Source organism: Nuphar pumila, chromosome 3 (genome assembly GCF_984573655.1).
Source record: "Nuphar pumila chromosome 3, dmNupPumi1.hap1.1, whole genome shotgun sequence".
Classification (NCBI taxonomy): Eukaryota; Viridiplantae; Streptophyta; class Magnoliopsida; order Nymphaeales; family Nymphaeaceae; genus Nuphar; species Nuphar pumila.
Window position 1 is genome coordinate 10,639,633 of NC_143251.1, and position 72,089 is coordinate 10,711,721.

A 72,089-nucleotide genomic window follows, 5' to 3' on the forward strand; every position below is an offset into this window, starting at 1 on the left:
CCTAGATACCGGTCCAAATTAGATGATATTTAACTTGTTAAAAAACTAAGATCTAGCCCTACAAGTTTACTGGTTATCATTTTGTGTGATTCGGTTCGATTAAGCCACTAAAGTCCCTGGTAAATTTCTTGCTGACTGCATCAAGCCTTTTTACTGGTGGAAAGTTCAAGTTCGTGAGTTTTTTTTTTAGAATCCCTTTGGTGAAAATCGACCTTGTGAGTTGAAGTAAATGTTCTTGGATCTCAAAGTGATTATTCAAGCTGTTGTTCGTGAGTCATCATTCTGGTGTCGGCTGCTTCCCAATGACATCCATTGTCATCTTCATTCGGATATCATATTCTTTGGTTCACTTGTCTTTCATTTTTGTTATTTTTATCATATGTGATTTGTTCTTCTCATTTCGCATTGCTTGTGAGCTGTAGTGAATTATTTGTTGAATGTTTGAAATATTTATGTTATTAAGTGATTATACTGTTTACAAAATATCCAGTTCTATTCATTATTTCATAATTCGGTTTCCTATCGAAAGCCAATTTTTTGAATTCCTGAGTTGTTTAGAATGACTCCAAAGAAATAATCATATCGGTGTTGATACTGATCATTTTCTAGCATTCTTTAGCTTCCCAAAAAGCTAAGACGATTATCTACAACTTTGTAGTTGAAGCCATTTCGTGAATCATCTGTTTGAGTCCCTGAAAAGTGTTGTTAAAGTGTCGGACTAATGGGATTTCACTATCACTTGTTTATTTTAGAACGCTCCTAGTGGTGTTTGGTATTTTTCAATTATCTGGAGATTCTCTGCATGAAAATTTATTTTGTTTGATTTTGTGGAAAGCTAGAACCTAGATCTAAAATTTTCATATTTTAAGTTTGAATTGAATCTTTGTTTAAGTACCTTAAAAATATCAATCTTTGCTACTATCAAATAGTGGAAAATTTAGTTCTTTTATCAATAACTCGCACCATTTCCAGAATTCAAAAATTTGTAGCAACTCATAGAAAACTCAAAAAAATTCAAATCTTAGTTTGTTGAAAAGGTCTAAATCTGACCTTTGATTTCTCAGTTGAAAGTTCTCACAAACTTCACTGTTTGCAGGGTCGAAAACTCCATCAAACAGACTGTCTGCAGAATCTAAAAGTTTGTCAAAGCCTTGTTCGTCAGTCTCTGATTTGAGCCCTTAGAATGGACACCGGTGATCTAAATTCAGTGATTTTGGATTTGTTGGAAATATATGTGAGTCACACACAACTTTTATTTGGATTGCATCTGTCGAAGCAGAGTGTTCGAGTTTCAAAATTTTATTTTTTTGAGTCCTGTTCGGACTCATTATTGAATAAACTTTCGCACGTGTCAAGATCCGATTGGATCTTGGATCGTGGATCAATACGTACTGAGTCCACATCATGATATTACATTAGTGAGACTCTTTATTTATAAAGTATGGAGCCTCTAGTCTTTTATTAAAAAAAAGAGTTTCAATTAATGACAACTTTCAACTGTACTTTCTTAATTGACAAGGTCATCTATCCTTAGATAATATTTTTAATTAAAATATAACCCTAAAAGTTTTGGAGATTTTAGAAATATAAAAAATAAAGTTAAATAAACACAATAATTATAAACATATTGTTACGAAACGTCCCAAATCTGCCTCAGCTAGAACCTGCCCCAGCTTGGAATTGTATGTGTTTTTATCATTTTGCCCTCTTATAAATATATAAATAGATGTACTCTGCTTAGTTTATTTTAATAAAGTTTATTCAGAGATTCCTTTAAGCTTCATTCTTGGTTATTGTTCTTGTTCTTGTTCTTTTTCTTGTTCTTGTTCTTGTTCTCTGAAGGAACATATTTCTCTCTCACCTCTTTTCTATGCCTATTATCAACTTAAAGAGAATATCTTTTCTCCCTCTCTTATCGTCGACTCCCATCCACCTCACGCTTTCGTGTGTAGCCAAATAGGAGAGACAACTCTCTCTCTTTCCCCAATGTTGCATGCTCATCTCTTTTCTTTACCTATTTATATTTAAGATGGTTCATCTTGTTGCATTCTCGAGGCCCTTTTATAGAATTTGTTCTTTTTTAGGGATAGGTTCTAACACATATTTCAAAAAACATGATTTACAAAAAAAAAATATTTAGCAAATCACAAACTCCATATAATATATGCATATTTACTAATATACTAACTGAGATCTCATTGAAAGATAAATTAGAGGTCTGACCTTAATATAATGTGTTTATGATATTTACTATTACAAGTATTAGAAAAACTTTGTTCATTCAGTCATAGATATAAGGTACCAATATAGGACACTCTGATTATCTAAAACCAAAGTTTGTGGAGTCAATCCTATTTTGAAAGAGACTAGGAAGTGTGGTTATCAACCATTGTCTTTCAATAAGGCTACATGCCCATCCATATATCAAATTGCTTAACTGGCAAACAAATAATGTTAGGTCTACTGTGAGTATATTCATCACATGCTCCACGGTCTTTGCTAGATCATTGAGTGATTTCTCTATATAGGCATCGTGAGTAGGTCTATCTCTTGGAAGTTTGCATATTCAAGAGCTTTTACTATAAAAATAAAATAAAATACACTGAATCACGCCTAACTCACTCAGGCTTATACCTCTAATATGATTTATGATATGTTAGAAGCAGTATATCCAAAGTTATGAGGTTGAAGGATTTATTTCCTATATAAATTGACACAACTTATATTAGTTTCCAAATGAGCTTGTTCTGCAACAAAAAAAACAGGTGAAACTAAGATAAGATCTTGCATAACTGGTGAAACTAAGATAAGATCCAATAGCAAAATATTTCGTGAGCATAATCAAGGCTATATTTGATTATTCAGGTTACCCAAGGCAATATAAAATATTCAACGATAACCACAAATATCATTGATATTATATATAAAAAAAATAAGATATTTCAAAGTACCACTTGTTTTAAAAATATCATGTTTTCATTGCATATTAAAGTATAAAAAAAACTTTTTCTGCAAATTGTTTCATATTGCTCAAAGCAACTACAAGATACTGCCTCCAAACTTTTACCATCAAATCGCGGTGATGCTTGAATCCACTACTACAAGTCTGCACCCACTTGTACGAAGCCAAGTTGCTCCGAGTCCACTTGTATGGGGATGTCCTGATGTCCTGATTAGGAGTGCAAACAGGTTGGATCCAAGCTGGATCTTACTAGATTTGAATCTGAATTTGAAATGTAAACAATAGATCTGGATTTAGATCTAAATCCAGATCTAACAAAAATGAGAAAAAACAAAATATTCAGATGTAAAAAGTGCAATGGGGTTGAATTTTCCTTCAGATCAATTTTAGTTTCGATTTAGAATACTTATTGGAATTATTTGAATGGGAAAGCAATCTGATTGAACACATCCGAATTCGCTCTGAATACACATTCATATTTTACTTAATAGATCTATATTCAAAAATAATATGTCGAACTTAAACCAAATATTTGACCATATCCGATCCATTTGCAACCCTGGTCCTGACCCCAACCTTTGTCCAAGGCGTCATGATAGTAGAAAGGATGGTGGTGGGGGTGTGAGATCATGTCTGCTTGCGAGTTGTCAATAATTGTGCACTTTTGCAGGGCTCACGAGAGGCGCGCTGTGCATGAGTCAAAATTTCTGCACTTTTTTCTTTTGACCTTTTCCTTCTTCTGCAGATGCCTACAGACCCTGCCGTGCTCGCTCGCTCGCTCGCTCACTCTCTCTCCAACCACTTTCATAGGGTCCAATTTTCACCGAGTGAAAATCCACACCTACTTAAGGGTCATTTGCGTGTTACGGAAAATCAGGGTTTTTCGCGGAAACGCATCGACGGGCGTGCATTTTCGCAGAGCTCACAATGCCAAAACAAACATGGCATTGTGGAAACGCCTCAACGGGTGTACCATTTTACATGCTGAACCCCTTTTTCGGGGAAAACGGTTCTCATGGGAAAAGGTCCGATTCAGTTTTCGTGACAGAGGAATCCAGGAAAGAGGTGCTGCGGCACCCTATTGCTTGACAAACAAAGGCCCCCTTAAGGTAACAGACAAAAGTAGGATCAACTCTTGAAAATTACCACCTTTACACACCAAAGTTTTATGTTCACAAAATTATCTGAACTTAACTGCATTTCATGAGGGTGACTCACAGCATCCATGTATTACTGAAATAACTTGAGTGCATGACCTACAGTCCAAGCCTAGCCTAAGTGTACACGTCCCAGTCAAAGCCAACAACTAGTCAACGGTCTAAATTCAGTGTAAAACGTCAATGTACAAAGGGATAAAACCATGGTAATTTCTGATTAATCACAAGCCCCAAAGAAGCACTACCCCTCCAAAAAAAACACCGGAAAGTGGGATGACCACATTCTTTCCGGCAAGATTTCCAGCAGATGACAATGTACAAAAAAACAAAATCAGCTCAATAAAATAAAATAAAAGAACACCTTATTCTTTCCCTATACTTGGTTCATTATTTATGTTATTAAACAGGAAAAAAAATCATAATAATACACAATGCTACCTAATACCGAGAATCCGTACAACAAACCGCTAGCGGTATCATTGCCGTCGTCAACCCTTCCACGCGTACACCACTAACGAGAACCCCGTGGCGTTCGGGTCGGACTCCTGATTGGCCCAATCCAAAACCGAAGAGCTGCAGCCCGAGGAGGAAGAGGAAGAGTAGGAAGAGAAGGAAGCGGTCTTCAGGAGGCTCTTCTCGGGTTCCTTCAGCCCGAACCCGCTCGGCCACGGCACGGTGGCCAACCCGCTCTCCGATACGGACGACGTACCGGTTCTCTCCGCCTGGAACATGAACACGGCGTGCCCCAAACCCGGGTTGAACAGCCAATTGTGTACGTCCCAGTAGACCTGAACCGGGACGCCATCGACAACGAACCGGTCGTTCCCCCTGAACTTCCACTCGAGGTTGCCGACCCTCAGAACCGGTTTCTGATCGACCCGGAAGGACAATCCCGGTTCGTTTGCCTCGCACTCGATGGTGATGTCGTGGGGCTCGCCGCCGTCGAACCGGGCCTTGGCCGCGTAGAGCCGCTTGCCGAAGACGTGCTCGCGGCGAGAGACGAGGACGGGCTCTGCCGAAGGCGCGTGGGCGTGGGTCTTGGCGTAGGCCTCGTGGTGCATGTCGCCGACGAGGAGGGCCATGGTCTTCCGATCCGAGACGAGGCAGAGGTAGAACCCTCGATCCGGTTCGGGTCCCGAAGAGAAGCGGGCCTTGGAGAGGTCCCAGAAGACCCGGGTCTTCCTCCCGCTGAGGTAGAATTTCTTGGAACCCTTCTTCTTCCAGAAGAGCCAGGGATTCATCTGGACTCGATGCGACAGCGACGCCGTCTCCTCCTCCTCGTCGTCGTCGTTGCCGTTGATGTTAGGATGGACGGTGAAGCTGAGAGATCGGCCGCCCATGAGGGTGCGGCACCAGGTGACCGTGACGCATCCCAGCTCGGTCTGGTAGAGGCAGGTGGTCAGATTCTGAACCATCTTCTTCTTCCTCCTCCTCCTCCTTCTTTGAGCGATCAGAACTCAGATGGAGGTCTGAATATGCATCTCGCTGGCTTCTTCTTCATCTCGAAAACCCGGGGAAAAATAAAATTCCAGACGGAGCCTGTTTGGCGATGGTGGTTGCTGGGGTTTCTCTATTCCTCGAGATCCGAATGGACGCAGAGGTGATGATGATGGAAGAAGAAGACGATGGTGGTGATGATGCTGGCGCGGAATCGATGGTGGTGATGATGATCTCTCTCTCGCTCTAGATTTAGTGTAACGTGGGGAGGGAGGGGTGAGCGGTTAAAACGAGGGTAGGGTGGGGGCGCGCTTTGTCTTTGATTGACGGAAATTTCTTGGGGGGTTTCTCTGACTCTGACTTGACGACACTGACCATGCTCCATCTTGACTAGCTTCGTTCTAGAGAGAAAAAATCCTTTTTGCCCTTATTTTTTTGTAGACAACAACGTACATGTATTCTCGACTAATAGAAATATGTGGATCACAAGTCCGACCAAACCCGACCCATTGGCACCCGTTGGACAGGTATGGTAGGACTAGGATTAGGGGTACCAAACCCTATAAGATCTGGTATGGTGATAAATAATAAGACCCGAAGGTCCGTTTAAAACATGAACTCAGATATAATTTGTGCAATGTTATACCGGACCTGAACCCAACCTGAGTTCCAATTAAGACCTGTAATTTTTCAATGTAAAAATGACAAAAAATATGGTTTTACCAGTATGGTTCCGGTTTCATTCATGTAATTCTTATCGAGTTCAGGTATGGTTTTTCTTATAGTGGATTCAATTTGATTCGGGTCAGAACCAGATACCATATCTGAAAATCGGGTTCAAGTCTGGTACCACCTCGGTTCGAACCAAACCCGACCGGTTGACACCCCCTTTAACTAGGATCCCACTAATGTCAAAAGAAATCCGTAGGGACCTCAAATTAGGGGTATTTTGGTAGTTTTGTAAAGCTGGATGTGTCGTGGCAACTTCGTAATTTTCGATTGAAACGGCTGGCGGTGCAAAGAAGGGGTCCGTATTTGACGGGACTCGCGGTCAAAAGCGGCTCCGGTGAACGCGTAGGTGGGTTCGTGGCTGGACACCATCCCTAAGGAAAATGAGCCGAAGGGCACGTGGGCCTCACTTTCTGGTTTGACTCGACTTGGCTTGGCTTGGCCTGCCCCGTACACAGGGTGTAAATGAATCGAATTTTATCTGATATCTGACCCAATTCGAATTCTGTTTACTTGAATTCGGTAAGCTAAAAATATGGCTTTGATTTTTTACAATCCAATCCAATCCAATCCAACAAATGTCTGATTTTATTTTATTTTGAAAAGCAAGCTGAGGTTAGGCAGACCCCTAACAGATATCTATTAAGCCCCATGTGGCATAGATTCGAACCTGGGCCTTCAGCTTGGTACACGACCCGGCTTACCACATGGGATACCACCTCGGTGACAAATACTTAAATACAATCTGTTGAGCTTTTCACCATCTGAATCCAAACAATTGACATCGGATGGAAGTGGACTTTGGACCTAATGACCCATGATGGGTTACGGACCTCTCCCTCTCTGCACCCATTGTGAAGCCACAATATCCAGGTCTATTACCTCTTTCTGGTGTTGGGGACATGATCGGCGTCGAGATGGGTTGCGTATGGGCGACGTCCATGGGCGACTCCAGTGGTCTGGACTCAAAAACGGTTTTCTGGGCATCGGGCCGGCTTGAGATAGTTTCGGACCTGGTGCTTGAATTGGGTATACAAGGCAAAACTGTAGCATCTATGTCACAAAAACATGCCATTTTGGTGGTGTATCTCTCCTGGCACGAGTCGGGCATGCTCTAACACACCGGCACGACCCGGGCTCATATGAATATCATTTCAAAAACTATTATACTTTAATAATTTAGAATTTTAACTGGTATTTTAATAAAAATATATTTCTATATATTAATATATCAAAAAAGTAGTTTTATTGATTAACAAAACTAAATATGTATCATCATACCTTATTTTTCTAAAATTTTCAAACTCCAATATGGTACTAGTGTTACAACTCAGGTTGTGGCCATATCTTTGTAACACAGGATAGTTTTTTTTTCCAATTTATAACCCAAAGAAACCGCACCCGGCACCAAGACATAGGATAGGAGTAGGGATGGCAGTGGGGCGGGGCGGGGCGGGGGACAAGGTTTCCACCCCCGCCCCGCCTCAAAATTTTATCCTCCACCCCCGCCCCGCCTCCGCGGCGGGGATGGATTTTATCCTCCACCCCCGCCTCCATCCCCGTTTCATACCCTTCATCCCCGGTCCAAACGGGGATGAGGCGGGGCGGGGCGGGGATATTGCGGGGAAAAGTGGTCCGGGCGGGGATTAGGCGGGGATGGGGCGGGGCAGGGAAAAGTGCACGTCCACCCCCGCCCCGCCTCCGCGGCGGGGATGGATTTTATCCTCCACCCCCGCCTCCATCCCCGTTTCATACCCTTCATCCCCGGTCCAAACGGGGCGAGGCGGGGCGGGGCCCCGCTTTCCCCCGGTCCACTGCCATCCCTAGATAGGAGTTAGGACTTACATTTGAAGAAAAACATGTTTATTGCAGCTGGATGGTTAGGTCACATTATCATAATAACCAAGGGGTCGCAAGTTCGCATTCCACAAGGATATTCCCTAGCATTTCTGCAAAAATAAACTCTTTTTATGATTTATTTGAAATACAATATTTTTTGAAAAATTGTAGGAAAATATTGGTTATACTAAACCACCTATTTTCCCTTTCTTTCTTTCTTTTATAAAATCCCTACATGTATAATTGAACTACATGGTTTATTTAGTAAAACATCTCTTAAACTAAGAGTGAGCTCAAGGTCGAAGCTAGGTGTAATCACCAGTTGCAGCGGTCGAGAAATCGAGAAATATTATCGAAGCTACTGCTATTAGAGAAGAATTGGCCGATTCGGATTTGCGAATTATTATAGATCGTTTATTGGTGGAATGGAAGGAATTGGGAGAAGAAGGATCAACCGGGAATGATTGGGAAGATAGAAAAATTGGAAGGAAAAAAACTTTTTTTTGGTTAAACGCATGGAATTGACTAAGCATTTTCTTCTAACAAATGTAGAACCAGAATGAATGGTTCTGTGCCTATTACCAGTTCTTCCTCCCGAATTGAGGCCAATCATTCAGATTAATAGGCCACCAATGAGTTAAGATATTAATGAACTTTAAGGATTTTATCAAATGGAGGCCAGACAATGTACGGCCGATGATTGGCTGAAAAGGGGAGGGTTTCCTTGGATTATTAAAAAAAAAGATTAATTACTTAACGGTAGAAGATGCATTAGAATTCATAATCGAGAAACATAATGTTTTTTTATGTCGGAAAATCTCCAGCCAAAGTGCTATGCCAACGAAGGATCCTTGCTAAAGACGTCCTTGTGGTCAAGTTGGTCACCTATGACATTTTACCAGAGAGTTTGGTACAGTCGAGTGTATGTCACAAAGATATAGTGCGATTCAATGCACGAATTCAGAAATTCTTTTGGATGACGGGACACGGGGAGACAGATTTATTGTTAGTTTTTAATCAATAAAAAATACTTTTGATATTTTAATATATAAAAATATAGTTTTATTGAAATTTTAGTACAATTATTAAAATAATATCAGGACGTGTTTGCATTCATATTATAGCGTGTCCGGTTGTGTCGTTAGGGACGCGGCCAAAATGGCATGAGCCTCATGCCCATACAGAAAAGAAAACAGTAAAGAAGATTATTAGCAAGTGAAATCTTACTTTTACCAAGAGCTCTGCTTGTGTGGCAGGAGCAGTTAGTGTAAATCAGACGTTGCAAGTTCAAATCCCTATGGTATAATTGTATAGCTGCTAGGTGTCTGCCTAACCTAGCTTTCTGTCAAAAAAGAAAAAGTAACTTTTTTTTTTTTTTTTGGGGGGGGGGGGGGGGGGGGATAACCTCTAATTTTTTGTTTTTTGGGGGGGATAACCTCTATGACATTCCAACCAAGACTCCTTAATTATGATATTGCAACCTAACCAACTAGCTATTTCACTTGACCCCTAAGTAAAGTCTAATTTACTGCTGCATTTTAATTTAAATAGATCAAGTCATATTACATTGGTTTAACATGGTTTATTATCACCCATCACATCTAGCAATTCGGATGTGAAGAACCGTTCCCGTAACAATAGTCATTTTCATGCAATTTGGATTGTTCATTTTTTTCTTTTTTTTGAAATATATATTTAAATTGTCGAATCAAAATTTAAATAACCATGTAATTAGATAATAGTACTACAAATTAGTCATTATCATTATTATATACATTACACTACCATAAAAGAAAAGAAAAACCCCTGGATGATGGCCGCATATTAGCACAACTCTATTTCACTCATCCCCTATGTCATCCCTATCGTCATACGCCCGGATCAATCTCATTGATGCAAATTGTTTTGATCAGGTTTTGAATTCATAGATGTGACTTACATGGTCCATTTAGTGCAACCTCTAAGCGGTTACCTTGCTAATGATTTTGATACAAAAGTTGTTATCTATGTTAAAATGCAATAGCACAATTCCTCACAAAGATTAAGAAAAAATACTTCCACAATCCTGCTCAAATCTATTCTATTGATTTAAAATGTTTGTTTTTAATTTGATACATAAGCCCCAAGGGGGGTTGGCATAGTGGGGTGGGGGCCTTGACTGCTAGATGGACAATCAAGGTTTGATTCTCATGGGCATCGCCCCTCCGCACAAGCCAACGCATAGCATAGGCCCTGGGGGCAGGAGTCCTATCCTCGAAGTTTTACGTTGTTGACACGACGACCGTAGGTATGGCAGGCTGAGCCAGCGCGACCAGGTCTTTGTGCCTGGTGCGGTTTGTTCGGGTTATAAATTCAAATAAAAAAGTTGATACATAATGATTAGTAGCGTTTGAGCCACATTTGGAACAGTTAAAGAATGACATAGGTTAGCTTTGTGAGAAGGATGGGAACAGCTAGAGAAGAATGGGTTTAAGATATATTTCACAGGAGAAGAACCAGGAACTCCGTTAGCCAACAGAATTATTATCTTGTTTTCTTGAAGAACTTGTCAACAAATGTCAATGACTTTTTTTCTTTGTTTTGGTCCATAGACTGCTTATCAAAACTATTTGTTTGTTACAAGAAGCAGAGAGATGACACGATCTGATTATTATCTAATATCCCTTTCAGGCAAACTTCTTCAGACTCCCCTACATAAAGTTTGATAAATTATACTAGTTCAATTACCAAACTCAGGGGTAACTAGAATATAAACCAGAAAAATATGTAAACTGGTATGCAATGAGATTTTCATATTTTTTTTTCTAAAATTTTACTGTACAGATGTGATTTAGATGCTTAGTTTTATAGAAACAGAATCTTAGATGATCCGATTACGATGTATAAGAAATATCTTTTAAGGCTTGAAAATCAACAGCTCAGAATTTTTGTAAATATTCAAGGATACAAAATTACATTTTTTGATCCTATTACGATGATCTAATATTCGATTCCAAGCAAATGAATTACGCTGAATGCATCTTTAGGATTAGATTTGCAAAAGAAACCTATAAAAATTTTGGTTGATACTAGTTTACATATTTTGCTGGATTAGATATTCTAGTTTCCCCTACACTCAGTGAAGAAAAAGAAAAGAATACCCAGTCGTATATTGTAGGTTCAAACCTAGTGGTATGTTGAATAATACCTAACCCCAACTTGCCTTTAAAAAAAAAAGAAAGAAAAGAAAAGAAAATTTGTCATTCAAGCACTCAACAGCACAGCTTTCCTGAGAACTTCATCAATAGTAGAAGCTCTTTCATGTAACCGCCTATCAACAATTGGCCTTTAAGAATTCCTCATAAGCTACAACAGGATACATTTATCAATTCACGAAGTCCACAAACCCATTGATGATCCATACCAACAAAATAGGGGTTCACATGAGCAAGGTTCGAGTTGAGCTTTGGCTCGACTTGTTTTTGAATGCTCAGACTCAACTCAGACTTGTTTTTTGAATGCTTAGACTTGGCTCCAACCCAGGCCAGCCATTTTCTGGTCGGTGGCTGGCCGAAAAAATGGCCGGCCAGCCATTCCCTTTTTTTCATATTTAGTGGCTGGCCGGCCATTTTTCGGCACTTAAATTCTAAATGGATAATAAAATATTGAGTTAACCATTGCCAAGCAGTACATAACCATGTTAACTCAAAGGATGGGGTAGGAGACAATTATTGATTGTTAATTTTCTAATTGCTGGCCAATTCTATAATGTGTTAATTATCATTTAACATCATATAACATAACCCTTTAAAAACAGACTGCCTTAATTTTCCTATGTCTGAAGCCTCACTAGGGCATTGTGTTAAACAAGTACAATGCATATCACTCTGTTTGGAATCTAGGAACTGGGATTGTAGTAAATGCATTTTGCAAAAAGTGTCAAACAGACTGGTAGATGGGATGGGAGTTGATGCATTCGGGATGGGAAGTGGCATTGTATTTACACTAAAGCATGGAATTGACAGCTACCACCTCTAAGAAGTGGTAGCCGCCACTTCCTATCCTAACTACTAGTTTCCAAACAGGGCCTTACTATATTTGCCAACCAAATCAGTTGAGATTAATTTCAAAAGTTTATTTGAGCATTACATCTAGCATTACCTGTGTGGGTTTTTTATGTTAGTGAGTTTGTGCATTTCTAACATGTTTCTTTTTTTTTTATATGTAACAAGGACAAAGCATTGTTATGGTGGGCCGAGAGGTCCACATTGATCATGAGTTTATGCTGGTGTACACAGTGCAAAACTCTTTGAGTGCTCTACGTCCGGTCACCAAAAATAGTTCATCATTATCTTCGACCTTTTTTTACATTTTTACTCGAAGAAACCACTCCAAGCACAGAGACATAGCCGCACTGGCTCAGCCAACGTGAAACTCAGAGGTCTTACCCCTCGACCCCAGGGAGTCACCAAGCTTCAGCTTACGCAAGGGGGTGACACCCATGAAATGTGAACCTAAACTGCTCGTCAAACAGTCTCGGCCCCATCCCACTACGCCAAACCCTTTGAGTCTCCCATTAGCTTCAACCTTGCTGAAGGAATGCTTTAAGTTGACCCACCTAGCCAGGTATGCTGAGCCTTTATGGTGGGCATCGCCAATATATTGTTTGGTTTTCAAAGTGTTGAATATTCCACAACTTACGATTCATGAAGATAAACATGGTTTAAAAATGATTTAAAACAAAATCATGTTGGTGTCTGTCGACCATTAGAGAATTAAATAATAGAACACGTCAAACATAATCCAAACACCAAAGGCTAGTTTTGTAGACACCATAAATCATTATGAATTATCACCACAACTGCATCATCTCATCCAGTGTTGTGAGAGGCGTACGCCTCAATACATGAAGCGTACGCCTCAGAAGCGAGGCGCACGCTCAAGGTACTGAGGCGTTGTTGTGATGCGCTTAAAGTAAATATAAAAAGTTTCAAACCCAAATCTGGGATTTTTGGGTTAGAAGCAGCCATGTTCACCATAATAATGATGAAATGTTTCACTAGTGCGAGGCGTTGAGTGTGATGCCACATATTTTTACGATATTTTAGATAATACCACGGATACTTGAGAGTCTCATGTTGTGAGAGGCGTACGCCTCAGAGGCGAAGCGCAGGCTCAACGCCTCGCTTCGCCTCATCGCATTTAACAGCCTTGATCTCATCTAGATCTACATTTATAACATGAAAGACTAAGACTGCAGTTAAAAACAATAGTATTATACCAAGGGGGGCTCCTCTTGTCTGGTAGGAGCAGCTAGTGCACGTCACCTTGTGTTGGAAAGTTGCAAGTTCAAATCCCAATGGTATCGTTGTATAATTGTTAAGAGTCTGCCTAGTTGGGTTGTTTTTGAGCAAGGTTGTTAAATGCGATGAGGCGAAGCGAGGCGTTGAGCCTGCGCTTCGCCTCTGAGGCGTACACCTCAGGTCTCAGTTTCTGAGGCGTACGCCTCTCACAACATGAGACTCTCAAGTATCCGTGGTATTATCTAAAATATCATAAAAATATGTGGCATCACACTCAACGCCTCGCACTAGTGAAACATTTCATCATTATTATGGTGAACATGGCTGCTTCTAACCCAGAAATCCCAGATTTGGGTTAGAAACTTTTTATATTTACTTTAAGCGCATCACAGCAACGCCTCAGTACCTTGAGCGTGTGCCTCGCCTCTGAGGTGTACGCTTCAGGTACTGAGGCGTACACCTCTCACAACACTGTTTTTGCGATGCGAAGGGACGTTGGTCACATGGGCGCCACCCACGGGGATTGCGGTGAGAGAGGGATGCATGGCTTCTAATGAAGGCAGCTAGGCCCACAAGCATTAGGTGCCTTGTCCTTTCCTTTGAGAAAGCTGACAATTGAGTCTTAATAATTGCATCTTATATTGATATTATAATACTATTGTTTTTTTTTTTTTTTGGAAAGGCAAGCTGCGGTTAGGCAGACGGCAATCATTAACATAGCTTTGAATTCGAATTTGGTTGCATTCATCTTGAGTTACTTGTGTATTATGTTATGGTAAAAACTCATTGCACAAGACAGCCGGTATGTATGTTATTCATCATGGAGCACAATGCTCTGAGCTTTCTTGAGTGGATGTCAAGTTTGCTTGGCTTCATGTTATGGTGACAATGGCTCTGCACACTTGGCTAGATGGGTCGGCTTAAGATACTCAAGTTGAAGGATGCCATGGGTTCTATATTAGAGTTGTGTGTCCTTTGTTGGCCACAAAACTAAAGCGGCAGGCTCCTTGTTGGGTAAAAGGGCACCATCAGGGTTTTATGCCGTCGAACATGGTGAGGCTGGACTTTTCGGTGCAGCAGCTCTTCTAATCCAACGTCCACTTTCCCGATTAATGAATGAAAAAAAAAATATGGTGAGAATGGCCTTGGCCTAGTTTTTTTATATATTTATATGGAGAAACCATTCCAAATCAGAGACCTAGCCGCGCTGGCTCTGTCTGCCTTATGGTTGTTGTTCTGTCAGTGTAAAACTCTGTGGGCTTGCTCCTTGCTCTCAAGGATTGCCATGCCTAGCAGCCTTGTTCCCATACCACTACCCATGGCCTTGGCCTAGTTAATAATTGAATGAGTATTATATGTCCATGTATTTGTGGATGATACCATTTATCAAAGAGATAAGGTTTATTAGCACATGCACAAGAGGTGACACAACCTAAACTACCTGCCTAGCAGCCTAGGTCCCATGTCACTAAGCCAAACTCCTTTGGGGTCATGGCCTTGGCCTAGTTAATAATTAAATGTGTATTAAATGTCCATATATTTGTGGATGATACCCTTGACCAATGAGATAAGGTTTATTAACACATGCACACACAAGTAATGTTCAATTAAATGTTGTAGGATCTATAATTTTCTAGATTTTGTTGGAACTTGCGTAGCGGAGGAGATCAACTGAGCCGGCCAAAGATCGATGTCCAAAGTGTCGTTAGGCTGGGAATCAACAAGGGATTGGATTCCTCACAGAGGGGCTTTCTCTCTTAACTTTTCTACTGTGTTTTTCTTTTTCTCATGCACTTTCTTTTTGTATTTTCTCTCATGTATCTCCATGATTTTTCCCTTCTCAATATGTAAGAACTTTCTCTGCTTTTGTGAGCAGTTACCTCGTGCGGAAATAGCTTACTAATATTCTTGGCTCACCTGTTAAGAGAGGGTAAAAGCAAGTCCTAACATAACTGAACATTACTGTCGTTTTTTTAGGAAGGATGAAACTTAGTTTTATTTAAATATAAGTTCAGAAAAAGCATAGGGTGATAAAGTACTGGCCTCCATCTTTACAAGAAGATTGGGACAGCTAGCGAAAATGGGGTGAATTCAAGGAAAGTCCATCGCCGACCATTTCTGCCTAGTCATATGAAAAACTTTTCATATCTGATAGTACATGAAAGAGCAAAGAAGATTCAGGGTGAGCCCCCGTTGAAGAACTTAATGTTATTTTCCCTCCAAACAGTCTACCAAACAGAGAATAACCAACAGCGTGAAGTACCAATTGCTGGTACGAGATGATAGTGTCTGCTGGAGGAAGAGCTCCTTGGCAAAAGAAGATGAGCGAACCATGATTTTAAGCTATTGCCAAGAGTTTGAAAACATGGTCTGGAAATAAGAATAACAAATGTGTGGTAGATTCAACATCAGCACCACACATACAAAGAAGCAGCTCCACCTAGACAGGTTCTCGTGTGTAAGCACCCTGTCCATAAGTACCAACCAGACCAAGAATCTAGATCTTGGTGTTGGCCCTCCAGCCCACACACACTTTGCTGGTAAATGGTCAACCCTTGTTCTACCAAATGCACGATAGAAGAACGCCACAGAGAACACACCTGAAGGGGAATGACTGAGCATTACTGTGAATAAAACTATTTTAGTGAGTTAAATGTGTAGTAAAACTTAGTTTTGTTTTGAGATAAAAATGTGCATATATAAAATAGTTATCCATTCCCTTTTTATTAGTAAAGGTGGCCAGCCTCCCACGATTCGTATGGACTCTGGCTAAGGCCATCATGGCCACATGCCCTAGGGCCAATACATTTTCAGTTTTCCTGTTAGTACTAGAAAATTTGAGCCCGCTGTGTGTGAGCAGGGATCAATAGATCTGCTAAGTGCCATGATTATTAACACAGCCAATCACATGACACTCTGTAGCTGTGAGCCCCATACAATGCTGTCATGTGATTGACTATGGCACTTGGCCTCTCCTTTGATCTCATCTGGCATGGTTCAAATCCGACACCACTTCATCGATAGGATCATAGTCGATCTATTCTATTTGGCAAATATTTATCAGATTGACATGGGGTTAAGTGTGGTACATATCAATTCATATGCGGTGCCATGTATTTATCACATCGACATAAGGTTAGGTGTGGTACCCATCACATTTCAAATACAGATTAGCATGTTTCTGTGATGTTTGATCAAAGTCGGTGGGGTTGGTAGAAAGGAATATGTCCTATCAGTATCCAACCTTTCCAAGACCCAAAATGGTGATAAGATCTCTCTCTCTCTCAAGAAACTACTTTTCATTTATTTTGTTCCTGCCCAATTTTTTTGGCCCTATTTAATAAGACGTGGAGATCTCCGAACGTAATTGTCAAAGAGAAGTCTTTTGCGCTTGATAATGCAAGCGGTGGAGACTGATATGGAAGACATGGTGGCTTACTACTTGGTGGTTTGTTTGGATGGCACACAATGATGCTACTTTCCGTCAAATTCCGGTCATCCTTAATAATCTTGTCCATAAAATCCTGCTTGATGTATATGTGATTCTACGTATGCATCTTAGAGACCTCTCCTTCTGTATGAACAACGTTCACTCATCGGTGGTTTCTTCTAATCCAGCGGATCCTGGTTGAGCTTGGCTTTGTTGTTTGTTGCTAGATGTCTGTAGTTTCTTTTTCTTTAGCTTTTGTTTTTCTATATTTTAGTTTTGTTTTCTATTTTGTTTGGTTCATGGGTTCAACATTTTGTTGATCTTCATGAGTGATAATGTTGACTCTCTCTCTCTCTCTCTCTCTCTCTCTCTCTCTCTCTCTCTCTCTCATAGGTACCTTTTTTTTCTTTGTATAGTCAGAGGGAAAAAACCCATCACGGACTACACATTGGCTAGCCTCCTGTTGATAAAATCTTTATTTGGTTCAAATTTTTAAACCTACTTTAACCAACAAAAACCACATCCTTTGGACTATTACCATTATCATGTCACATTGACAAATCAATGGAAAATCGACAGGAGGCCTATGTTGCCCTATCAGTTTCCTCATAGCACAATGCCACTGGTGCCAAAAAATGGATATATATATATATATATATATATGTATATATATATATATATATATATTGCTACAAATACCATATAGTAGAAAACCTCACTTAAAAAAATTTTGCAATCTTTTGTTTTTGTGAATCTAACCTTCCGGATAGAGAATAGGTTTCAGAAAATGTATTTGCAACATGTAAGCATGTTTTTTGAAGGCTTCAAAAATCAATGGCCCATGAGCCAAAATTTCAAGAATAAAAAGTTCAAATTTTTACATCAAAAAATACCAATCAATGTGTTTCTTAGCAAACAAAAGTCAGGTTGAGTGGACACAACTTGCACCTTTAATTTTCCAACTAGATTTTTCATATATATATATATATATATATATATATATATATATATATATATATATATATATATAATCACTAGAATATGAGAACTTGAAATGTGAGAACTAATTGTAAACCACTATTTTCATGAATTTTTTGTCCTTTTCTCTAGAATCTAATACATGCTTGGATTTATAAGAACCCGTTCTTGAATCATCCGATTTTTATGCATAAACATAATTTTTTTAAGGTTTTAAAATCAATGGCTCATAATATTTATAAATGTTCAAGCATTCAAAAATCACATTTTTCATCAAAAATACATGATCCAATAGTTGATTCCTAGCAAATTCACCATGCCAAGCACATCCACATGGTTGGATTTGCAAAACCTTTCAAATGGAAAACCCTCACAAACCTCCTCAATGGACGTTTTATTGGATTTTTGTTTTTTTTTTAAATTCTCACCGCACAGATGTAATCTATATGCTTGTTTTTATAGGAAACAGTTCTTGGAGCATTTGATTCTGATGCATGGATAGGTTTTTATAAGTTTTAAAATCAACATTATACAATTTTCATAAATTTTTTAGGTTCCAAATACCATTTTTTCTATCCAAAATGCATGATCCAAGTATCAAATTATTGTAAATCAATCATGCTAAACACATCTGAATGGTTAGAATTTTGAAAAAAAACACCAAAAATAATTCATTTGAGGGGTTTGGGAGGGTTTTCATAGAGGAGGTTTTCATTCCCCTATATATATAGGAAAAGTGGAATATGTAAACTAGCAAAATTGTAAACTAGTATGAAACAATATTTTTATAGGGTGTTTGGCAAATATAACCTTGAAAATGTATTTGGTGTGGTCTATTTGCTTGGAATTGACTATTGAATAATCATAATCGGATCAAGAAATGTGATTTTGTATGCTTTAATATTTACAAAAAATCTGAGCCATTGATTTTAAAGCCTTAGAAGATCCTTTTCATACATCATAATTGGATGATCTAAGAGTTTGTTTTTATAAAAGACAAACATCTAGATCGCAAACGTACAGAGAAATTTTAGAAAAAAAAAAACTATGAAAATCTTGGTGCATACCAGTTTACATATTTGGATGGTTTACATATTTCAGTTACCCTATATATATATATATATATATATATATATATATATATATATATATATATATATATATATATATATATAAACTTATGGAGGAATACATCCAACCATTTGTTATTCATCTCCTATAGCAATAAAAGTGGCATCATTTTCTAATTTTGATCGACTGACCACTTTGATGATGTATGTGACCTTTGCTAAGGGTTTCTTGATGCAGAGAACAGGATACCTTGCAAAGGACTAGCACCAAAAAGATTAATAAATAGATCATGGGTATTCCTTTTATACAAGTATTTATAAACTTTTAAAATTGGGATGTTTTTATTCTGAAATTCATGGCTTGGAGAGATTCTCTCCTTTGCCCAAGGATGAGAACGTTCTTAGTGGTCATTGAGCTGAATAAAATGACCAAACTACCTGTGGGGTGTCAAGCTTAATAAAAAAACTATATTGCCTCTGATAAAGGCATTGAGCTAGCAAGAAGGACTTCTTTGTCTCTTTACAATTTGAATATTGCTCATGCAACTCTTACTATTCCTAAAGTACATCATATGTCTATCAGTATCTCTTAATACCCCATACACCCACTTAGATCATCAAATCCTTAAGATCCTAATGTGAGAGATATTTGAACCCACCCCCAAACAGAAAATACAATAAAAATTATAGAAAATCCTAAGGGTGGCATTAGGCTGCTATCAATGATCTTTTAAGTATTAAATATTTATGAAAATTGTAGACCACCATTTTTTTTAACTTTATAAAAAACTACCTTCATGTCATAATCGGATGATCCATGTAAAACTCATAATTTTTAAGGATTATTAATAAATAATTAACTCATCTTTATCTCCAAATTAGAAATGTGTTTCTAGTTTTTGAATTTCATTTATTAATATAGTACATGTTCATTTGTTTATTTCTGGCCAATCATGGCATAATTTATATTTATAGAATTATTTTGGGCTATAAATTACTGTTTATATATAAATTATATTTAAATATATTTTTGATGGATTTTGTAAATTATTGGAGTGTATTCTTGTGTTATATAGCTCTTGGTAATGGTTTATAGAGTAATTTGTTATTTTTGGCTAATCTTGGTATAATTATCATTTTTTAAGTTTTTAGCATTTGTGATTGCACACGAAGGGTTTATTGTATTGCTTGGGTAGCAATCTTTGCAGACTTTAAAACCCCTCGGTCTTTTGGGTTTCATTCATTGTTCTTCATATTATTAAAGTAAGTTTAATTAACTAAACTTGCAGAGAGCATGTTTAGGCACTAATTGCATAAGCATGAAGTTGTTGTGCTAAATACTTCACTGAATTGCAAATACAAGTTATGCGCACACACCGCACATAGTTGTAGATATCTAGGAGTGCTATGGTTGCCTATATATTTAACTGATTTAAGTGCAGGATATACTAAAATATAATACTTACGCTAAGTATCAAAACAACTATAAGTCAATGTGCATTGAATGCAATGCAATATAAAATGCAAATCGGGTAAATGCCCGTAAAAAGTACGTAGTGCAAATGCATCACCAAATAAATTTATTTTTATTGAATGTATGCAACACTTTTCTGCTCATACACACCACTTAGTTGCGGATATCTAGGATTGTTGTGATTGTAGTTCGGAGATCATGCTGAGCATGATTTGAATGTATGAGAATAAAAGTGATATTTTTGTTATAGTTCAAAGATCATGCTCATCATGATTTTAGATAATAGAATATGGAGTGCGTTTGTTACATATGTTTGAACATGCATTTGTGTGAATGAATGTTGCATAAATTGATGTCTTTGACATGACCATATTGAATGCTACTATGAAATAATAATTGTGTAATAATGTATGAAAGCATGAGTGATAGAATTATGTTCATGATAGGATTATGCAAATACCATTATGCATGAATTGATACATTTTGTGCTCTCATGAACGAACCACGATTTGTGTGAATGCTACTAATATATATATATATATATATATATATATATATATATATATATATATATATATATATATATATATATATACACACACACACACTATGTGTGAGATACATTATGTATGAAATGCTTGCTTTGCATATTGATTCATGTGATAAAATAATGCATATATGACTTGAATCGTTTTTGCATAACTCAAACTACGTAGAAATTATATATGTTGAGGTTTAGTTGCTTCGCATTATGAAATGTGTGTGTTCATGTATGCATGCATAGAACTCATATTTTGTTTATGCATGCTTCGAGGTTCAATTTATAAAATACAATGTTTCTTATGGTGATAACATGATGCGTAGGATAATATGCTTCTGTATGATATGATTTAAATATAACGTGATATGAAATTATGAATGCATGCGATAAATATTTAAGTTTAATAGTAAACTATGTTGCATGTAACATTATTGATTAAATGTGTAATTTTATGATTTTAGATGCCATATAAAGTGATGTGCGATATGATGCATTTTGATTATATACATGATTGTGCCCGTGTTGGTGGCTATAAACCCTCAGAGTGGTCAATTGTATTGATGCATGTATGACAATAGTTTTCACTGGATATGATACCCGTTAAGGAATTGTTTCTAAAGGATTCTCTGTGAGGGTGTGCATGACCAGATCAGGTAATCTAGCTAGAACAGTAACTCTTTATGAGGATGTGCATTATCCAAGAGCAGATAGCCCTCGAAGATGATATATTCCTGAGAGGAAGTACATTTTTCAAGACCAGACAAGCCATCTGTCTAGGACAGTAACTCCTTGTAAGGTTGTATATTTTCCCGACTAGGTGATCTAGCGTGGATCTTGTAAATCTTTATTACGAATAAATAAAATGTTATGATGAATTGTGATGATCTTCTCAGTTTATTGAGATAGCTAGTTATGAATCTATGAATTTGACTTTTTTGTTGTAGTATAAGTATATATTGAACTCAGATATGAGAATTAGATCTTTATTTATTTTAAATATTTCTATAAAGTTATGATTGTGATGTTTATATTAGTGTATAGGTGAATGGCATATCACGTGTATAAATGACTAGGTTGACTTATTAATATTGAATATGAAAGACTTGTCCCGGTTCAAGCTTGGAGGAAGGTTGTATGGGGTGAAAAATACTGGCCAACACGAGTATGAGTTGATCTACCCCAAATGGATTAAATTCATCTGTACATAAACCTAGCCTAACATTTCTCACTTCCATTGCGAAGGTCTGATGAGTACGTTCAAAATGCTTTCAAGTTTCCACATCAATAGGATGCATCATCTTGTCTTCATCATGTCAAACTTTATTTGCATGTCATCTCATGTGTTTAGCTGTCCTCAAAGACATATATAATTGTTGCAATATAGGGGTGAGAGGGAAGTAGCAGAGCGACTTGTATGACACTTCTTTTGACCTCGTGCTACTATTGCCTCTTGTCTTTGGCTTGAACCGAGGATGCCCACAAGACGAACATGATCTGCTATTAATTTTCTTGATCTTTGAAATACAACATGCAGTGATTTGGATAAGCATCTATCTTACATTCATTTGCATAATGTCATATTTCTTTACATATCCAACATTTACAGGTTTTCTTTCTGTTGTGATAATATTTTGATTTAACAAAGTATCTTTTCTTCTTGAATTTATGTTTATAAGGTTGTTTTTCTTTATATTTTACTTCATTTTTAGTTTTTAATCTTGTAGCAATCATAGTTTTTAGGCATGTCTAAAACTTCATTACAATATATTTTAGTATATTTTTTACTTGCTTGTTAGGCTTGATGGCTTAAGCATATATTTCGTAAATATTCCTTTACATAGATAATTTTATTTCATATGCTATCTTTAAAGTATTTAGATGGGTCCTAGCATCTGCAATATTGTAATAGTATTCTAAAACTTTGTTATTAAAGGTATCTAGTTGACATAAGTCATATATTTTTAGTTGGTTTATCATATATTGATTGTATCTTTGTTGGTGATAAGATAATATTTCTTCTCTACAAAATTCATTCTTTAGATAGATATATACAGTTTGTGCTAGATCCGTAGCATTTGTTTTAAATTGTATAAAGTTGAGGGTTTTGTCTAAAGCCCGTAAATATCTTTTAGCTATTCATATTCCAGTATGAGTTATGTATTTTCATAGGTTGTTGGAATTCTAATTTGTATATAAGTTTCTTACATGGTTTATACCTAAATTTCTTAGGTCTATAGCTTTACTTCCATCTTTACATGCATCTAGGTCTAACATATATATTCAGTATTATTATGGGTTTTAGATTAGCTTCTTAGGATTTAAATAATTTTTTTATTTTATATTATACCATTTATCATCTTTTTCTACATACCCAATATTATCATAATTATCTTTTATAGGTTATTTTTATCTTTCAATATTACTTATTTCTTCTTTGTTTTCTTGATTTTTTTTAACTTTTATAGAGGTAGATGAATCTTTTGGTTCTACCATATTTAAATTTGTTATAAGTTCATGGATTTCATCATACTCTTCTTGATCCACAAAGCTAGTTGATTCAGGTTTTTCTATGACTAATAAGTTGCTTTTATATAGTTCACGTTTTAAGTTTTCGGTTGTATTATAAGTGATTCTAAATAGTCATTCTATTTCTTCAATTTTAATTTCATTATTATTTTATAGATTTTCAATTTTTTCTTCTACTTTAATTTTGTTGTAGGCATCATTTTCTTTACTATTGAGTTGTTCTACTTGGTTGTAGAGATCTTAAGTTCTATTATAATTTTCTTCTTCTTTAGTTTTTATATCTTTTATATTTTCTTTCATGTTTTCTATGGTATTTTCTAGTTCAAACATATTGTTAATTAAGTTATGGTTGTTTTTCATTAAGGTTTTTATTCTTTATTTTAAAATATCAATGTTGTTTTTTATCTGATGGAGGTTTTGTTGGATTTTATTTAAAGAAAGATTTTCTTGTATAATATAATTTAGCTAGATTTTTAATAAGTATTTCTGTTTTAAATATAAGTTTAATTTGTCTTATTTATATTTCTTATTTTACATATAATGCATTGACAATACATTTTTTGAGTTTTTTGAGTTCCATGGTTATGATTATAGTGACGCATATAATAATAGTTTAAGCATATGGTCTCCTTACAAGTATAATATATAACTATGGTTTTTTTCTTTAGGTGCATTGATCTTAGTTTTGTTTGAGCAACAAGGTATTTTGAAATTTATTTTGTTGATGTTTGTATAAATAGTGAGATAGTATATAGGATATCTTTTTCTTTCTTTCTTTTGAAAGACAAGCAGTCTCATGTGGCAGAGGGATTCGTACATGGGCCTTCAGCTTGGCACACGACCCCGCTTACCACATGGGATACCACCTCGATGGTATAGCGGATATCTTTTTTGCCATTTTATATATTAGTAATTGATTTACTACAATTTGCTCTAAGTCGTTCTAATAAGGCTATTTACTAGTAATTTCTTGAAAATAGTTTTTTATTTGATTATGTAAATCTTTTAGTTTTTTAAAGATGAGTTTGTATCGTTATTTGTTGGCTTTAACAATTTGTAAAGAGAATTCTTTTTCTTCTTCAAACTGTTTTAATAGAGTGTTGGTAATGGATAAAATAGAATACCTCTAGAAATATTTTTGGATTTTTCAAATAGGGATTTCCTAACTCAAACATAAAATGTAACTAACAAAGATAAAAGAGATATGTGCCTTTCCAACAAGTAGTGACCTTTAATAATTTGCATAACTAAAACACCTTTCTAGGCTCGAACGTCTGTTGTGTTTGCTTCACTGTATGCTTCCTTCAGAAATATAGTGTATCTCAGGTTGAACTATAATAACAGGCTCAGATACCAGTTAAGGACTTTGGGTTTTCATTCTCTAATAGAAAGGTGAAGTGGTTTGGTGAAAGGTTTTAAGAAGATAATAGTAAGAAAAATACACAAACATATGTATAAAGTAGGAAAGCAAGAAATCTTGAAAGCAAAAGTAAGAGAGCAAAAGCAAATTTCAACACTCAAAAGAACTCATGTGAAGGCTCCAAAGAATTCATGTCTAGAGAGGATACATGAGTGTTCTATTTATAAACTATAAAAAATAATACAAATAAACTTACATCATTACAAACATTTTTTGCATTTCTAAAGCAAATAGTAAAAAGTATAAATGACTACTACTTTAATAAATGTTAAAAAACTATGAAACAATACAAATAAATGTACTTTTCTAAAAGTAAAGTGGTACAATGATCATAAAAAAAATTATAAATAACTTTACTTTTTTAAAAGTAAAGCAGTACAATGATTAAAACTAAAATATTTACAAAATTAAATTAAAAATTGTTTTCAAGAAATTATTAATAAAACAACCTTATTAGAATGACTTATAGCAAACTATGGTAAATCAACTACTAATATATATAATGATAAAAAGATATCCCCTATGTTATCCCACTATCAATACAAACATTGACAAAATACATTTTAAAATACCTTATTACTCAAACAAAACTAAAAACAATCAACCTAAAGAACAAACCATAATTGTATGTTATACTTGTAACAAGACTGTATGCCTAAATTGTTATCATATATGACACTATAATCATAACTATGGAACTCAAAAAACTCAAAAAGAGTATTTTCAATGCAATATATGTAAAATAAAAAATATTAATAAGACAAAAATTAAAGTTATATTTAAAACAAAAATCCTTAATAAAAATCTAACTACATATTATATAAGACAAGAAAATCCCTCTTTAAATGAAATCCAACAAAACCTTCATCAAATAAAAAGTGGCATTGATATTTTAAAATAAAGAATTGAAACCTTAATGAAAAGCAACCATGACTTAATTAACGATATGTTTAAACTAGAAAATATCGTAGAAAACCTGAAAGAAAATATAAAAGCTATAGAAACTAAAGAAGAAGATAATTATAAGAGAACTGAAAATATATAAAACCAAGTAGAACAACTCAATAGTAAAGAAAATGATTCCTACAACAAAATCGAAGAAGTAGAAGAAAAATCTGAAAATATATAAAATAATAATGAAACTAAAATTGAAGAAATATAATGACTATCTAGAATCGCTTACAATACAACCAAAAACTTAGATTGTGAACTATATAAAAGCAGATTAATGCATAGCAAACTATAACTCATTTACAATACTAGATACCTTTAAAAAAGGATTTTTAGAATACTATTACAAGATTGCATATACTGAGAATGTAAACACGTATTTCAATAATTTTTTATTTACAATAGTATATTAATGCATAGCAAACTATAACCCATCTAAATACTTTTAATACAACATAGAAAATAGAATGACATATGTTAATAAATATTTATGAAATATATGCTTAAGTTGTAGAGTTGAACAAACAAGTAAAAAATATACTAGAATATGTTATAATGAAGTTATAGACATGCCTGAAAACTATGATTACCACAAGATTAGAAACTACAAATAAAAGAAAGTAAAACATAAAGTGAAACAACCTTATAAACGTAGATTCAATAAGAAAATATACTTTGTTAAATCAAAATATTATCTCAAAAATAAGAAAACCTGTAATATTGGATATGCGGAGAAAAGTGACATTATGCAAATGAACGCCACAAAATCTTAACCCAAATTTTTAGGAAAAATTGAAAAATTTCTTTTTAACTTTGAACAACAAAAAAATGATATTTTTCATGTGGGGTTTGAAAGACTGCAAAGCTGGTTACGGGTATTAATCAACAACAAAAAAAATCAGAGAATCATTCACAAATCATTTATGTAAACCAAAATAATTTATATTTTAAAAAGTAGTCATTCACCAAAATGTATGGAGATGGATAAAAAGGATAGAGTTGCAATTATACAAACACTTAGAATAAAAATGAAACAAGATCCTAAGTCTAGCCCTGGATCCTCAGGGTCCTGGTTCTCAATGTCGCCCTGTAATTTCGTCATTCACTATCGAGCATATCATTCACCTGAAATTTCTTTAAAGAGTCGGACTTGTGAAAGCCTGATAAGTATACACCAACCTCAGCTAATTACATTACATTAAAATATATATTTTCTTATAAGATGTCACAGTTCATCAAGGCATGGTACAATTCTAATATAGTTTATCAAGACATGATAGTTTAATAAGAAATAATACGACATATTTCAAAGTTAACATTGTGAAAAAACATGCAGTTTTATTCATAATATAACTATGCATTATCAGGGCATATTTTTATTTTAAGACTACGTGAATAAAAAGGTTTGTATTTCTCTTTATTACAGTCTCCTCCGGTATGCGAGAAAAATGATCACCTTAAGCAGTCACGACATTCTGGGAGTATATTATTCATGAGTTGTATTTTACTCGTGTGTCGAACTGAGCAAGACCCAAAACAAGCACTCTGTGACTGGGAGAAAAACCCGCTATGACATATACTCAATATAGGATGCATCTTGGAATAGCTGCGGTAGTTGAGAATCCATCACCTACGACATGTTGATAACCCCAACCTCATAACCTCTGAGTGATTGAAGATTATTGGGATGCCTCCCATAAAAAATAATATTGTCACTCAAGATTTGTACTATTTACCTTTTCAGGTAGTCCACAAATCTGAATAAGTGACAAAGTTCTTATTATGGGATTTTGTAATTTCATGTGCCATATAGCATTAGGCAATTCATGGTTCAATAACCCTAGTATCCATTCATGGTAATCATGATTCATTCGTATGTACCCAACTCATTCATATGTTGTTCGGGCACTTTTAGCTCATATGAGCACTTCGCTTGTAAAGACGAACATCATAAATGTGTATATTCATATATCCTTCATGATACGGTGCCCCTTTCGCACCTTATGGGTTCATATTAACCCAAGCTAATGTATTAGCCAACATAAATACATGTATGCTTTATATTATATCACATATCATACACACCAACATGTCTAATGACAATATACGAGTTCTTTGAAATTCCTGCTCCAACATTTCATGTGTCATAAAAGGAAAACACATAAGATTATGTTTCACCTGTCCTAAAAGGTTTCATGAACCCCGAGCTCTTTCAGAAGCCATGCATATATCATGTACCACAATTATTTAATATTTTAACATGCAAGCATAGAGTTCATAAAGTATATAAAAACTTATAAACATGTGAAAGCTTGTAATTATGCAAGAGCTCGCAAATATTTCAAAAGCGTGTAAATATTTTAAAAGCTCGAAAATATTTGAAGAGCGCGTAAATATTTTAAAAGCTCATAAATTTTCAAAAGCTTATAAATTTTCAAAAACTCATAAATGTTTCAAAAGTTTGTAAATACTTTAAAAGTTCATAAATATTTTAAAAGCTCGTAAATGTTTCTTCTTGCATTTTTCACACTATATATATATATATATATATATATATATATATATATATATATATATATTATAATTATTTAAAAATCAACGTAAGGACCTTACCTTGATATTTGTGTAGGTTTCTGAGGAGCGGGGAGAGGCCACAATGATGGTGGCGATGGCACGATTCTCGAGATGGCAGTGATGAGGTGGCTGCAACCCTGGGGCCCACCCAATCCAGCGGTGGCAGTTTGCGGGCAGCCTGTTTTTTTCTTCTTTATCTTTTTTTTCTTTCCTTCTCCTTTTTTTCTTTCTTTTTCGCGCAGCAGGGGAAGAGGGAGGGGCGGCACCTGAGTGGTGCCACTGTCGGTGTGTGTGTGTGTGTGTGTGTGTGAGAGAGAGAGAGAGAGAGAAGAGTAGAGGGTTGAGAGTCGTGGGGCAGAGGGAGGTTGTCTGCGTCGGACCACCATGGGTTTTTGGGGTCTTTGAGTTGGATTTGGTGCTAACTTTTTGGGTCTCATCAAATCCAAACTTGATTTTATATGAATTTTATATACATATATTTTATGTTAATGCGTATATATATACCCAAATTGGATTCATTTAAACCCTAAACGAACCCAATTTCTTTTTTGTTAAATGGATCCATTTAGGACTCAAATGGATCCACTCTCTTATTTCTTTAGTAGAATCCATTTGAATCTTACAAATGGATCCAAACCTTAATTTTCCTAGTAGGATCCATTTGGGTCTCCAAATGGATCCAAAAACACGTTCCTTTTAGTGAGATCCATTTGGGTTTCCAAATGGATTACTTTTTTATTTAGTGAGATCCATTTGGGTTTCCAAATGGATATAAAAATACTTTTTATCTAGTAGGATCCATTTGGGTTTTGCAAATGGATCCAAATTTCTCCTATATTTGGTTTAAACCTTGATATGGGTCTAAACTTTACCCAGATCCAATTGGGTTGACCTGACTCAATCGGAGATCCAAATAGCATGGATTGAAGTCTTGAAAACTAATACGGATACGTTTGAGTTTAGACCTTCTTCCTGAATCCAAAATATATTTTAAGATCTAGAATGCTTCAAGCAGATATTCTGAACTTGGTTCACCTGTGGGTTGATTTTCTTGGATCCCTCATCAAGATCTAAACTCAAATATTGTTTTGGAAACAAATCTAAATTGTGCAAAATAATAACAATAATTATAAATTATGTAATTATTCGAGGTCCATTAGCGCAGATCCATATCAGACAAGTGCATCCCTCAATTGTATATTAACATATTCGCAAAAATTCTCAAATATTATATTTTTACCCTTCGACAGTTTTTGACTGCCGCTAAAGGTCTCAGCGGAAACTGTGACCTTTAGCAGGCTAGGTCCATTGACAATTTGTTCACTCAAACCTGAGCTCAGTTCGATTGACTGTTGGGCGAGGACTAGGTTAATCAGGTAAGCCCTTCCGCATCCAATTAGCTAAATGGGTCAGATTTTGTTCTGGCTTTTGACATTTGAATCTATGATTATAAAATACTTAGGTTCAAGACCTAGATCCGAACCCATACTATCAGATATTGGCAGTCTATATCGGGATCTAGGTAGGATCCGGAACACACGTGTTGGCTGATTTCAGATCCGAACTTGAAACTAGTTGGGCATATAACATTAAATCTGGGTCAAGATCATCTCCAAATGGACCCATTTACTTTTTATTGCATAAAAATAGCATAGTTTATCATTTTCGTCCAATCTAGTATCATATGAGTTCAGAACAGATAAAGATCTGCAATCTATTATGAGAATGGAACTGGATCCAAAATTGAACCCGGTTCATTAGAAATAGATATGGTGTCAGGCCATGCATCAAGCGACCCATATCTGACCCGTTTGCAACCCCTAATCTCAAACCGACCATTTGTGGATCCAGTGAAAGTTTTCCGTGGCTGGATCTAAATCCAATTAGGTTACAGCCCATATTTGAAGTGGATCTGACCTGCTTGCATGATTGGGTCGGACTGAGGCCTCCCTTTGTTTAAATCTACAAGATTGCATACAAACCTATGCACATTGTCGTATGGAATCCTCACCCCAGTTTGATCCTTATCCATGTCAATTAGGGAGGGAAATGGGTTTGACATAGCTGGGGTCATGCTTGACCCGACATTAGATCCAATTTTGAAAGGTGGATCTGATTCTAGATCTGTATCTGACTTGAATCTCATTGTAAGGATCCAGAGCCCGTTAGAATTTGAATTTTCGTGTTACTGGATCTGCTGGACACAAAAAGATCGTTGATTTTCAGGCAGAAAAGCCAAAACGGATCATGTCAGGTCCGATTTTGGCCCTGATTGACCAGTTTTTTACCTTTTGTATTCGTTCCTAACTTGGATTAGAAGAGACCGAACCACACTTGTTCCATATCTGGACCATATTTAATATATTACTTCCTGAAAATGAAAATCTTGGTAGGAATTTTCATTTTGAATTAGAACCTGAATCAATTAGGTCAAGAGCTAAGGCTGGTAAATAGGGAAGGCAGTGGACCTTGGCCCGGGGCGGGGGATAAGGTCTCCACCCCCGCTCCGTCTCAAAATTCTGCCCTCCATCCCCCCATGGGATTTGATTTTAACCTCTATCTCCCCCTCCATCCCTGTTTCATGTCCAACATCTCCGGTCTAAACGGGGCGAGGCAGGGATCCATTTCTCCTTGGTTCACTACCATCCCTAAAGAAGGATCAGGGGTGGGACGGGGCGGGGCAGGGTAAGGCGAGGACAGAGCGAGGCAGGGAAAAGCGTAAGTCCATCCCCGCCTCCATCCTTGCATGAATTTTGATTTTAACCTCCATTCCTGCCTCTACCGTTTCATGACCTCCATCTCCAGTCCAAACGGGGTGGGGGCGGGGCGAGGCCCGATTTTCCCCCGATCCACTGACATCCCTACTGGTAAACCAATCAAGCAAATTGTGGCTCAGCTAGTACCAAACTAGTTCGTGTTCGGTTAGTTTAGATGGTGAGTCAAACACATTATAAGTGTTTTTTTTTAAGGCAAGCTGGAGTTAGACTGACTCCTATCAGATATCTCTTAAGCCCCATGTGATAGAGGGATTCAAACCTAGCCCATAGGCGGAGCTAGGGGGGGGTCCCAGCCCAGTTAAAAAAAAATAATAATTTAAAAGCCAAGTCCTAGCCCAGCCCTGATTCCATATGAAATAGATTTTTAGCCATTTTTTAGCCCAGCCCAGCCCAGCCCTGGCTGCAGCAAATAGTTTGATTTGTCCATATGAAATAGATTTTTATTAATAATTGTAGCCATATTTTTTATTTTTTTTTGCTACACCCCTGTTTGCACCCCCCACTCCATGAATCCTAGCTACGCCCCCTGCCTATGCCTTCAGCTTGGCACGGGACCCCACTTACCACATGGGCTACCACCTTGGTGGTATGCGTTAAAACAGGCATGTTAGCTCAACTAGGTGGTTGGGCATACTTGTATAGGTTTGCTCGGGCCTATACTAGCTGAACTCAGCTAGGCTAGAATGATCCATATGAGCTGAGTCCGAACACTATATCATTGTAAATGAGCCTAGCCCGAACAGCTCCTGTTTGGTTTGTTCAAATCATTTACCAGCCCTTGCAAGAGCTAACTGCATTACAATTTGGTAAAGCCCCCTCCCCCGACCGATTCTGGATCCATTTTCAGATCCAATAACGTCATGTAGAAACCAAATATCACATGAATCGAATCCAAGCAATAAATAAATTCAATTTGGATCTGGACCGTAACATTTTTTTGGATCTGAATCCATAAATCATTGAATCTCAGATTGATGTAAGCCGGACCACCATTATATCGGATCCCATCATTTCATTGAATAACCGACCCGTTTTAAGTCGGATCCGATTTCTCTTGGACCCGAATTTAGTCCGGGTCCGACCCGCTATGCCCAGGTTGGAAAACTCAACCAAAACTGAAAAAGAGGCAGGCAAGACATGCCAAGTGGCCCGAGTCGGATAATGGTTCACGCGCAAAGTTCATCGAAATTGTTGGGCAAAATGGTACTTTTATCCTCAAGCGTTGCCTATAAATAAGAGCTCGCCTATTTGCTTCTTCTCGTCTCCGTCCAAACTCGCCCGCACAGAGAGAGTGAAGAAGAAGCGAAGTTCGCGTTTGGGTTCGGTTGCGGGATCGGGTTCCGGGAGGGTTGCACTCCCCCTCGCACTCCGCCTTCTTCCCTCTTGGATCCCTCCCTGCGTCTGAGACGATGAGGCGCTCTTCCACCAGAAAGACAGGCACGCCGACGCCCGCTTCGTCGCTGAATTCTGCTGCCGATCTTTTTCGCTCTGGTTTGCCCTTGTTTCATCCGATCCCGTTAGGCTAGATTGCTTCTTATCTTTTCTTTTCCCTCTGTTTTTCTGTTTTCAATTGCAAACACCCTGTTTTGGGTTTTGTTTTCTCCCCTTTTGGTGCTTGTTTTCTCAATTTGATGTCTCTCGCTTCTGAATTGTAATCTGCGAGGAAACCGTCGTCGTTCTTGAAGGTTTGGGTGGATATAGCTTGGAATTTTGTGGTGAATTGCTTCAGGGTAGATAATATTAAGTTCTTTTATTCTTTTTCCTTTTTTGTAGTTTTTTTCTTTATCATTGATCATGCCGGTAAATGCATGGATTCTGTTGCTTTGAAAGTGTGAAGGATGCTGCTTACGTGATAATTTTGTGAAATTTATTGGTGGTAGAAAGAACCGCATTGAGCAATGGTGAAAAATGCAGGAAGATCGAGTTGCTATTGATGGTTATTGGACAATCTTTACGAATCAAAAATTTCCTTTTCACTTTCTAAACAACGCACAGATAAAAGTTCATTTATGAACCTGCCGAATAGGGATGCTACTGCTTTTGGAGGAATCCTCTGGTATAGTGAAACAAGACAAATTGATGATCATGATGAATCTATTCCTTGTTTAGTGCAATAACATGTGTTAGCACGTAACATACTGTGTCCTGCTATAAATATATTCAAGTTTTGTCCCGAGAAACCCTAAAACATAGGGCTATTTATGTTTCTTGTAGGCTGAGAAACCCCTAAATGTATGTACACTTATGTGTATGTAGATATTGTAAATGTTTTACAATGTCTAAGCCAATTGAAGGGTGCAGCTAAGGTCTAGGATTGCATTGGTCTATGCAAACCCAGACTGGATCTGGGGCATCCCAACTCGTCAATATTCATCACATAGTTCAGTAAATTGCTTATCTAGGATGGAAATGTTAGTAAGACCATCAAGAGGTCACTTTCATGCACGGTTATGGTGGGTTGGTTTGCCCTTTCCATGATGTGTTGTTCAATTTGATATTTTTGTCAAGATACAAGCAGCATTGTGGTAAGGGAAGTGCATGTGAAAACAAGGTTAGTTTGATGTGTATGAAGTTCTCATTGTCTATTAGTTTATTAATTATCATTTGATATAATATATATATGTGTGTGTGTGTGTGTGTGTGTGTGTGTGTGTGTGACAAACGACATATGAGAAAGGTAAATCCAAAAATAGGAAATGATAAGGATAAGATGGCCAATGACATCATCATCCAGGGTAACGAGCATAGCGGTAACTCTTTATTATCTATGGCTAGAGGTTAGGATTCCATTTGCTTTTTATGTCACCATATTATTGTGTTTACCAATAGGAATGAGGTTGTACTCAATTTTGATGTCCTTACTAAAATTGTAAATACTGGATTTAGTGAGTTATGTGGCCTCGATGTTGTCACACCAAAGGATAGGAGAATGAGGTTGAGGAATTCCAGGTAAGGATTCCATTTGCTTTGTATTCTAGTAAGAGCTCGGTACTTAGCATTTGTATTGGAGCAGGCAATAGATTAACAATAACATTTAAAAAGATCCAGGTGGAGAAGGATAGCCCCAGTTGATTTTCAATCATCTGAACAAATAGTCCAATTCGTGTTGGGATGAACCATAAGTTGAGTGGATTGAGAGCATTGAATGAAAAGGCAGTAGGTGATGGTTTGTTTTAAACAGTGAATGACATGTTTAACAAGGCTCAGTTGGCTGGTCTATGCATAAATTGACGCAACCTGTTGATGGCAAATACAAGATTTGGTTATGTCATGGTAACATACTAAAGATTGACAATGATAATCAATGTTGGGTAGCGTCGACTAAAGCATCACCGATGTAGGCCAACAATTTGGTGTTAACAGCCAAGGGAGATGGGTTTGACACCCAACATGGGTGCTTGATTCAATGTCTATAATGTTGCGTTGGGACAAAACCAGTCCAGATTGGGTGGTGACAACTTTGATGTCTAAAAAATAATTACAGGTCTCAAGTTCTTGAAAGCGAACTCACTACCCAAATAATGCACATGATCCTAAAGATGTTGGGGTGAATCTCTTGTGATCAATGTAGAAGGGTGGTATCATATGAGAGGTTTGAAAGCCTAAGGGGGAGTTATGTGTTGAGGCAATGATACTAGGCTCACGGTGCTTGAGATGTAGAGAGAATTGTGGAGCTTGCAAACATAATGTCTAGGTCTTGTGCCATGAAAGCCTCGTCTTCGAAATGTCCATGTAGAAATGCATTATTAACGTCAAGTTGGTGTGAAGGCCAACCATGACTAATAGCAATAAAAAGAACAATGTGGATAGTTGTGAGCTTGATCTTGGGGCTAAATCTATCGAAGTAATCATTAACTTTTTCTTTGTGATAGCCTTTGGCAATGAAGCTGACTTTGAAATGTAAAAGGCTTTTTTATTAATTTTAAAGACTGAACCAATTTGTGGCATGGATATGGAGGAACCAATTTCCAAAGTGGCATTTTTAAGGATGGTGTTGAATTCATCATGCATAGCAGATCAACGTGGGTTGTGGTTAGCTATGGTAAATGTGGTTGGCTTAGGTATGGCATAGGGCTTAGTGAGTAAGTCTAGATCAGTTTTATTCTTTGAGTGTCATCCTATGACCTCATATCAATAGGATGAAAAGAAGGTGGACTAAGAGGTCTGGATCTAGGTTGAAGGTCTAAAGATCCTAAGTCATGCGGGGAAGAGGTGATGGTAGTGGTAGTCATGGTATTTAAAGCCAAAGAGGATGGGTTAGAGGGGCTGATGGATGATATAGAAGCCAAAGAGGATGGTGGTGGGTGTGACAGCCATAAAAGGTATCCTAAACAAAAAAGGGGGCAAGATGCAATACAAAATGATGAGTAAATGTGGATGGCAGTGTAAAATATGGAGAGGTAAGAACCAAGCATGTATCTGCAAGAGGGAAGAGAAATTTATCAAATTCTATGAGATGCTAAATAAGAACTTTGTTTGTGAGAGGATCCATACAATATTAGCCCTTTGTTGATGGGTTGTAGCACGGGAAACACACTTGGTGGCATGGCATTCCAGCTTGTGATGATTACGTGATTGAGAATGTGGTTAGCATGCACATTCGAGGACCTTTAAGAATCTGTAATATGGTTTCACCCTATGTCACATGGGTGCGGGTGCGGGTGCGGGTGCGGGTGCGGGTGCGACACGGGTGCGGCGCAATTCCAAAAAATTTGGACACGGGAACTCGGCTATATATATATATATATATATATATATATATATATATATATATATATATATATATATATATATATATATATATATATATATATATATATATATATTAAAAAATATATATTATAAATATATATATTTTAAATATTATAATTATATATATAACAATAAATTAACACATAAAGATTGTAAATTTTAAAGCAAAAAAAAAACAATTCTTAACAACACAAAAAAAAGCAATTCTTCTGCGTGTAAAGGGTGCAGGGAGGGGGACCGAGCCCCTCCTCTGCGAGCAGAGGGTGCAGGGAGGGGGGCCGAGCCCCTCCTCTGCGAGCAGAGGGTGCAGGGAGGGGCCGAGCCCCTCCCCTGCGAGCAGAGGGTGCAGGGAGGGGGGGCGAGCCCCTCCTCTGCGAGCAAAGGGTGCAGGGAGGGGGGTCAAGCCCCTCCTCTGCGAGCAGAGGGTGCAGGGAGGGGGGCCGAGCCCCTCCTCTGCGAGCAGAGGGTGCAGGGAGGGGCCGAGCCCCTCCCCTGCGAGCAGAGGGTGCAGGGAGGGGCCGAGCCCCTCCCCTGCGAGCAGAGGGTGCAGGGAGGGGGGTCGAGCCCCTCCTCTGCGAGCAGAGGGTGCAGGGAGGGAGGCTACGAGCAGGGTCGACATACCTGACGGAGGGGGAGACGGTGGCTGCCTGTCGCCGGAGTTTGGATCGCCGGCGTGGTTGCAGGAGAAAGCTGCAGGGGCTGAGGGGGAGAGGCAAAATCGAGAGGGTAAGCCCCTCTCCCTGTCGATAAACCCCTTTTAGGGTTCGGCTGCCAAAACAAATTTGGATCTGGGTCGGGTTTAGACCCGACCCGGATCCAAAACAAAATTTAAAACTCGAACTGGACAATTTTGGACTCGGTCAAAGTTGACCGAGTCCAAAATGTGGTCGGACTCGGCCCGGACTCGTTGACCGAGTCTGACTCAGAGTTGACCGAGTCCGGGCCGAGTCCAAAGCCGCACCCGAGTCCGTGCGTGTCGACGCGGGTGCGGCAACCCTTTAGCCGAGTCCGTGTGACATAGGTTTCACCTAAATAATTTTTCCATTGGAAACTTAGAGCCAGTAACTGTAAGAAAGTATGCGGAAAGGAATAACAAAAATGCTTAATGCATTCACACGGTCCAATGAATGGACAAGCACAAACCCACGAAGGAGAATATAGAAATAGTCCACTAAAGGACAACACAAGAAGCCTTCAAAGAGGCAACACATAAAAAATATATGAAATTTATTAAATAAGGGCTTGAAAAGCCATATGTTACAAGAGGGAGAGCCCTCTATTTATAAGCAAAGGAGAGAGTGAGAAAAGAGTGAGAGAGAGAGAGGGCATTGGGAGGCCCAACAAGGACTCGTTGGGCCCCCAACGGTCACATTTGTGACCGTTGGGGGTCCAACGACTCTTAGTTGGGACCCCCAATGCAATGCATTTAATGCAATTACAATCAAGAAAAAAGAAAAGAAGAAAGAAAAAGGAAAATAAAAGAAAAGTAAAAAGACTAAAATGCCCCTATTAGGCAAAATTATAGAAATACCCTTTATTGATGTGATATATATATACATATATTTTAACACCCCCCTCAAACTTTACGTGGGGATAACGAAAAGTTTGAAGTTACAAAAGGAGGATTCCAAGTCTTCAAAAGTCTTCAATGGAAGCCATCATATTTATAGCACATGAAAAAACTTTGCAAATGTCAGCCTTTAACTGTCTTTAATGATCATCCCCAAGCTCATTCAATGATGTATCATAGGTACTTCTTTCATCTCATCTTGAAGATCCTATGAAACAAGCCAAAAAACTCCAAGTAAAAAGTATCTTTGTATCTCAATTAATATATCAAATAAAATGAATCAAGAGACCATAACATTGATCAAGAAGAACAACGATTCAAAAATATTTCACGTATTTCAATGAATTAAACTTAAATACAATATTGATAAAACTCACTATGTTCTTGAAGAAAAATATGTGCACAAAGGCCCAATAAATACTCACAAAAGAATTTATCAATATTTGGAAGTAAGAAGTGTGTGCACAAAAGAACACAGAGAACACTCACAAGTGCACAAAGACACAAAATATGAGATTTGTATTAAAATCATGACTCTTTTTAGAAAAGTTTCATGTATTAGAAGTATCTTTTAAGAAGACAGTGTTTACACACGAACTAATTGCTCCCAAGGGAATGTGTATAAGAGCACACAAAAGAACGCATGTTTAACACACACAAATCAATAATAGGGAGACATTTTATCAACAAAAGATGAGTTAATGATTTCTCACACATCTTAGCTATGTCACATTGGTGCGGGTGCGGGGATTTGGCACTTCCAAAAAACCCGAATGTGCGGGGGTGCGGTAGGGGCAAAAATGTAAAATATATATATATATATTTATATATATATATAAGGGGGGTCCGAGGGTTCCCCCCGGCGCGGGTCCCGCTGCGCAGTCAGCGGGCGGGGGTCCAAGGGGGGCAGCCCCCCCCCCCCCCCCCCCCAAGAATTTTTTTTAAAATTCCGCAACCCATTTCATAGGGCAAATTTAAAAAAAAAAATCCAAAAAAATGGATCGAAATGATCCTGGGTGCGGTCAACGCACCCAAGGTCGGGTTGACCGCACACGCGTCGACGCGGGCGTGACACCCTGCTAGCCGAATCCCTGTTACATAGCATCTTAGAGAGAAGAAAGTCTATGCCAACAAATGTCATGTGTGAACTAGCAAGAACATGATTTTATTAAGTATAATAAAGACATCCACCCAAGAGTCAAGAATGAAGAGAACCTTACACATTGAGAAATTTCTCACTCAAATATTTGCAAATACAAAAGCTCACTAGGTGGCTGAAAACCATAAATACTTAATATGCAAAGTACTTGAATTCCTTGTAGGGTAAATGCCAAAATGTAAAATTGATTTTCAAATATGCATATCAATGATATGATCTTTTTATCGATAAATATTTTTCTTTGCAAGTAGTAAGGATTAAGGAAAACTCATTTAGAGGAAAATCCCATATGATATATCCAGATCAAAAACAAATTAAGAATGAAATTTGCCAAATTTCAACAATAGTTCATCCGCTACAAGCAACCACCTCATTAGTCCTCCAAAACCCATAAATGAAGTGTATAAGCTACTAGAACAAGAACATAATGCCACTAAAGGTCAAAGACATACACAAAGGTGTGTATAAACACTTTTTGTCTACATATAATAATATTTGAAATGAGTGTATCAGCAATTAGAACAAGAGTACAAAAGCCAACCATGGGCTAAAAACACACATAAAAATGTGAATAAACATCTCTTGTCTACATACAATGACACTCTAAATTAAGTACGTTCAGCTACTAGAATAAGAGTATAAAGCCAACTATGGGCTAAACCACACACGAAGGTATGACAACACATCTCTTGTCTACATAAAATGACTTTTGAAATGAGTGTATCAGCGACTAGAACAAGGACACAAAAGTCAACCATGAGCTAACATCACACGCAATGGTGTGAAACAACAAGCCTTGTCTACATATAATGACACTCAAAACAAGTGTGTTCAGCTATTAGATCAAGAGAGCAAAGCCAACAATGGGTTAATAACAAATACAAATGTGCGAACAATATTTCTTGTCTACATATGATGACACTTAGATAAGAGGCATAAGAGGAGAAAACACTTGAGGCAAGAAGGCTTGTAATGAAAAACATTTAACAGGAAGGATATCAAATTTTTAATAAACCTTGAAACAATATGGTTTCAAACCTTAGACACTCATCACAGGTATACATAATTAAGAGCATCCATAATAAAACCAATGGCCAAAACAAATGAGTGACACACTTATAATCAGAGATCACATAACATGTCATTTAGAGTCAAACTACAAGTTGACAATCTAAAAGACATAACACAAGGTGCACATAACTCACCATAACAAACATCTCTGAATCAATAATAACAAAGCCACGAAAATTGATGCATTATATAAAGTTTGTAATGGGCTATACAAATGCCTTAAGAAGGCAACAAATATTTATGGAAGTTATTTTTCAAGCAAAATACTGATTTGAAAAAACATGGTTTCAAATCAAATAATGGTAGATGGAAAAACTTGGACTTATATGCTCATGTAATTATAAGTATTGTTAATATAAGCAAGTTATAAACAACTAACTTGATCTAGTTTATAAAAGGAACCGATTAGAACATATAAAGTTCCAATAAATTTCCTATGATAATTTTGGCAATGTAAGAAGATAGAACTTACAAACAAAAAAGATTCTTCACAAATGATCTCTCACAAGAACCATATAGGTTCACACACAAAGCTTTCTCACACGAACCACTAGGGTTCACACATAAGAACAATAAAGCGAAAGCAAAATATAAAAGAGGAATGAGTTTCATTCAAGTGGGATAAAACTTCACAACTAATCAATTTTTAAGAACCCCAAATGGAACTTCAAAAAGAAGCTTACAAAAGATCTTTCTCAATGAACACAAAGATTCATTCAACACACTCACAAGAACCAAAACACTCAAAAGAGTGCACATACCAAGAGAGAAAAATATATCTCATTAAAGTGGGATGAACCCACACAAAAAAAGTAAGTTTTAATAAAAATCATGCTTATTATAAGCAATTCTTCAAAAAGAGTTCATGAGTACATCAATCAAGAGATAAATGCAATAAGGCATATCATATGCAAGGAATCCAATGATTCTAAAAATAATGTAAATGATATCGAAAAATACTATTTAGATATTGCTCATAACATGATTATGAGACAATTAATATCATTAAAGAGAGTCAAATAAAAGAAATATAGAAATAATTAAGGCCACATATCTTTTATGGATGTGTATATATTCTCATAGAGGAAAAAAAAACTCATGCAATAATTAAGGCCACATATCTTATACAAAAGACATGTTTACAACCAAATAAATGCAAGTGATAGGATTTATATAAATTTTTACATTTTAAGCATGTAATGAGTCAAAAAGTTTTAAACATGAACACTCATGTTTAAAACAAGAACACTTATTATAAGCAATTCTTCAAAAAGAGTTCATGAGTACATCAATCAAGAGATAAATGCAATAAGGCATATCATATGCAAGGAATCCAATGATTCTAAAAATAATGTAAATGATATCGAAAAATACTATTTAGATATTGCTCATAACATGATTATGAGACAATTAATATCATTAAAGAGAGTCAAATAAAAGAAATATAGAAATAATTAAGGCCACATATCTTTTATGGATGTGTATATATTCTCATAGAGGAAAAAAAACTCATGCAATAATTAAGGCCACATATCTTATACAAATGACATGTTTACAACCAAATAAATGCAAGTGATAGGATTTATATAAAATTTTACATTTTAGGCATGTAATGAGTCAAAAAGTTTTAAACATGAACACTCATGTCTATCAAGGATGAAATATAAATTGTATTTGATGATTATCACATATATATATATATGTGTGTGTGTGTGTGTGAAATACAAGTTTATGTTTTATAAAATAAGACATCATTATCAAATCATTAAGATAAGACAATGATTGACAAAACATCTAAAATTAATAATTTATGTGTGTGTGTGTGAAATACAAGTTTATATTTTATAAAATAAAACATCATTATCAAATCATTAAGATAAGACAATGATTGACAAAACATCTAAAATTAATAATTTATGATTATATATATACATACATATTTATATATATATATATACATATATATATATATATATATATATATTAGAGTTATTTTTCAAAAAAGGCTTCAAGATTCAAACATGATTACATATATCTAGTTTCCTTAAAACAAGTTCAATGATGGTTAAAATACTATTTTAGAATTTTCAAAAAGCATACATTTCGCTTTTATTTTAATCATGCAATATATATATATATATTATATATATATATATATATATATACATATATACAATGGTAAAGAAAAAGCAAGTGCTTTTCTCATGCGTAATGCATGGGCTAAATACTTGAAAAGTGTAAGAATACATGCCAAGTAATTCCAAGTAGAAGGAAGAGAGATAAGGGATAACAAACACTTCACCAAAACGTAGAGAAAGAAAAGAGGTAACAAATACTTCACTTTTTTGAATTTTTGAATATCACGCTTCCCGATGCACCGAAGGACTAGTTTGATTATAACCGAGTTGTGATACCATGTAAGAAAGTATGCGGAAAGGAATAACAAGAATGCTTAATGCATTCACACGGTCCAATGAATGGACAAACACAAACCCACGAAGGGGAATATAGAAATAGTTCACTAAGGGACAACACAAGAAGCCTTCAAAGAGGCAACACATAAAAAATATATGAAATTTATTAAATAAGGGCTTGAAAAGCCATATGTTACAAGAGTGAGAGCCCTCTATTTATAAGCAAAGGAGAGAGTGAGAAAAGAGTGAGGGAGAGAGAGGGCATTGGGAGGCCCAACAAGGACTCGTTGGGCCCCCAACGGTCACATTTGTGACCGTTGGGTGTCCAACGACTCTTAGTTGGGACCCCCAATGCAATGCATTTAATGCAATTACAATCAAGAAAAAAGAAAAAGAAAAATAAGAAAAGAAGAAAGAAAAAGAAAAGTAAAAAGACTAAAATGCCCCCTATTGGGCAGAATTACAGAAATACCCTTTATCGGGTATGATGTGATATATATATATATATATATATATATGTATATATATTAACAGTAACAAAGGAGGAAAGTGATTGATTGTCAATTGCAAAATTCCAGTATTTAAAGCTGCACAGTGCGCACACGGGTTTGAGCCATCAAGTTTAGGCCGGTTTTCACATTGGTATGCTTTCTCTTCTAGTGGAGTGATTCTGTTCATGCATATGCATATAAGAGCATGATAATTAATGCCAATTCTACATTTTACTACTAAAAACTATCTACACTCTTAATCCCAATTTGTGTGTAGAAACTTGGTTTTGTTTTCATCCCACAATATTCTCTACAAATGGTTTAAAACTTGTCATTTTAGGGCATGCAATATATAATTAATAATTAGATTAGAGTTGAATCTAGATATAGAGGAGGAATTGTGAGAAATGTTCAAGCTTATCCATTTTTAATTATAACTAAATCTTGGCAATGATATTCAAAGTGCAAAGATAAGTTATTCAGATCCAAGGTGATGTGTTGAGTTGCACTTGAACGTTTGAATACCAATTGTCAGCGGTGGAGGAATGCAGTGCAACAATATGGATGAGGGGCAACACGCTATGCTTGTGGCGTTGATTGTGGGATGAACTATAATGATATTATGGGATCAGGTGACTTATTTGGTGACATACCTGGCTCGTTACTTGATAAGGGGATGAAGTTGCAGGTACAATAGGTTGCTAGTTTGGATTTTCATGTGCAGAATGGTATCAATGTTGGCCTCAACCATGACCACGGTTTCATTTGTGGGTTGTTGCCTCGGAAACCTGGGCTACGATTTTCAAAACAGCCTTTTCGACGAGGGTTGGTCATGACTTGTGTTTCTTGATTGGGTAACAATTCATGCTACTCAGCCCACAAGGGCTTCTCTCATTTGGTAAGGTTGACTTGGGAATGTTACTGAGCTAAAGGGACATCACGAGTTTGAAACCCCTTGCCACGAGGCCAAAAGTGGGTGTACTTCCTAATTGGGGACCTAGGATTCTTAAACCAATGAGCTTGCAAGTGACAGCTGTTTTTCCTCAGTTATTCCAGAAAAAAATGCCATGCAGCTCATTTAAAGTGATTGGTTCTATATGAGTGAGCATTGATGTGTGAAAAGAGCCACATATGGGAAAGACCATTAAGAATGTGTAATACAAGGCCATCATTTGGCTTGACAATTGCAAAATGATGCTTGAGCATCTTGTTCTTTGAAAAGTTTTTGAGGTTTTGCTTTTGGAGCCACTGTATTATAGTATTTATCTTCAAGGTTTCTTTTCATTCTATACCCTGAGTTTGGAATGCAATAGGCTGAACCTACATATAGGTAGGGGCTAGCTTAGTCATGAGATCCAGAATCTATTTCTTGGTGGAGAGAGAGTGAATATTGAGGATCAATTTGAAGAATTATCATGGAAAAAATGTTAGTCACTTTCAGTGTGATTACTACAATTGTGAAATACTGGATTTGCAGTTAGGTATGCTGCCTGATGTTGTTACACCATAGGATAGTAGAACGAGGTTGAGGAATTCTACACTCCCAAAACAGAGATCCTGGTATTTAGCCTTCATACTGGAGCGGGGCAGCTGACTATTGTTTGTCTGAGGTCCAGGAGAAAAGGTTTGGACCCATGTAAATGGCTTAGCCCTAATTGATTTTGATCATATGGACAAAGGGCCCAATCTGCATCAAAATAAGCTATAAGTTGAGTGGAGTGAGAGTGGTGAATAAAAACTAAAAAGATAGTAGATGATAGTCTACTTTAAATAGCAAAGGATTCATTTAACAAGGCTCTAGTGATGGTTGGTCAATGCATAAACTAACAAACCTTGTTGACCACAAATGTGTGATCTGATCATGTCACAGTGAGATATTGACTCGTTGAGCCAAAATCTGTCCAGATTAGGAGGTAACATCTTTGATGCCCAAAAGATAAAGCAAAGGTTCTAGGTCCTTGAGGGAAAACTCACAACACAAATAGTGTGCAAGATCCTGAATATGTGAAGGTGAATTTCCTGTGATCAAGATTTTGTCCACATATATGAGAACATAATAGACCCAATCTTATAAGATAAATGGGGAGATATCTATGAGAGGTATAAAAGCCAAGGAGAGAAGGCTTCGATATGTGAGACATTTCTCTCTGAAACAATGAATATTTGTCCTCTTATATTTCTATAGGTATATATTGCTATAGGTCTAGTTTATATAATTAAAATCGCATAAGAATAACAGGCCCTTATGTCTGTTTGCCATATACGTATGACATAGCTTTTATCCATGACATAGCCTTTATCCATTGAATGCAATATGTAGACTGCCATACATAGTCCTTCATGTATTCACCGGTATGAAGTCTTTTCTTTGCTGTTGATAATGCAATATGTAGACTGCCATACATAGTCCTTCATGTATTCACCGGTATGAAGTCTTTTCTTTGCTGTTGATATTCTGTAGCTTACACGTGTTTTTTTAATAGATTTGTAGTTTTTAATTTTTAATTTTTTGTTAATTCTTATAAATATCTTATGGTTTTAACTTTTATGTAAAAGAGCAGCAATCCTTAATTTTTTAGAAGAATTTACTCTCTTTTTGTATCTTATATTATGACATGATGCAGTTTCAATAAGCATGTATCTTATACCCTCTCAGTGCATGTTATCATGTTTTTTTTGGGTCACAGCATTGATTTGCAGTTACCAAAAAATGCATTTGAACATTCTTGATCTTTAAAGTTGTGAAGACACCATATGTTTTCTGTGCATATTCTTTTACTGCATTTTCTTTAGCTGTATGTTTCATATCTAAAATTTACTAGGGCATGCTTTCCAGAGTAAGATGGGTGTTGTAGATATTTGTTTTTAGGAATGAATGGAGAAATTGGACTCATAGAGCAAACTGTGTCTAGGTAGTTGGCCTGATGATGCTGAGGCCATAAGGTTATGCACATTTTGAATCATTGATATTTAGTCACCGGCATTGCCATAATATAAAGTGCCTCTTGGTCTGAGTGTTGCATGGGATTGACATGTTATGAAATCTCATTCTTTCTTAATCTTTGCATTGGAGGCATTTTCTTCAGGCTCTCACTCTAGTTTACTGTCATCTGTTCTTTTTTTCTGCAGTATCTTGTTTTCTTTCATCTCTTTGTGGCTGTTTATTCATTTTTACAGTTCTACTAATTCATTGTCTCATATTTCTTCTTTCAGCATCCAATAAAGCCTCAGCAAAGGAGTTGGAAAGGATTGATCACTTATTCAACTCATATGTTGACAAGTCCTGTGGAATGATCGAGTATGTTTCATAGTCTGTCATATGTGATTCATCCTTTTCATCTATTCTGGTTTATTTGAAACTGTTTTCCTCTTTAATCTATTGCTGATTTTGAAGTACTGCAAAAAAAGGTGATTTTGCTTTCTGATTCACCTTTTTTATCAGCCGTGAAATGCAATTAAATATTGTTTAAGTCTTGATATCACCCACAAGAATTAAATTGCTGTAGCTCTTGTATTTGTCCTGTTCTCTTTTCCATTAGCTGTGGTCACCGGTTCTTATCCTCTGCTGTACGGAAAGAGTGTATTTACATCATTAAGAAAAAGTAACTTCAGGTTTTCTTCCTTTGTGTATTAAGAAAGAATATTTTTTCCTTTTTTTCTATTGATATATTGACAATGGAAAGCTGGCTTCTATTGTGACATAGTCCATCGTTCATTACTCTCTATCCACCAAATGTCATATGAGCTGTAGCATATCCTGTGTAGATCCTTTTTCTGAATATATTAATGGTATTCTCAGCTTTGAGTATGAAATCTTCCGTGGAAACTTAACTTTACTTTTCTTTCTTTTTGCAGCCCTGAAGGAATTGAGTGTCTTTGTTCAGATGTGGAAGTGGATCACACTGATGTGAGGATTCTTATGCTTGCCTGGTAATATGCACGGGTTTTATTCCTGAGCTCTTGTTACTTGTTTCATTCGTTCAACTTCTATAGATTGTTTGCCAGCCTGCTTTCTACAACTGATGAACTGATCATATCAGGAAGATGCAGGCTGCAAAACAAGGATATTTTACACTGGTGCGTAGCACTTGTTTACTCTAGGCTGTGTTTGGACAATGGTTTTGGGCATAATTGATTTCATTTTCTGTGTAAGTTGTGAATTATAATACCTGCCTTTTCCACCGAAACTGTGCTGATATGTCTTTAAATAACTTGAAATTCCAAGTTTGCATAGTCCCTTCATTGCAAAGAATGAATTACATGATATCCTAGTACTGCATGGGTTTTAGATTACTGCACTGCCTCCTTGTTGTTCCACCTTTTCTGTTGCATTTGTTGATTCTTTACAAGCTCTATGTGAAAAATCAGAGCAATTCATTATTCATGTGTAGTTTGACATGGTTTTTGAAATCTATCTACCGTGGACACAGGAAGAGTGGCGACAAGGTCTTAGAGCTTTAAAAGCTGATACTATTGGCAAATTGAAGAAGGCATTCCCAGATTTGGAGAAAGAAGTAACCTTAAATGCTTTTGGAACATGTACAGGTTCATGAGCTCTTCATACTTAAGTAGAAGGTGCTAATCTTGGTTTGTCTCTCTTTCTTGTATGTTGTTCAAGGTGTCAAAGGCTGAGAATTTCAAAGACTTTTATGCTTACGCATTTCGGTACTGCCTAACAGGTATGATAGTACATCTTCAGTCAATGACGTTTTTTCAAGATGTAGTTTCTGCATCCTAACGCTTTCACTTTTTAAGTTTGTTCACATTGTGTTTTGGTGGTGTCTTCCTGACAGAGGAAAGGCAGAAGCACATAGATATTGAGAGTATCTGTATACTCCTCGATCTTGTTCTAGGTTCACGATGCAGGCCCCAGGTTGATTCCATTATCGAATATTTAAGGGTATGTATTCTGAAAACTTTATGGCTCCACTTAGTTTCTGGTCTACTTGACCTTGGAGGACCTTGGTGAAGGCCTCTGTGCTTCAGTTTTTATTTCTCTTTTTCATGTTGTGCAGATATTCTCTTTCTAAGTCTGTGTTTGGAACTGAATCTGTTATAATTCTGCGTTTAGTACTGTTCTAGTTTCCATTTTTCACATATACTTTGTGATAAACGACTTAATCATGCGTCTGGGTGTCACAGTACCAAAAGGATTATAAGGTCATAGGCATGGATCAGTGGTGGTCCTTTCTTCGATTTTGTGATGAGGTAAATCTTTGATAACCAGTGACCTAGTATGCCAATTTTCATTTTCTTGAATTGTGATTCTTGGCCTTATTTGGGACTCTACGTGAATGTAGTATGTTAGTGGCTTCTGTCTTGGATAGGTTACCCTTGACTTGTAACACATCTCACTTGTGTCCTGCATTGTTCCTCCTGCGACAGATAAAATTTCCCACCATTGATAATTACAACCCAGATTTTGGATGGCCCCTGCTTCTGGACAACTATGTAGAGTGGATGAAAGCAAAGCCATGCTAGGGACCAACGGGGGCTCCGCTTGTCTGGTAGGAGCAGCTAGTGCTCGTTACCTTGTGTCAGGACGTTGCAGGTTCAAAATCCAATGGTATAGTTGTATAACTGGTAGGGGTCTGCCTAACCCCAGCTTGCCTTTCAAAAAAAATAGCAAGAATTCGTAGCTGTTGGGGATGCCAGGCTCCCATTTTTTATTGTTTCAAGTGTCTTGCAAAAGTGGATTTGTGATCATCTATTGGCGCAGTAACTGAGTAGCAGGAATTTACCGAGGCCGGTGGAGCTGCATCCAAGCCTTCTCTTTTTTTTCCCCTTTTCTTATGACATATTTGACAAAAGATGAGGCCCTTTATTTGATATTCCATTTACTTGGTCATGTATACATGTTTATTTTAGTATAGAAAAATAATAATAAAACTTAATAAATACTGTGGGAAATGCCTTACCACCAGAGGTTTTTATTGACAAACTTGTTATACACCCACAATCAAGTCACATTTCCCTCGATTTATATTACCATCGTAAGCAGGCTCTGTGGCTGAGCGGAGGACGCATCCCTTGTGGATATTTTTTTTTTTGACATCTGCATTAGAACCAAAGGTGGAATATGAAGGTAGCATTTTGCCCCTAAAGCAAGTGTATGCTCTTTTAAGTTCTTGACGGTCTAGCGAGGTCTCATAAACTCTGCACAGGAGTGGTTTCGAAGTCAGGTCTATACAGGCAGACAATCAAAACCAGTCACCGAGGGGGTCTCCGTGTGGAGCTGTCAGTGTATGCCAGTGTTGTGAGAGGCGTACGCCTCAGAGGCGAAGCACAAGCTTAAGGTACCGAGGCGCTTTAGTGAGGCGTTTGAGTCTTGAAGCGCACGCCTCGCGTTGAGGCGCGCTTGGCTTCAAAAAAAGCGTACCCATCATGTTGCTCTTCCATCTTCGATGCGCGGTGGTCGGAACCTCAGCTTTTGGCGGCTCGTTGGAGCCGATGGTGGTGCCAGCAGCTGCAGTGGATGAGAAGAAGCGGTCGGCCTCTAGGCTGTCAAGGAACGGCAATGTTAAAGACGAAATGTTGTCTTTCTCCTTTGCGATTGTCCTTCCATCCAGGGTGAAGTCGGGGAGAGACTCGGACCACTCTGACCTCGAGGCATTGGTGCGGGAGGCATAAAACTGTCGGGTGGATCTTGAGAAGCGACCGAGGAAGCGGGGTAGGAAGCCAGCCAACGGGCCAAACCTAATCGAAACGGTGAGGAGTTTACCTCTTAAGATGCCTTGACGAAAATCCAGAATATAGCAGGGATTACGATCAAAGATGGGACTCGGCTGGGTCTACAGGTGACAGCATCTCGTTGTAGGCCTCCGACGATTGGCGCTGAAGGAAGACAATGGCAGTCGGCCTCCGGTCGGCGCTCGAACAGGGGAAGGAAGAAGAAAGAAGTGAAGGGAGAGAAGAATGATAAGAGAGACTGTCGACGATGTGGCAGTGGCGTCGGAGGTCAAGGCTGGCTGGCCTCCGGTCGGCGCCCGAATGGGGAAAAGAAAAGGAGAAGGGAAAGGGAAGAAGGAGAAAAGGGGAGGAAGAAGGTGAGTTGCGAACAGTGAACAAAAAAAAGAAACGGGGGTTTAGGGTTTGTTTACCGTGTGAAGGTTCGGATCGGACCCGGTTTGATCTCAACCCAAAAGATCTAATATAAAGGGGGAGGAAGAAGGTTTGTTTATTGTGTGAAGGTTCAGATTGGACCCGGTTCGGATCCGGTTCTGTTTCAAATCGGCGAGGGCCGATTCGATCTAAATCGGCCAATTCAGACTGATTTTATTTGTTTCTATCGCCCAAAGATGATGTTTATGCTTACGTTTATCAATGGAGGTGTGCAGCTATTTGTTCATATAGAATTTTTATTTTGATCATGAAGCTTACGCTTCAACGTCTCAAGGCTTATGCCTCGTTTCGCCTCATCGCATTTAACAACCTTGGTGTACGCCCCCCTGTAGTGGGACGTGTGGGGTGTTGCTGGTTCAAACCCCCGGTGGTACGAATGAATAACGGGTGGGGGTCTGCCTAACCCCTCAGCTTGCCTTTAAAAAAAAAGGTCAAAACCCCTGAAAAAATCTTGGACGTTGGAACCATAGCATGAACAAATGAAACTGACTTTTTTCTTCTCTTTTCTGAATACTTTTTTTTTTTATAGATAAAGCTAGGGTTAGGCCGACCCCTATCAGTTATACAACCGTTGGGATTCGAACTTGCAATGTCTCAACACAAGGTGACGGGCACTAACTGCTCCTGGACAAGCGGAGCCCCCGTTGGTCCCTTTTCTGAATACTTGCGTCCAATTTCAAATACTTGAAACCAAACTAAAGTCGCATGTAATGTTTGTCATTTGTTTATCCATCACTTTTATTTTGTTTTTAATATTTTAATAGGAAACGTTTTCATCGATTTTTTGTCATTTCACATGCTGTTAATCTTGGGCTCCCCTTGTCTGGTAGGAGCAGCTAGTGCATGTCACCTTGTGTTGGGACGTTACAAGTTCGAATTCCAATGGGATCGTTCTATAACCGGTTGGACCTAACCCCAGCTTGCTTATAAAAAAAATATTGCCTTGGAACAATCTCAAAGACTTCAGATTTGTCATCGTACGTCTCATGTGCAAAATAAAAAACATATTGGCTTGGAACAATCTCGAAGACCAGATTTGTCATCGTAGGTCTCAAGGGCTCAAAAAAAACAAAAAACAAAAAATACTAGGAAAAGACTCAAATTCGGGTGGATAAAGATCCAGGTATACCTGTACCTTTATTGAGTAATTTACATATAAACACCTAATGTATCGTTAATTTTCGTTTAACCGCTTCAGTTTACAAATATAGGCAACTGTATCACCTTTACCTTCCTAAATTACTTACCTTCCCCCTGTTGCAGCTACAAAAAATGAAGAGGAAAAAAGGAGACTAGACTGAGCAATTGCTTAAAAGGTACCAAAGGGGGGGTCGCTCTGCTTGGCTGGTAGGAGCAGCTAGTGCGTTCCAGGTTCAAAACCCAATGGTATAGTTGGTAAGGGTTTAACCCCAGCTTGCCTTTCAAAAAAAAAATCTTAAAAAGGTGGACGTTTATCTTAAACATCTGATAACTGAGAGGTGCCTAGTAAACTACCCATTGTTATTGAATCCACAGAATTTGGAACCTACTCGGGTTTGATCCGACATCCTGCTTGAAGTAAAACAGTGGTCCTATTCTTTCCTCCTAAAAAAAACCACACACCTCATTGAAGCCTGTACCCAAATAATTTGATCATGATTGTACCACCAATGATATAGTGTGCCATTAACTTGCTGCACTAGGACAAAACATAACTTGCTTAAAAAAATTATGACGACCACTGGCATGAATAACACTAAAAGGTGACCTCTGGTAATTGACATCAACGAGTTGTCTTGATGTAGATAGCACTTCATTATTTATCTCATATTGGTGCCCAAGCATCTCCACCGTCTAAAACACTTGAAATCCTCACTCTAGCAACAACAAAAAACTGTTCCCAGCACCTCGAATCTCATCTTTTCATCAAGAACTGTTTCTCCGAATCTGTTCCTTATAACCAAAAGTAAATCAAGAAAAAATAAAGCAAATGAAACAACCAAACTAAAACCAAATTGGCATAGCACCACAGAGGGTGTGTCCCTTGGCACAAGATCGAAACTGGGTGTACTTCACGATGGCCAGGGGGGAAGTCCCAAGGATTCAGATCTGCAAGGTCAAATAGCGTGGTAGCAGACGTGCATACCCCACGTTTTAAGCTCAAACCACAAGCAGCAGGGGGTTTGGTGCAGTAGAAGGGAGCTCCACACAGGTGGTCAGGGTTCCATTCCCATGAGTGTCAAACCCTTGAAGCAAGGGGTTTGGTGCAGTAGAAGGGAGCTCCAGACAGGTGGTCAGGGTTCCATTCCCATGAGTGTCAAACCCTTGCATTAATGAGGGCAAGGGATAAGCCCTTACCAAGGGGAAGCCTGGCTACTGCCAAGAAGGTGACTCCCAGGGGCCAAGGGATGCACCACGGGTTTACACTGTCAAGAAAGCAACGGTAAGTATGACAGGCCGAGCCAGCGTGACTATGTGACCCCGAGGGTGGTTTACCGTACTTCATGGAAAAAGAAAAAGTTCAAGCCACAGCATGAATGCCAGTGCACAAGTGAACGCTGGGTGTACCCAGTGGACTCGACAGGACTTTGAGGGTTTTGCTGGTGTTCCCCTGAGGGTTCCTGATCAGGTTTTCCCTTGGCTTATCCTATTGTGTCCAAGGGCATCAGGATAACTTAGATAGCATGATGCACTACTCCATTGTGTTCAAAGGGCATCAAGATAGCTTAGATAATCATAATCATGCATTACTCTCTCATTGTGTTCAATTGATATGTAAGAAGCGCTGGAAATATATTTGATGTAACGGTTACATGTCAGGTAAAGCATGCACATAACTCAATTCAATGCCCAAGTCACTATCTTCATTTTTCTTTGTTAACCTCCAACATAAACAACATAAAACATGACTGCTAAATTCAAAAAAGTAATTCACATTTCTCACCATTTAGATGCTATCTCGTAGCTATTATACAAGAGATCTGAGGACAGCTAACGACACCATATAGCTGTCACAAGTGCAGAAATCATACCAAAAACAGTAACTTGATCACAAACTTTAACAAAAGCATAGATAGCTCAACAATCAGAACACATAACCAGAAGTACTAGCTAGACCAGCGGTCCGAAGCTCATCAGTCATCACCAGGTAATTCCATGTTGACAAGGATTTGTCATCAATCCCATCATCTCTAAAGCACAAAATTCTAGCAAAAGTGGGTGAGTTTTGTAGGTGTCATGGGATCAAAAGCCAACAAACTGTACCACATCCAAACTACATTAAAGTGGAGTCAATGAAATACAGATTGAAGCAACTGATGGTAAATGAAACGAATGAAAAAAAAAAACTGATGAAGCACAGAGTGGATAAAGAGCGCGCACAAGGAAAGGTGCAAAATAAACAAAGCAACCACTCAAAAGTATAAGCTTGAAGCACAAAAGGAAATCAGATGCGTTCATCACCACATCAAGAATTCTATATCATAAGAAAGAAAGCAAACTATTCTTGCCGCAGCGTACAGCTTCCATATCAAACGGACGCACAACCAAAAACAAAAAAAAAAAACTAAATCTACAAATAAAAAAAAAGCATCCGGAATGACCTCAAAACCCTAATTTCGTCCTGCGCCAGTGCCTACGCTTTGCGTTGTACCTGCAAGGAAACCGCGCATCAGAATCTACATAAAAAAACTCGAAAATCTCACCGATTTCGGATCGAAAACGAAAAGGGTAGCAATACAAAACCTTAAAAAATCATTTTTTTTTACCTGATAGTGTTGTCCGTCCTCATCCTGATCCAGTGAGGGATGGGCCTGTTCTGCCTCATCTTCTTCGCCAACTTCTTCTTGATCTTGAACGTCTTGTGGGAAGGCTGCACCGCGTCCCACAAACCCTAACTCAGTTTTTTTTTTTTACCCTTTCTTTTAGAGTTAGGTTATAGCGAAACTCAAAGGAAATTCACAAAAGAAATCACTAGTGAAAAACACGAATATTATGGAAAAAAAATGCGAATAATAGGGATTTACCATCTCTGGGCCTGCGTCCGAAGCGAAGAAGAACAAGATGATGATGTCTGTCCAAGAAACCCTAATGGAGGAGTCTGGTATTTATAGCCTGACGAATTATCAGGAAAGACCCTTGATGGGCGGATTATTTTGTGCCTGCCCTTACTGCTTTCTTAATTTGTAGAATGGCCCCTGCTTTGCTAGTCGGCCGACTGGGCTCGTGTGGTTAGGCTCGTTTCCGTTCGGGTCGGATCGAGGTGTTTTTTTGGATTTATATCTCAAAGAAACTGCACCCGGCATGAAGACCTGGTCTGCCATATCTATGGTCGTCCTGCTAACAGTGTAAAACTCCAAAGCTAAGACCCCTGCCCTCCGGGCCTATGCTGCGCGTTGGCTTCTACAAAAAGACAACGCCCATGAGAATCGAACCTTAATTGCCCGTCTAACAGCCAAAGCCCCACCCCACTAAGTCAACTCACTTTGAGGCTGTCGGATCCAAATGTTGGTACTGTGTCTGCGAGGAGCACAAAATGCAGGGCCGGGTAAAAACCCAAACACTATCCAAACGCTTTCTCTTGCATAGTTGCATCACAAGTCTGAGTGTCAAATATTGGTGCATATAAAAAAGTGAAAAAAACACGAAATGTATGAAACTAATCAAAATTACAAAATATACAGGCATTGCTACTGAGAAAACAGAATCCATCATTTGAAATAGGATGGATTTTATCATACTTCAATTCTACGCATCCAATCCAATAGAAACCACATCCCATTTCCATCTAGCAATTGATTGGATGGTTAGGATTGAATGTATGATGAAACCCATCCTATTTCAAATGATGGGATTCGTTTTCCCTTACTGCTGCATAGAAACCACACCCATCTCTAAAAATACCAACATGGATGGCTATCATGCTGGTCACTGCATGCCCATCATGCAGCACCTATCACAAAATTCTTTGGAGGCCAATATGATCCTAAAACATTCACCAACTTTTTTTCAGTTATCACCTATTTCTAATTTTTTCTTGGTTTATCATTGGCATTAACAAGACAAATAGACTAAGGGCCCGTTTGGTTAGACCCAAATATCCGGATAAATGGGATATTGAAAATAAAATGATTGAGATAAATTTTTTTTCTGGCAATCCAAAACAGACAAGTAAAAAAAAAAAATCTGATGGAGAGAGACTGCTTTGGCATCCAACGTGATGAGAATTCATGACGCTTCTCACTGCCCTGGTGTGAATTCTACTAATTCGCCTGTTCGATCATGGGCCAAGGTAGTGGAAGGAACTGCGTTTACTGGTATCTCGACCAAGGCCACCATGGTTCAACTTGGTGACCCAATGTGGCTGGAGATCACACTCAATCGTCATGACCAGATGATGGAACCGTTCATATGAACTTTGCTGGCTGGATTCTCACACGTGAACCTAGGGATGGCAGTGGACTTGGAGAAAACAGGGCCCTGCCCCGCCTTGCCCCGTTTGGAGCGGGAATGGAGGACATGAAAAGGGGATGGGGGCGAGGATGGAGGTTAAAATCAAAACCCATGTGGGGATAGAGGCAAGGATGGACTGACACTTTTTTTCGCTTCGCCCCCATCCCCATCTCCAATCTCTGCCCGCCCTGTCTCCGATCCTGCTTTAGGGATGGCAGTGGATCGAGGGGAAATGAGGCCCCGCCCCATTTGGACCGGAGATGAAGGGCATGAAATGGGAATGAAGGGCACAATTTTGAGACAGGATGAGGATGGAGACCTTGTCTCCCACCGCCGCCCTGGTCGACTGCCATCCCTACAGAAACCCCAAGAAGCATATTGAGTACCAATATGCAATCCAGGAATTGTGCACCATGTGAAAATTTCCTGGTCCGATCAAGTCTTCATTTCTTGCTCAAGGACTTTTTATGATTCTCATGAACAACATGGAGGAATTGACCCAAATTCTTCATGGAGGTCCATGGAGGGTGGCTGGACAGACCTTGGTTGCTCACCAATGGTGCCCAAGCATGGATCTTAAATTACAAGTTTCAAAGAGTCTCTTTCTAGCCCCCCCTATCGGGACTCTCCATAGAGTGTTGGACCAGGGACGTCTTTAAAGGAGTTGCACCATTCCTTCAAGGGAGCCTATAGGAAATACATAGTCATGCTAAAGCGATGTAGCATTGTGTTGGCATATCTGCAGAATCAAACACAGAAGCGTAACTAAAGACACCATGGCATGCGAGTGCGGGTGTTCAGCGTTCTCCTTAGTTGGTCGACGCCCATGATGAGCCCAGGCCTGGCCTCAGGTCGACGATGAGAAAGATCTTGTACCACATAAACCTTATGTGGTATATAGGGTGGGGTAATAGCTATGAATCTCTCATCATTTTCATGGCAGCCTACCCCCCTTATGTAATGGGGAAAGAGACAGTTACGTGAATGTGGGCTCTCCACATTCGCGTAACTCTCACCCACTAACTCCCCACTAAGTGGCCCACTAATGGTGTCAAACCAGGTCACTCAATGGGTTGGACCTAAATTTGTTATGTTCAACATTCTCCCACTTGATCCATTGACACCAAAAGTGCACTAAATTGAGGTTTATATCGTTATCTCAATTTAATTCTTCATGTGAGTTCATATGTTACCTTTTATCACAAGAATGAATCATATGAGTCATGAAGATGAACGCTCTTTCATGAAATATCATATTTTCATGTACTACACTATAATTCACCTTCAGTGCTTTAGCATGTTGAAATTACCTTTATGAATATGTTGGTCTCTTATATATTCTATTGGTCATTTAAATGTTGTTATTTTGTTATTGTCTCTAACCCATATGAAAGATCCTTTATGCAAAATTAACAATATACAAAGCCATAAAAAATCAAATTCATATACACAAATGTGATCACATAATGTATTGTCATACATTAAAAGGAATAAAAAAGACCCATCCCTTTTACATATTGGGAATACAATCTCGGTGCTAGCCTTTTAGTAAGGGGATCCATAGTCATTTTCTTAGTCTCACTTGTATAAATACATACCAGATGATTCTCAGTCTCTTTCTTTAACAACAAAGTATTTTAACTCCATGTGTCGACACGAGGTTGAGCTCGTGTTATTTAAAAAAGAAAATAGCTGCTTCATTATCATAAAAGAATTTTAGTGGTCTCTCAATAGAGTCCACTACACTAAGTCCCATAATGAAGTTTTTTATCTGAATAGCCTGTGACGAAGTCATGTATAGAGCAATAAATTCTGCCTCCATGGTATGAGCAGAAGTGGTAGACTGCTTTCAACTTTTCCATAAGACAACACCACCCGCTAGTAGGAAAATGTATCCAGTGGTAGATTTTCTACTGTCAATACACCTTTCTAAGTTCACATCAGAGTATCCAACGACCTCTAGGTGGTCAGCTTTTCTATAGGTCAACATATAGTATTTCGTTCCTTGTAAATAGCGCATGACCTTCTTCGCTGCCTTTCAGTACGCAATGCCTACATTTGACTGATATCTACCAACCATTCCCATAGCAAACGCTATATCAGATCGAGTGCAGATCTGCACGTACTACAAACTTTGAACTACCGAAGCATATGAGACATCTGTCATTTTAGCCTTCACAATATCATCTTGAGGACAGTCCTTTAAGCCCAATTTATCCCCTTTCACTATAGGTGTCAAATTAGGAGAGCAATTCTTCATCCCATATCTTTTAAGAACCTTAAGGATATAGGATTTCTGAGAGAGGCCAAGGGCACCCATAGTTCAGTCACGAGGAATCTTGATTCCAATAACATAAGTGGCTCCACCCATGTCCTTCATATCAAAATGGGAGAAAAAAAAATTGTCTCATGTAATAGACTCAAATAGTTAATAGCAAGAAGAATATCGTCAACATATAAAACCAAAATTATGAACTTACTCCCACTAATCTTTATGTAAATGCACTGATAAACAATATTTTCAGTGAATCCAAAGTTCATAATTACCTGATTGAACTTTTTATACCACTGACAGGAGGCCTGTTTAAGTTCATAAATTGACTTCTTCAATTTACAAACTAAATTATTCGAGTCATGTATACTGAAACCAAGAGGTTGTTGCATATATACCTTCTTATCCAGATCCTTATTCAGAAAGGCAGTTTTCACATCCATCTGATGTAACTTTAAATAAAAATGAGCTACAAAGGCCATGATTATCCTCAACGATTCTTTAGTTGAGATAGGAGAAAAAATCCCATTATAATCAATGCTCTTTATCTGTGTGAAACCTTTTGCAACAAGTCTAGCCTTGTACATCTCCATATGTCCTTTAGAATTTGTTTTGGTCTTATAGATCTATTTACAACCAACAAGTCTGACTCCATTAGGTGGAGGTATAAGATCCCACACTTGGTTCTTTGCCATAGAGTCAAGCTCTTCTTTCATGTCATTGATCAAATGTATTGATCTTTCACTTTCAATGGCTTCTGCAGATATGAAGGGATCTTCATCAATCTCTATGAAATCATTAGACACTTGTAAACACACCACATAGTCCTGATGGATAGCAAATTTCCTGATTCTCGTGAACCTCTATATAGGTGTTACAGGTGGTTCAAAATGAGCCTATGTATCCTCTTGTTGTTGTATATCCTCATCAACAACCGAATCTATTTGGGATTGATGTTCATTGACTGAACTTTCTCTTACATTATCTAAAGGGATAATGATAGGAAAAACTGGACCCTTATGCTTCGCAGGCATGAAACCTGAAGCCTACAATTTTTCAAAATCAATATTTTGAGATGCATCTATCCCAATATAACCATTTTTAAGAAATCTTGCTTTATTTATTTTCACTATCTGTGGTGTATGAGACAGACAATAAAACCTAAAGCCCTTTGATCTTTCTGGATAACCAATGAAAAAACTATTAGTCATCCTAGGATCAAAGGCTTTTATATGTGAGTTACATAACTTAGCTCCAGCTGGACATCCTCATATGTGCATATATGACAAATAAGGTTTTTTACCTATCCATAACTCGTAAGGAGTCTTTTAAACAACCTTCATAGGAATCTTATTCAAAATATGCACTATTGTCTTAAGAGCTTCACCCTACAAGGTCAAAAGAAGGTTTGAGTGATTTAACATCGCTAAAACCATTTCTTTAAGCATATGATTTTTTTTCCAGTTATATCATTCTGGTAAGCATTACCAAGCATGATATACTGAAGTACAATGTCTTCCTATTTTAGAAACCGCGCTAATGACCCTTCCTTTAATCCCATCTCAGTGAAACGACCATAATATTTGCCATCTCTATCAAACCTGACAATCTTAATAACTTCATCGATTTATTTCTCTACTTCTTTCTTGAGGTCCTTAAAAAATTGAAAGACTTTTGATTTTTTAAATAATAAGTAGAGATACATATGCTGTGAGTAATCGTCTATAAAGGTGACAAAATATTTTTCACCCATATAACACGGTGAAAAAGGGTAGCAAACATTCGTATGCACTATTTCTAACTTTCTATTGTCGTGTTTGACATATTTCTTATACGTGTTGTACTGCTTAGCCTTTATGCAGTCAACACATAGCTCTATATTCGTGAAATCAAGGGATCCAAAGATTCCCTCTTTCACGAGTCTTTGAACTCTCTCTTTCGAGATATGTCTTAAATTTTGATGTCAAAGCAGATAGGATTGATCATCCTTTAGGTCACGCTTATTGTCGATCATTGTGTTATCAGTGGAGTGAGATTTTCGAATTTAAAATTTGGTTCTTAATCGATGCAAAAATATTATATATATATATATATATATATATATATATATATATATATATATATATATATATACAAAACCTATACTTATTGAATTTTTCATAATAATAAGCTTAGAATTTTCAAATTTAAATATAAAGTCAAACTTATCAAGTTTTGAAATTGAAATCAGGTTCTGATTATAGGATGAAACATAGAATGTATTGACCAAATCCAATATGAATCCTGACTCCAACACAATTTTGCATGTTCCAACATTCTTGACATGCGAATGCATCCTATTTCCTGAGACGATGCTTCTTTCAAGCTATGTTGGTTTCCTCTTGTTCAAAAATGCCTGCAAAGAGTTGACACTGTGTACCATGACACTAAAATCAATCCACCAACTATGCAATGAAACATGAATTAAATTGCACTCATGAGAAACAAATGACTTATTTTCTTTATTTTTGAGTCACTTCTTATACTTCAAATAATCCACCACCTTATGCCTCTTCTTCTTGCAGAAGAAACACTTTATAGAAGAGCCTTCTGACTCGGATTTAGCTTTTGCTTGAGAGTTTGAGCTCTCTCCAGCGACTTTCTTTTGATTCTTCTTCTTGAAGGAACTTTTCTTTGGCCTCAACCTCTGTTTATTATTATGAGAGGCCATATGTGTACTTGACACCCTCTCACCCTTCAATCTTTCTTCTTTTTCAACACATTTGGCCAAGAGATCATTCATCATTATGTGTGTTGTAGGAGATTTTGAAGAGTCCATACTCAGTAGGTAATGAGGTTAAAATCAGATGAACCAAGGAGTCAAAGATGACAAACTTTATATCATTCAGTTGAGTCACAATATTTCTCATTTTTAAAATATGTTATCGGATGTGAATGTAGCCTGTATATTTTACAAACACTAATTTGGATATGAGCATACTGGCCCTTGCCTTATTAGAAGTGACAAATTAAGCCTCAATGGTTTCCAAAAATTTCTTTACTATCCTGTAGTGAAGAATGACGTCTCGAATATTCTTAGCCACTCAAGATTGCAAAAGCAACATGCTAAGTCTGTTTGAGCGCTCCCACTTTTCAGAGGTAGCCTTCTGATTGGCTGTACTTTGCTCTATAAGAGCAGAAGGTTCATCAATTCTAAGGGTCAGATTTAAATCCATATAGCCCAAAGTGAATAACATGATTTTTTTCCAATAAAAAAAGATTGATCTGTCTAGAAGGAGGATATTACTAAAACCGTCGATAATGAAGGAACCTGATACAACAAGAAACGAAAACGAAAAAGACATTGTTATTATTGTTCAAACGAGACTCGTGATGAAAATATAAAAGTGAGACCATTTATTTTCAACTTTTCTGAGACAAGCATAGTTGAGTCATTATCGTTCGACTTTGAAAAAAATGATAATACTCATATTTGCTTTGTCTCTTTAATTCACAAGGAATTGACTTCAGTTGGTGACACTAGCACATCATGTAATGAGAGACAATTCAACATTGTACCTTTGGGTACGAACATGCTTCATGCACTGAAATATATATCTACTATAACACCCTATATGAATTTGGAACACAACGACCTACCTTTGGGTAAAATCGATGTTTCATAAATTCACATACAATCATAATAATGAATTTTAATACGGTCTAAAGAATTCTTAATCAGCACAACTCAGATCACTTTGGTGATAACATGAATCGGTCAATCAAGATCTTTTACCAAAAATATATTTGTATTATAGAACATGCCCATGCACATATTTTAATGCATGTATATTCATGGCAAAATATACTTTATATCGTTAAAATACAAGTTCATGCTTCCACTTATATGCATGAACTAATTTTGATGATAAAATATCATGAATTTAGTCATAATTCATGCCTAAAACATCATGCATAACTTAACCAACATAAAACACATGAATTAACATGTATAAGTTATGCATTCTTTAGAACAAACACTTATAAAGCATGAAAAACAACAAAAGAAAGCTCATAAGGGTAAAACCCAGGGTCCTCAAGTTGGAATCGATCTAAAAACACCCCGAACTGGTCATCTAAGGGTCTAAACCAATACCAAATATGAACAAAAGTTCATAAAACTCTATAACCAAATACCAAAATCCATGTATCTTCGTAGATTCATGAAAATAGGGTCTCTACATCTCGAAACTGGTGAAAAACCAAAAAGAACTGGTCAAAAATGGCTCTGAATTGGTCTCGAAAAGGGTCGTATCAGTTATAGATCCGATTAGTCCAAATAGTGCCTGGATCCTATCATGGATCCAATATGATCCAAACATGATTCGAACCCTACTGAAGCATGGGTCTGACCCGGTCCAAACTAAACCAGGGTTAGATCCGGTCCAATCTGAACCCGGGTCAGACCTGGTCTAATCTGAACCCAGGTCGGACCCAATCCAAACTGAACCCGGTTTAGCTATCTGGGTCAGACCCAGACCCGAAATCATTATGGGTTCAGGTTTGATCCAATTGAAACGGCAGACCCGATCTGCCCAAAATGGGTTTGGATCGGGCCTGTCACCAGGTTAGAATGTCGGACTCGATCCAGTTCCATCATTAAAATAGAAACCCGAGGGTTTCTGTTTACTGATCTTGAGAAATCAAAATGGTTTCTCTGCCTTCGTCGCCCCATGGCAACCCACGTTGCCATACGACGATCGACGCCGGTGCTGAGCCGGCGACGGTCACCTATCCCCGGCGATGCACCTCTGGCGATAATCCCGACACCGACAAATCCCTCTAGGATTATCAGTTTTGTTGGCAAATCAGTATAAAAGTGGTGCTCTTGTTTTGTTGGCGTCAGGCCTCCATTGAGGGAAGTCGATATCCCAGGACAGTCAGGGAGGTCTGAACGCCTGCGTTGTCACAGGCTGCTGCTCACCTAAACACATCACCACCAGACCAGTCTTCACACAAACCTACTGATACGCAGGTTCCCACCATTCCCGAAGCAGAAGTTAATGTTAATGACTTTGAACATTAGTTAAACAGCACGTTCAGATACGAAAGTGGGTTAAACTCACTCCAATAAGATCTTGCATGGATTCATTTGTTGTAAATATGTAAATCTTTGTTTTCTCATTCAATAAACTGGCAGGGGTCCGCCTAACCGCAGCTTTCTTTGTAAAAAAAGAAAAACGTATTTTTTTCAAAATTCTTGGAAAGCAGAAATCCAATAGCAACCCAGATTTATGAAAATCAGATTTTTTTTTTCAAAAAAAATATGTCCCAAAACGAGGGTTATGGCCTGCTGTTTCTCGCTGGCTGGCGAGTACTTGTGCCTCTCTCTCCCCCCCTCCCCCCACCAACACCATTTCCTCTCTCTCTCTCTCTCTTTCTCTATATATATAAGAAAATGGAAACCTCCTCAACCTATCTAATAAAAAATATTTATGGGATTTTCAGTATTTTTTTAGAAATCATGAACTTATAGATGTGTTCAACATGATTGATTTACTAGAAATCGACACTTGGATCATGCATTTTAGATGAAAAAATAAAATTTGGAGCTTCAAAAATTAATGAAATTGTAGGCCATTGATCTTTTAATGGATCATGGTTTTGTATATACATTTTTTTTATGCTTTTATACTTTTGTACAGGGCAATATTTTCTCAAGATTTCATTTCTTAACAATTAAAATTTCTTATTTATCACAATATTTTCCAATCGCTGTGATTTTCCTGATGGTGAGATGTGACCTGATTCGCCAGGTGATGACTTGTATTGGTGGCAACAAACAGTTCCCAAGAGCTGTTTTTCCAATCAAAATCGATTCAACACTGGTAGCGTGCATAGATTTACCAAGTAAAACCATATTCTCTTATTATCACTATGACACGATCCACAATGACCTAGTTTAGCTATTTCAACTTCAATCCAGATCCAAACCCAGGACCCACTAAAGGTTCAAAGTAAATTTGACTCGCTCAATATGTGATCCGGGAATATTTTTAACTAATTTTGAGCACAGACCTTCCTCGATTCTTGGACGGGTCGGATGGTCAGTTAACAGGCCGGGTTGAGCCGACCATTAGCTAGTGTTGGGCACATGGGCCCTTCCCAAACCATAACCATTTAAGGAGTATCACTGTGCATGAATGTACTACGATGAAGACCCTTTGGGTATGATCTGAACCAGTGGTGATTGCTCCAAATCCACATCCACTATGCCCTCTAAACGGAACTGGATACGATTGGATCAGATCCAAGCCCGAGTTGTCTAGTACTTACATCAATCATGTCCATATCCAGTCGCTCATCGAGTATGGAAAACCGGAACCATACCCGACCCGTTTAGCGGTATGTCGGTGCAGTCACCAGCTTTATAAGGACGAAACTGCCCCCGAAGAAAGTCGTAACGTTCCCTCGTGTTCGTTTCTTTCTATTTTGGCGCCATTAAACTCTCTCTCTCTCTCTCTCTCTCTCTCCAAACGGGAGTGCAGGGCTTCTGGGATCTCTTCGCTCCTTCGAGTCGCCGTATTTCCGTCGAAATCTCGCCGGAAAAGTATCTCTCTCTCTCTCTCTTCGTCTTCTTCTCCGGCGAGTCGTCGACTGGCTTCCTCCCGGAATTGATTGCTTTTCAATCTTTGCGGACGCAAGCATCCTGATGGTGCGGTTCATGAAGGCGATGAGGGACGATCTAGGAGAGTTGGTGAAGAACGCTTACATTCTAGGGTTTTTTTCCCGCCGGATCTGCAAGCGCATCTTCCGGCGAACTGCCTTTGATGGCAAGCCGGCCGCCGTCCAGCGCCGGACGATCATCATCCTCCGCAAGCGCCTGCGCGAGAAGGCCCCACGCCGAGGTCCGGAAGATCGCCGAGAAGCTTCTGTTCAATCTCGTATGCTCAAATTCCTCCTCCCTTCTCCTTCTTTCCCTTGTTGATCATTGTAAATTTCATTCCCTTCCCGATGCGTTCGTGTTATCACGAGACATTATTAATTTTTGTTCCTTTTCTCGTTCATTATCTGGTTGGAAGCTTGAGTCTGATTATAGCTTAGGTGTGTGAGTCGGAAGAATTGGAGGAAGAGATCGAGAGTAAGAATAACAATGATAGCGATCATAAGAGAAAAAGATGACTGGAGGTCAGGGAGAGAGTCACCGGTGGTCGGGATCAAGAAACCCTAGATTCAATGCGGGCAAGATTTACACTATGCGATTGTTTTTTTTATACTTAGATTGGTTGTGGCCATGGTGATATCGTCGTTTCCTTAACCAACATGTGTGTAGAAGGTGGACACTGGATCGTGTATGTTCCTGCTTGATCTTGATGATGTGCTGAGAGGGATTATCCATTCCATTGTGCGTCAAGCACATGGCTTATTATCATGGTTGTGATTTCTTTATTTTGGGTCATCTTTGTGATCTGGCGATGCGGTGCTTTTCTGATCTCCTGCGGCATTTCTGCAGTGAGTTGTAGTATGTTGATCAGTTTTCCGCTTCTCTTCTTTGCTAATTGTGTGCGCACGCGTGCGTGTGTTTCGATTTTTTCTTTTTTGTTAAATATTGTGTCATTTTCTTACTTGTGATTCTGCTGCTGAAGTGTTTAACTTATTGGGTTACTATTAGGCTGGCAGCATCCCTTGCCGCAGAAGCGGATAAGCAACTTGATGGCATTGCGCTAACATCTGCTGTCAGAGGCGTTGAAGAGAATGTTTTTTCTTCTATGTAGATGTCAGCTTATGGTTGTTGCTTTGTGATTATGTAAATGTTTTTTCTTGTATTATGGTTAACTTAACAATCTTGGGAACAACGACGTATATCTGGAAGATCTTCTATGTTTTGAAGGTTGATGGTAATTTTCAGAGCTATTGATATTTATAATTCATCATGAGTGCTGAAAACTTTTTTTCTTTTGACTTTTCCTTTTTAATATCTTCTATTGATGACATGCTTCAGCAACTTCATTGTATCTTTTCTATTATACAAATCTATGATATATTTCTTTTCATCAATTAGAAGAGAATAACGTGCTGATTCTCATAACAAGGGATGTTGAAATTCTACAGCCAATCTTGATGAAATTCCAGTGCCGGTTGTCTTTATTGTGAGCATGATAGAATTGTGGCCAAAACTATCTGGACCACACGTGGCCTTCCATTCTCATCTATTGATAGAGCCATAGAGGACATGTTCTGTATGTGCTTGCACTCCCTTTGCTAATGTTATAATTCGAATGGTTCCCATAGCATGATGGTGTATCTAAAGTCTGTCATACACCTACGTGCTGCATAATCTAGCTTTAGTTCTGGTGTTGGGATACCAGAGCTAAACCTAGCCAGCCCACTAGTCATCATAGGAAAAGAATCCTGAAAACTGAGCAGCAGCATGGCATCAGTGGGTTGGGTGGACCTATACTCTATTAGTTGAGGTTATGGCATTTGAACATGATTCGATGAGTTGTATTTTGTTGTTTTTCCAGCTTGATTGGCATTGATCAGAAATCATGTTTTGACTTTAATTGCTTTGTGAGTTGTGTCTAGGGATTTTCCCCTTTTTTGATTTGTCTGATACTTTAAATACGATTACCTTGACATTTCGATTCATTTGTGGTTGGTGACTTCTTGACATCATCTGTCTTACTTGGTATATCTGAAAGCTCCAAACGAAATGCTGGCACATTTGATTGAAGCAGATAAGTAGAGGGAGGTGAATATGCTGTTTCTGTGCTGTCATCTGCAGGAGGTCCAATGAGGTCTATCTCAATTGGGTTACTGAGGTCTGTGCATCTAACTGTGGCTGTTATTATCATGCCCAATAGGCAAAAAAAAAAAAAAAAAAAACTTCTTGCTGTATGAGCGTGTCAGTTCCTTCAGGTTTTCAATTTTCGTGTCCTGAAATCATGGTTTTCAATCTTCATTGCAGGCACCTAAAAGTTTTCTGAGGCAAATACAAGCTTATCTAAAAACTATTGTTTTCGATGTGAGATAGATGAGGCTCAAAAATCTGCTGCGGTAAGAGGTGTTGAGCCATTTTCATCTTCACGAATTGCATCTGGACCCAAAAAGAGTGTCTGTTTTCCATCATCCTTTGCTGGAGATAAACAGTGAGTACATTGGATTTTCACACAAGCTACATAGGATGTTATTTTCATTTAGATGAATAGGCACTAATTGTAAGTTCTTTTTTTTTGAGGATTTTTTTGAAGGAAAGTTTAGAAAATTGTTACTGTATATGAAAAATATTCCTTTAATATTAGCTTGGTGTGCCTTTTTCTTTTTGAAAGTGATTTTTTTTGGGTCAAAGATTCTAATACTTGTCATGTGCACATAGTAATGCTGTTCTTTGGATATTCAAGTTTGTGACCAACACTGTTTTGATTCTTGAATCTTATAAACAAAGTTTGTCATCAAGACTGTTTTAAATGGTTAACCTGTCCTACCAAATCTGAAAGCTTTTTGGCACAGCTTCTTTAGGAAATGGGGAGAATGTTCTTTGTCTGTCTTATTTTGTAAATGAGCAAATGATGGTGAATTTGGCTGTAAGTTGTTGATTTTCATGATAATCAGGTCTTGGAGACTGAGCTGGGATTAGAAGAGAAATTAATTTGAATGGCCTTGCTTCTTGGAAGTGATTATACTGAAGGTCTTAGGTTAAGATTGAGCTGGGATTATAAGAGAAAAATTAGTTCAAATGACATTGATTCTGGGAAGTAATTATATTGAAGGTGTTAGATCAATATGAAACTATTTATATCATTATTAAGTGATTAGTGCTGCCATCACAGAGCTTTGTCTTGTTATTCTTACAAAATTATTGTCCATGTACTGACAGTTTTCCACTTTGAGAATCTAATCAACTCTTTTCCCCAATGCCTTGCCTATGCTTCAGTTGAAATCCTTACAAACATGTGTAATGGAATCAACCACCAAGTAGAGTAGGTCCACTGGCACCAAGATCATGAACACAAACACAAGAGTGTGTTAAGATTAAATGTATCATTTTGTATATATACATATATATATGTATATTGTTATTTGTATATATACATACTTATGTATATAGTATAACATATATGTATACGTTTATATATATATTATGATTATTATCCACTAAGGGCATAAGCACGAAGGCCGCTAAGGGCACAATTACCCTCTCAAGGTTCTCTTTTCTGGACACAGAGGAACCCATAAGCAAGAATTAGCATATTCTGCATTCCTTTCCAAGGGAGGCAGTCATCTCTGCTTATATGACATGTCAAATTGACAAGTGATCAGAGACATCTCTTGGGGAGAGAGATTTATCTGAGCTTCACAAGTAAGTTCTTTTAAGATAGCATGCATTCATTATCTACTGTTTAGCCATTTCTGTTATGTCAGTCAACATTTGTTAGTCATTATTCCATTATCCTTGCCTGAAGTTCTTTTTCTTAGTTGTCTGTATATGTGTATTTTCCAGCATTTTGTCTGAATCTGTTGATAAGATAGCTACGTTACCTTCTGACTCAAATTATGCTGCTTACCATATGCTGATGCAAGGTTTTATATGTTATCTCTGGTTTTGAAGTCATGCTATACTGAACATGCTACAAGTTTGCTACATTGCATGGTGCAGTTATTTTCTTTGCTGCTATGACCTTTTCTGATTCAGGTTTAATGAAAGTTTCTTTCTTATTGATATTGATTAAATCCATGGGCAAGGTAGTGTTCGACATGTTTGGGGATTGCAATTCAATCCATGGGCAAGGTAGTTATGTCTCATTCACAAAATTGTATTTGAAACTAAAAATGAAACATCCTGATTACTTGGGCCCTATTACCTTTGAATAACCAGTTTTTGAGAAATTTATTTTTGAAACAAACTTATTGAGAATTGATTTTGTAAATCCACATTTTAGTATTTAATAAATTGAATTTTGTTTGGACTTTGGAGACAAAATTATTCTTGTTTTTATAATTAGATAAATACATCAAGGTTGTAAGTATCGTATCATTACCCGTATTGATAGGGCCCAAAATAAGATATGTATCATATCATAAAAAAAATCATAATTTTAAATAAAAAATTTCAAATTTTTTTCAAAAATTCATGAAAAATAAAAAAAACTAGCAAAAAATCTAAAAAAACATAACACATGAAACAATGATGAATTATGCAAAATACAACCATAAAATCACATATGAAACATTTGTCTCTATGAGCTACATAAGACATCATCAAACATCAAATCTCACAAGAACAATGCAAAATATTAAATATCCTGTAATTAATAATATGCCACAAGACTCATACTTTCATATTACATAAAAAAATATTATGACAATAGTTGCACTTGATTTTCAATCGATTTTCGCTCATTACTTGAGTGCCTCATTGCCATGCCGGATCATCTGATGCCATATTTGTTAGAAGAGTGTGAAGTTGATTTTTACCTTGAGATAAATTTCTAATTTTCGCAGATCCAACTTCGAAATAAGTTGACTGGAGGTTGCAAGGGACAGCGGCCCTCGAAGCAAAAATTTTTTGGAAGGTAGATTTGTAATTTTACTCAAAGATTTTTTACCTTAACCCACTTCCTTGAGTGAAAAAATTGTGAAAATATACTTTTACTTCAGCAAACTGCAAAAGCCCTCTCACGAGTCTTAGGGTGCATCAATATCTCTCTAATGGCTTCTACACAAACGAGGGAGTCGGCCTTCAAGAGGTCTTTAAAACCCCAAACTGAAAAATTAAGATTCAAATAGGGAAGAAGCTCTCAAAATATTTACAGCTACTCACATGGCCATGATATGCGTGGCACATGAGGTGGCTCCAAATGAGGAACCCAATCCCTTGAGTGAACTACCTCCGGATATGAGCTCTTTACTAGACACATATGAACATGTTTTCAAGGAACCAAAGGGACTACCTCCAACATGAACTCAAGATCACCACATTCCACCCTTGCCAGGACAAGGGCTGATTAGTGTAAGACCCTACCGGTATGTTTTTGCACAAAAAGCTAAAATTGAAAAACTTGTGCAAGAGATGCTTGAGAGTGACATCATCCTGTGAAGTTCGGGTGTCTATTCTTCGCCGGTTATTTTTGTGCGCAAGAAAAATAATACATGGTGGTTTTGCATTGATTATAGGGCTCTAAATGAAGTGACTCTTAAAGACAAACATCCATTGTCGGTGATAGATGAGTTATTGGATGAATTGTCTGGGTCAAGGTATTTTTCTAAGCTTGATCTAAGGGCGGGCTACCACCAAATCAGTAATGATATGTATACGGTACGATAATACAACATTGAAATACATTTTAATGTCATTACTCTCTCCATCCACCACCACCGTATCACCATCATTGTTTTCTTTTCGCTGCATAACACAAAAAATATCATCATCCATTTCTTAAGGCACCATCACCCTAATGTTCTTCAACATCACACCATCACCACAACCATTGTTGCTGGAAAACAGTGGAGAGATTATCATAATGAGCCTTGTTTTGAATTACATGCTATTATTGTGATTTTAATAATAAATCTTATGTTTATGTTTGTTTAGTATCTCTGAGAACTTGTTTTGAAGGTTGTTTCCTGGGCCTTGCCTTTGCTAAGGATTGTGGTTTCATAGGCCTCTTCCTTATAATTATGTAACTAGAAGGAAAAAAATTAGCAGGAATCATCATGACTAGTTATCTAAAATTTTTAAGACCTAAGCCAAACAGTTGTAACTTACTTTTTTTGTCCATTAGGCATCTTGTGAAATGAGGAAGACAAGAATGTCTCAGTAAAATTGAGCACAGTTCTTATTTTGTTAACTTCAAAGAAATGTTTATATGCAGAGAATTGGAATCCAATTCCACCAATGCCCTTTTCTTTTCTTTTCTTTTTAAAATTTTATGACCTGTTTTTCTAATTCAAGTTATAAAAAAATTGACTTTTCATTCAAGTTATTAAAAAAAATTAAAGTTATAAAAAAAATTAAAGATCTTTGTCATGTATAGTTTTTTTGTAACAATTCATTAATTAAAGACTTTGATGTATTGATGGGGCCAAGCCGTTCGATTTTATTTATGGAAGATTGTAATCTCTAATATGCTTATTAAATTGTTGCAAAAACAAATCAAGTTCTTGTAACACCAAGTTTGCAATATGCTTCATTGCTTCATATCGTCTTCCAAAACATTTGTACGAAAATGGGCCCACAATAGACCAAAATGATGGACAATAATTGACAGATTTTCTGGTGAAAAATATGCAGATGTCTCTAACAAACAATAATGAGTTGCATTAATAAACTTTTTATCTTTATCTTTTTGCACTTTCTTTAAACGTCTTGTATGCATGTTCATTAATAGTTTTTAAATGTTCAGAGCTTTTTCGGTCATGAACATGATCTATTAACATGGGAAAGTAGAACTTCTATCCTTTAGATGGATTACAAGTGCAAGTTTGTCCACTAACAAACATTTTTTTCTTAGGTACCAATAACTGCATTCTTTATTTCAAGCGTAATGCTTTGAGAATTCTTTATACAAATATGCATGAGCTTTTTGATCGTGTTAGTTTCGAATAAATTTCGTTAACATTGTTTTGTTTTTCAACGGTTATTAGAATACTCAGCATTTTGAGGTTATGAGCTACTCAAGTATTCATTATTTTATCTTTGAGCAGAAGTAAATTGACATCGAAGTATTCCAAGAAAATATCTTATGCCTTATGTAAATGAGAAAAATATCACATGCTATGAGTATTATGCTTACAAATTCCAGGTCCATGAAAATTGAAGGCTTGTATTCCTTTTTTGGCAGTATGTCAATGTGTACATAAAGCTTGTGACATCTAGACTAAGATATGTAGAACATAAAAACAAAAATTTGGAATTGATACATATGGAGATATGAGAGGCTCTATCGTTTGGGAAAACAAAGGATTTAGTTTATGACGATGGATCATGTTGCCTTCTTCTTTCATATGTGGTCGAGAATATGTATGGAAGATTTTAAAAAAAAATTAGAAATCTTATATCAAATTGGATGGCCTGATCTGTTTATTACATTGACATGTAATCTTGGATAGAGAGATTCAAGATGAACTTGTTCTAGGTCAGTGTGCTCTAGATCATCTTGATTTAATAGCAAGAATAGTGGAGTAAATTTAGCTGACCTAAAACATCAATTGCTGGATGAATTTATACTTGGGCAGATATTGCATATGTCTACATCATTGAATCGTAGAAAGAGGTTTGTTTGATATAATTCACAAACATATGATTCATGGAACATATGGTCTAGTTTGTTCGAGATCTCCATTGATGAATAGTGTAAAGCAAAATATCATAAAAGTTTATCGGATATGATGATTCATATCCCATATATTTGAGACAAGATGATGGCAATTGGCCACAATGTTTTTATTTGAGATAATACTCTTGATAATCATTGAGTTCTTTATAACCTATTTTTTATTACAGTACAATTGTCATATCAATGTTGAAGTTTGGGCAAGCATTCGAGCTATATATATATATACATATATATATATACATATATATATATATATACATATATATATATATATATATATATATATATATATATATATAGTGTGTGTGTGTGTGTGTGTGTGTGTGTGTGTGAAGGTCATGATCAT

At 37.4% G+C, this 72,089-nt stretch overlaps 3 protein-coding genes and 2 long non-coding RNA genes across 7 annotated transcripts in view; 3 read left to right on the plus strand and 2 right to left on the minus strand.

Moving 5' to 3' along the window:
* Nucleotides 1–4,607: 4,607 nt before the first annotated feature.
* On the minus strand, nucleotides 4,608–5,534 carry LOC149841933 (uncharacterized). Its single transcript, XM_090000553.1, has one exon. It carries the CDS (start codon nucleotides 5,532–5,534, stop codon nucleotides 4,608–4,610), a length of 927 nt encoding a protein of 308 aa, XP_089856679.1.
* Nucleotides 5,535–32,407: 26,873 nt separating this feature from the next.
* Nucleotides 32,408–48,545, plus strand: LOC149841934 (uncharacterized). The gene is made up of 9 exons (XM_089998789.1): nucleotides 32,408–32,638; nucleotides 45,818–45,902; nucleotides 46,460–46,534; nucleotides 46,645–46,681; nucleotides 47,035–47,118; nucleotides 47,223–47,283; nucleotides 47,398–47,504; nucleotides 47,747–47,812; nucleotides 47,990–48,545. Exons 1-9 carry the CDS (start codon nucleotides 32,557–32,559, stop codon nucleotides 48,083–48,085), a joined length of 693 nt encoding a protein of 230 aa, XP_089854915.1. The 5' UTR covers nucleotides 32,408–32,556; the 3' UTR covers nucleotides 48,086–48,545.
* On the plus strand, nucleotides 35,402–38,270 carry LOC149841935 (uncharacterized). Its single transcript, XR_016430743.1, has 2 exons — nucleotides 35,402–35,775; nucleotides 36,921–38,270. It is a non-coding gene; the product is annotated as an uncharacterized LOC149841935 (long non-coding RNA).
* Nucleotides 48,546–53,095: 4,550 nt separating the features above from the next.
* On the minus strand, nucleotides 53,096–53,824 carry LOC149841936 (large ribosomal subunit protein eL39). Of its 2 annotated transcripts, XM_089998790.1 has the most exons (3): nucleotides 53,731–53,824; nucleotides 53,473–53,576; nucleotides 53,096–53,357 (listed from the first exon to the last, which is right to left on the minus strand). In XM_089998790.1, the coding sequence occupies exons 1-3, from the start codon at nucleotides 53,731–53,733 to the stop codon at nucleotides 53,309–53,311; spliced, it is 156 nt and encodes a 51-aa protein (XP_089854916.1). In that variant the 5' UTR covers nucleotides 53,734–53,824; the 3' UTR covers nucleotides 53,096–53,308. The 2 variants fall into 2 exon arrangements, with proteins under 2 accessions (XP_089854916.1, XP_089854917.1); XM_089998791.1 differs by lacking the exon at nucleotides 53,731–53,824 and having other exon boundaries at nucleotides 53,473–53,661.
* Nucleotides 53,825–66,408: 12,584 nt separating this feature from the next.
* LOC149841937 (uncharacterized) overlaps nucleotides 66,409–72,089 on the plus strand; it is a 14,276-nt gene continuing 8,595 nt past the window's right edge. The window contains exon 1 of one of the 2 annotated variants that reach the window (XR_016431019.1): nucleotides 66,409–66,556. This is a non-coding gene — a long non-coding RNA (uncharacterized LOC149841937). Of the gene's footprint in view, nucleotides 66,557–68,909; nucleotides 68,981–72,089 lie in introns of those variants that run through there. The other variant, XR_016431020.1, reaches the window with a different exon arrangement.

Excerpts from the sequence above, each read along its gene's own strand:
- LOC149841933 (XM_090000553.1), bottom strand. The coding sequence starts at position 5,534 with ATGGTTCAGAATCTGACCACCTGCCTCTACCAGACCGAGCTGGGATGC.
- LOC149841934 (XM_089998789.1), top strand. The coding sequence starts at position 32,557 with ATGAGGCGCTCTTCCACCAGAAAGACAGGCACGCCGACGCCCGCTTCG. Across the intron at positions 45,903-46,459 it reads AAGTCCTGTGGAATGATCGA|CCCTGAAGGAATTGAGTGTC; the intron begins GTATGTTTCATA and ends TTCTTTTTGCAG. Across the intron at positions 46,682-47,034 it reads AACAAGGATATTTTACACTG|GAAGAGTGGCGACAAGGTCT; the intron begins GTGCGTAGCACT and ends CCGTGGACACAG.
- LOC149841936 (XM_089998790.1), bottom strand. Across the intron at positions 53,358-53,472 it reads AGGACGGACAACACTATCAG|GTACAACGCAAAGCGTAGGC; the intron begins GTAAAAAAAAAT and ends GTTTCCTTGCAG.